At 44.8% G+C, this 72,089-nt stretch overlaps 1 pseudogene; it reads right to left on the bottom strand.

The window, feature by feature from the left end:
- Nucleotides 1-25,718: 25,718 nt before the first annotated feature.
- Nucleotides 25,719-57,840, bottom strand: LOC125128396 (myelin transcription factor 1-like protein; annotated as a pseudogene).
- Nucleotides 57,841-72,089: the final 14,249 nt, after the last annotated feature.

The following is a 72,089-nucleotide window of genomic DNA, read 5'->3' on the forward strand; positions in this document are numbered from 1 at the left end:
TTGTTCCTGATCTCAGTGGGAATTCTTTCAGCTTTTCACCATTGAGAATGATGTTCACTGTGGGTTTGTCATATATGGCCTTTATTATGTTGAGGTAGGCTTCGGCCATGCCCACTTTCTGAAGGGTTTTTATCAGAAATGGGTGTTGGAATTTGTCAAAGGCTTTTTCCGTGTCTATTGAGAGGGTCATATGGTTTTGAGTCTTCAGTTTGTTAATGTGGTGTATCACACTGATGGATTTGTGGATATTGAAGAACCCTTGGATCCATGGGATAAATCCCACTTGATCATGATGTATAATCCTTTTAATGCATTGTTGGGTGTGGTTTGCTAGTATTTTGTTGACGATTTCTGCATCTATGTTCATCTGTGAAATTAGCCTGTAGTTTTCTTTTCTATGGTATCTTTGTCTGGTTTTGGTATCAGGGTGACAGTGGCCTCATAGAATGAGTTTGGGAGTATCCCTTCCTCTGCAATTTTTTGAAATAGTTTCCGAAGGATAGGTGTTAGCTCTTCTCTAAATGTTTGATAGAATTCACCTGTGAAGCCATCTGGTCCTGGACTTTTGTTTGTTGGACATTTTTAAACCACAGTTTCAGTTTCAGTCCTTGTGATGGGTCCGTTCATCTTTTCTATTTCATCTTGGTTTACTCCTAGAAGAGTGTACTTTTGCAAGAATTTGTCCATTTCTTCTAGGTTTTCCATTTTATTGTCAGAGAGTTGCATATAGTAGTCTCTTAGGATCCTTTGTATTTCTGTGATGTCTGCTTTTACTTCTCCTTTTTCATTTCTGATTTTATTGATTTGAGTCCTCTCTCTTTTTTCCTTGAGAAGTCTGGCTAAGGGTTTATCAATTTTGTTGATCTTTTCAAAGAACCAGCTTTTCATTTCATTGATCTTTTCTATGGTTTTCTTTGTTTCTATTTCATTGATTTCTGCTCTGATCTTTATGATTTCTTTCCTTCTGCTAACTTTAGGTCTCATCTGTTCTCTTTTGAGCTGCTTTAGATGAAAAGTTAGCTTGTTTCTTTGAGCTTTTTCTTGTTTCCTCAGGTGGGCTTGTATTGATATAAACTTTCCTCATAGAATGGCTTTTGCTGCATCCCATAGGTTTTGGAGTGTTGTATCTTTGTTGTCATTTGCTTTTAGGTATTTTTTAATTTCCTCTTTGATTTCTTCAGTGATCCATTGGTTGTTTAGTAGCATGTTGTTGAGTCTCCACATGTTTGTGTTTTTTGCAGTTTTTTTCTTGTTGTTGATTTCCAGTCGTATAGTGTTGTGGTCAGAAAAGATGCTTGATATGATTTCAATTTTCTTAAAATTACTAAGGTTGGATTTGTAGCCCAGGATGTGATCAATCTTAAGAGAATGTTCCATGTGCACTTGAGAAGAATGCGTATTCTGTTGCTTTTGGATGGAATGTCCTGTAAATATCTATTAAGTCAATCTGGTTTAATTCTTCATTCAGGGCCTGTGTTTCCTTATTGATATTCTGTCTGGTTGATCTGTCCATTGCTGCAAGTGGGGTTTTAAAATTCCCCATTAATATTGTGTTATTGTTGATTTGTCCTTTTAAGGTTGTTAGCAGTTGCCTTATATATTGTGGTGAACCTATGCTGGGTGTATAGATATTTAAAATTGTCATATCTTATTCTTGGATTGATCCCTTTGATCATTATGTAATGACCTTCTTTGTGCCTTAAAATCTTCATTTTAAAGTCTATTTTGTCTGATATGACTATTGCTACTGCAGCTTTCTTTTGATCCCCGTTTGTATGAAATATTTTCTTCCATTCTCTCACTTTCTTTTTTTTAAATTTTATTTTCCCACTGTACAGCAAGGGGATAAAGCTATCCTTACATGTATAAATTACGTTTTTCCCCACCCTTTGTTCTGTTGCAATACAAGTATCTAGACAAAGTTCTCAATGCTACTCAGCATTATCTCCTTGTAAATCTATTCTAAGTTGTGTCTGATAACCCCAAGCTCTGGATCCCTCCCACTCCCTCCCCCTCCCATCAGGCAGCCACAAGTCTCTTCTCCAAGTCCATGATTTTCTTTTCTAAGGAGATGTTCATTTGTACTGGATATTAGATTCCAGTTATAAGTGATATCATATGGTATTTGTCTTTGTCTTTCTGGCTCATTTCACTCAGTATGAGATTCTCTAGCTCCATCCATGTTGCTGCAAATGGCATTATGTCATTCTTTTTTATGGCTGAGTAGTATTCCACTGTGTATATAAACCACATCTTCTGAATCCAATCATCTGTCGATGGACATTTGGGTTGTTTCCATGTCCTGGCTATTGTGAATATTGCCGCAATGAAAATGCAGGTGCATGAGTCTCTTATAAGTAGAGTTCTGTCCGGTTATATGCCCAAGAGTGGGATTGCGGGGTCATATGGAAGTTCTATGTATAGATTTCTAAGGTATCTCCAAACTGTTCTCCATAGTGGCTGTACCAGTTTCCATTCCCACCAACAGTGCAGGAGGGTTCCCTTTTCTCCACAGCCACTCCAGCACTTGTTATTTGTGGATTTGTTAATGATGGCCATTCCGACTGGTGTGAGGTGATATCTCATGGTAGTTTTGATTTGCATTTCTCTTATAATCAGCAATGTTGAGCATTTTCTCATGTGTTTGTTGGCCATCTGTATATCTTCTTTGGAGAAATGTCTATTCAGGTCTTTTGCTCATTTTTCCATTGATTGACTGGCTTTTTTGCTGCTGGGTTGTATAAGTTGTTTATATATTCTAGAGATTAAGCCCTTGTCGGTTGCATCATTTGAAACTATTTTCTCCCATTCTGTAAGTTGTCTTTTTGGTTTCCTTTGCTGTGCAAAAGCTTGTCAGTTTGATTAGGTCCCATGTGTTTATTTTTGCTCTGATTTCTATTGCTTTGGGAGACTGACCTGGGAAAATATTCATGAGGTTGATGTCGGAGAGTGTTTTGCCTATGTTCTCTTCCAGCAGTTTGATGGTGTCTTGTCTTCTGTTTAGGTCTTTCAGCCATTTGGAGTTTATTTTTGTGCATGGCATGAGGGTGTGTTCTAGTTTCATTGCTTTGCATGCAGCTGTCCAGGTTTCCCAGCAATGCTTGCTGAATAGACTTTCTTTTTCCCATTTGATGTTCTTGCCTCCCTTGTCAAAGATTAATTGACCATAGGTGTTGGGGTTTATTTCTGGGTTCTCTATTCTGTTCCATTGGTCTGTCTGTCTGTTTTGATGACAGTACCACACTGTTTGGATGACTATGGCTTTGTAGTATTTCTTGAAGTCTGGGAGAGTTATGCCTCCTGCTTGGTTTTTGTTTCTCAGGATTGCTTTGGCGATTCTGGGTCTTTTGTGGCTCCATATAAATGTTTGGATTGTTTGTTCTAGTTCTGTGAAGAATGTCGTGGGTCATTTGATAGGGATTGCATTGAATCTGTAGATTGCTTTGGGTAGTATGGCCATTTTTACAATATTGATTTTTCCAGTCCATGAATGTGGAATATCTTTCCATTTCTTTACATCTTCTTTGATTTCTTTGATGAAAGTTTTATAGTTCTCGGCATATAGGTCCTTTACCTCCATCCTCTCACTTTAAATTTGAGCATATCCCTAGAAGTGAAGTGGGCCTCTTGAGAAAGCATATATATAGATGTTGTTTTTGTATCTACTCAGCCAGTCTATGTCTTTTGGTTGGAGTGTTTAGTGCATAACTTTTCAGGTAAATATTGATATGTATGTTCTTATTGCCATTTTATTCATTGCTTGGGATTTGTACTTCTTGCTCTTTTTTCTTCCCTTTTCTTTTTCTCTCTTCTTCTGGTTTTATGACTATCTTTAATGTTGAATTTGAGTTTATATTTCTTAGTTGTTTGTGTATAAATTGTAGATATTTGGTTTGCAGTTATTCTGAGGTTTTGATATGAGTCTATATATAGGGTCTATATATAGTCTCATATATATATATGAGATTGTTTTAAGTTGTTGTTCTCTTAATTGCAAGTTTATCTCCAGTGTCCTGCATTTGTACACACCTCTTCTCATGATTTCTGATTTTGGTGGCATAATTGTGCGTGGATGATTTCATATCTTTACTGTATATGTATCTTTCCTGGTGAGCCTTGTCATTTGTGGAATTTTTGTTTCCTGTTGCTGTGTTTTCTTTTCTGCCTAGAGAATTTCCTTTAGTATTTGTTGTAAGACTGGTTTAGTGTTGCTTTTGCTTGTCTGTGAAGGTTTTGATTTCTCCTTCAAATCTAAATGAGAGCCTTGCTGGGTAAAGTAATCTTGGTTGGAGGTTTTATCCTTTCATCACGTTAAGTATATCATGCCACTCCCTTCTGGCCTGCAGAGTTCCTGATGAAAAATCTGCCAATAACCTGATCAGGTTTCCCTTGTATGTTATTTTTTTTCTCTAGCTGCTTTCAAGATTTTCTCTTTAATTTTGGTCAGTTTGATCAGTATGTGTCTCTGTGTATTCCTCCTTAGGTTTATTTTATATGATACTCATGCTTCCTAGATTTGAGTGAGTGGTTCCTTTTCCATTTTTGGGACATTTTGGCTATTATCTCTTGGAATATTTTTTCTGTCCCCTTCTCTCTGGCTTCTCCTTCTGTCACCCCTCTAATACGGATGTTGGTGTGTTTTACATTGTCCCAGAGCTCTCTGAGACTTTCTTCATTTGTTTTCAATCTTTTTTCTCTTTTATGTTCTGCATTTGTAATTTCCACTAATCTGTCCTCCACCTCACTTATTCATTCTTCTGCCTCCTGTATTCTGCTGTTGGCTGCTTGTAATGAATTTTTTATTTCAGTTGTTGCATTTTGCATCTCTTCTTAAGTTTTATATCTTGTATCTCTTTATTCAGTGTTTCCTGTAAGTTATCCATCTTTGCCTCCAGTTTATTTCCAATGTCTTGCATCATCTTCAGCATCAACAATCTGAAGTCTTTTTCCTAGAGGCTGAGAATCTCCTCATCACTTAGCTGATTTCCTGGGGTTTTTCCTTTCTCCCTCATCTGAGTTAGAGTTCTCTGCCTTTTCATTTTTATAGGTTTTTTGGTGTGGTGACCTTTTTACAGATGATAGAGTTGTAGCCTCTCTTACTTCTGGTGTCTTCCCCCCTTGTGGCTGAAGTTGGTATGGGGGCTTGCTGTAGGCTTCCTGATGGGAGGTACTGATACATGCCCTCTGGTAGGTGGAGCTGATTCCTATCCCTCTGGTGAGTTGGGCTTTGTCTCTGGATGGGATTAGAGGTAGCTGTGTGCCTGAGGGGTCTTTAGGCGGGCTCTTTACTGAGGGGCAGGGCTCTAATCCCACCTGGATTGTTGTTTGCCCTGGGGCTTCTCAGAGCTTACTGACAGCTTGGGCAAGATTTTCCCAAAATGGCCACCTCCAGAGAAAGGCGCACTGCTGGATATTCCAGATAGCTTTGCTTTCAATGTCCTTCCTTCACAACAAGCCACATTCACCCCTGTTTTCCCAGGATGGCCTCCAAAAACTGAAGTCAGGTTTGACCGATATCCCTATGGAGACTTTGCTTTTCCCTGGGACCCAGTGCACGTGAAAACCTGTGTGCACCTTTTAAAAATGGGGCCTCTGTTTCCCCCTGTCCTGTGGAGCTCCTGCACAAAAGCCCCACTGGCCTTCAATGCCAGATGCTCCGGGGGCTCTTTCTCCCAGTGCCAGACCCCCACAGGTGGGAGTTTGATGTGGGGCCCAGAACTCTCACTCCTGTAGGTGAGTCTCTGTGAACCAGTTAGTTTCCAGTCTGTGGGGCTTCCCACCCAGGAGGAATGGGGTTGCTTATATCACATAATCAATCGTCCTTCCTACCTCTTGATGAGGCTTCCTTTTGTCTCCTGGAGTAGGATATCTTTTTGAAGGTTTCTACTCCATTTGGTTGAAGATTGCTCAGCCTTTAGTTGTGAATTTTGTTGTTTTGAGGACAGAAGTTGAGCTCTAGTCCCTCTATTCTGCCATCTTAATCCCTGCCCTACTGGCCTATGTGGATCAAAGTCACTACTTCCCCCAACTTACAGTTGCAGGACCACTCATGGCACATTTTCCCCTAGCTCTCTTTTCCATTTTCCAGTCTTCTCTGGGCTCAGCCTGTGCAGGATGGAGAATTCCCTGGGTGCAGATTAAAGGCACTAACTTTGTCCTTTACATCAAGGCCCATGGTCTTACGTCCCCATAAATGTGAGACCACTGGCTTATAACAAAAGAGGAAACTCAGGAACAGTCAGGTGAAGAGAGGCAGAGGGCAAGGTAGGGGCTCTGAGCTTCCGCATTCTTTCCAGGCTGCCCTTCTCCCCCAAAGCTCCATGTGTTCACCATCCCAGAAATTTCAAAGAGGGTTTTAATTTGATGATGTGCAACCATACTTCTAGACCTTTGGTTTTATAATAGATTGATTCCCCTTTATGTTAAAGAGCCTTTACATGCCAAATTTAACAGCCCATTGTTATGATGTGGTGTGACTGTAATTCACAGAAGAGAGCTGGTAACACCAAAATATGTAATTTTTATTTTTCTAGAGTGCTAAACACTATAGTAGTGATGAAATTTAAACGAAATCACTAATAAGGCGGTCCCCTCAATACTCACAGTATTTCTTTGTTTCAGCTACCATTGACTCATTATTATACTTTCTCCTAATGTGATATCTCTTTTCAATTATAGAAACTTGTATAGTTTCTGACTAGTTTCTGTTATTACATAGTGACTTAAACTTTGTTTTCTGAAAATAAAATCAGAGCAGATTGTTAAAGCCTAAATTATAATTTTCAACCTTGAAATATCTTATTTATTATAATTAATGCTCTCATTTTTCAGATGCCTTTATACTTAAGTAAGTCAAGATTACAATGTATGCAGCATGGTGTGAAAAAATAAAACAAGAGCCATACAGTTAGATGACTTCGTTTCATGTATCAAAACCATTATTACAAATGTGCCCTTGGGCAATGTATCTAATGTCTCAAATCCTCCTCTCTAAAGTGGAAATAATACTTACTTCAGGAAGCCGAACTATGATTACATATATAAAATATGTCACTTAGTTTTTGGCACATATTAATGTTTAATATATGAAAATAATTAAATATTCTGAAACAAAATCCACTAGTCCTCCCTCTTGCTTTTTCCATATTCATATGTGGCCATGACCCAACTCAATGAGATAGGTAAATTTAAAAAAAGTAGAAGCTGCACTGACTTTTAGAACAGGAAAATAGTTATAACACTAAAATGTTATGACAATTAATTCAGATCACATACATCTTTAGGAAAAAGTATTAAGTCCAGGTATGAAGTTTGAAGGAAGAACTTTTCTCTTTGACTCAGAAAATCCCAGTCTACCATTACTCCCATAGATATAGAAGACAGGAAGATTAAATTAAATTGACATGGGGTTTAGAGAAGGGGAGGCAAATGGAATCAGACCTGTGTATGGCGATGCTGTCCCTGAGGCTTTACAGTAGAGTACCTGCTACTCAGAGGTAAAGGAACCACTCAGTACCTGAGCTATTCAAGTGTAAATGCACACACACAACAGGGCAGGGAATAGAGATTTGCCAGATTACAGGGAAAAAATATATAGAATATTTGGTGAAAATTGAATTTCACATTAGCACCTCTTTTTTGTTAATTTTAGTATAAGTATGCACCGTGAATGCTTTGGGGAAACAAAGATATTAGTTGCTTCTCTGAAATTTATATTTAACTAGATAGCCTATATTTTATCTGGCAACCCTATAGGTTAACCATTGTATCATTCCCCAAAAATATAAAAATTAAAGCTCGTAATTTATTCTCAAGCTATAAAGTAATCATCAATTTATACACTATTTTGCATTTTCAATCTTGATCTTATGTTGTGATATACTGGATTTTATATAAATTCCCTCTTCCCCAAGATGTTAATTTACTTTGTATCCATATAGATTGAATTTATATTCAAAATTTGTATATTGTCATAGATAGTCCTCTTGTGATTCAATCTGTCTACTCTAACCATGGCAAAAATAAATGAAAGAACTAAGGGTAAACCTTTGATTACTAATTTTCTGAAAAGATTTAGAGATGCTAAGGAAATAAAATAAAACTCTGAATATTCACATTAAACTCTGTTTAAACATTATTTAATTTCAAGTGTTTGGATTGAAGGCCCATAACTCACATGATTTAGAGAGTTTCCAAAACTAGTTTTAGAAATTATGGAGTTCCAAAACGAGTTTTAGAAATTATGGAGTGGTAAAAAGTACAACTAGTATCCACGAGGATGGGTGTGATCCCTAGCCTCGCTCAGTGGGTTAAGGATCCAGCACTGCTGTGGGCTGTGGTGTAGATTGCAGATGCTGCCTGGATCCTGTGTTGCTGTGACTGGGGTGTAGGCCAGTGACTACAGCACTGCTGTGGTGGAGTTTGCAGATGCTGCCTGGATCCTGTGTTGCTGTGACTGGGGTGTAGGCCAGTGGCTGCAGCACTGCTGTGGGCTGTGGTGGAGTTTGCAGATGCTGCCTGGATCCTGTGTTGCTGTGACTGGGGTGTAGGCCTGTGGCTACAGCTCTGATTTCACCCCTAACCTGGGAACTTCCATATGCTGCAGATGGAGGGTGGGGCCCTAAAAAAAAAGACCAAAAGAAAGCCCTAATTACAAATTATTTACATTCCAAAAGATGACAGAATGTAATAAGGTCTGGGGCCCTTCCCTTCTCTGACCCCTGAGGAACATTTCTTTGAGTATATAGGTCCATTCCTAAGGTCTCCTTGACCTCAAGAACGAGAAGTAGATGGTCTCTATCTTTTATCCAAGCAGGATGCAGTTTCTCCTTGCTCCTGTTATAATCTCTAACTTGAAGTTGTCTGTCCAAAGGGTAGCGTGGAACCCATCTATCTCCTGCTACAGGATGGATATTCAAAGATAAATCAGTTTTAAAGTCATCCTAAACAGATATATGGAGAGTCTGTCCACGCCCATTATGGCTGCCTTATTTCTTCCATATCCTAAACATATTTCAGGCCAGTCTTTCAGTCAGTTAGGTGCCCCTACCAACAGAGCAACTTTCAGCCAGCTGAGTTGCTAGTTGGCCCATTCATTTGCCACCTAGGTCTCTACTGTCACTGATGCTTCCAGGCATGATATTTTTACATGTTTGGTTCCAAATGAAGTCAGCCCATTTGGCAGTAAACCCACCTTTTTCAAGTCTTACTCTACCCTGACAGAACAACTGTGCTGGCCAGGCTGAGGCAGAGATGGGGAGCAGCCCCAGGCAACACACCACAGGCCTCTACTGTTCTTATTCAAAATCACATAATTTTCCACATACAATCACTTTCCAATTAGATGTATTCCTTTAGTCAATTTCCAGTATAACAAAACATTTTGCCTTTATTGTTATTTTGTGGAGAGGAGATATTGCACCCACTTGCTTCACTATCTCAGAAATCCTATTCCCAGAGGCTAATTTCTAGGCCCTACTCATGTGCCAGGCACAGGGACAGTCAATTTTCTTACATTATCTCTAATCCCTATAGCAACCATATGAGATATGTAGTATTATTCCACTTTCCTTTTCCTTTTCCTTTTTTTTGCCTTTTTTAGGGCCACACTCATGGCATATGGAAGTTCCCAGGCTAGGGGTCGAATGGGAGTTGTAGCTGCTGGCCTACACCACAGCCACAGTCACATGGGATCCTTAACCCACTGAACAAGGCCAGGGATGGAACCTGCATCCTCATGGATACTAGTCAGGTTCGTTACCACTGAGTCACGATGGGAACTCCCTAGTGTCCCATTTTTGTAACAAGTAATTTAAACAACTTGTCAAAAAAGCAAACAAAAAAGCAAATTAAAAACATAATCTGTATGTGTATTAATTGATGTGTGTACGAATGATATTTGAATCCATACATAAATGTGTGTATAAGTGACATTTGAATTCATACATAAATGAATTCATATATTTATAAATATTACTTATGAGGGATAAATTAAGTCATGTCTGTAAATCACTTAGCATAGCATGAGATATACATTGTTAAGTTTTTGATAACTGAATACAACTACTTTTAGACATTAAAAAGGTAATTGTGAAGTATTCTATTTAGAATATGGTAATACTTAATTTTTAAAAAGTGACTTCTTATGCAATTAAACTTCATCAGTTTCTTATTCTCACCCATCTTTCCCTGACTTATTTGGGACCAGTCACCCTACCCAATGATGGCAGTACTTGTTAAGTGGGTGAATGTGTACCAATATACACACTGGTACAAAGTTTCATTTTTGCTATGTGTATAAGACTAGTCAGAATACGGAGCTCAATAAAGCATTTGGGATCTAACAAAATTAAAGAAATTGGGAAAGCAAAGGGCCATGATTAAGGCAGAAAGCTTAAACATGATGACTAGAAATCTAATACAAATTAAAACAAGATGAAAGAGCCCATACTTCAGAAAGGCAAATATCAAAGCTGCACTATGAATACTGTTATTAAAACATGAGCTCAAGCTAATCTTTTTCATTGAATCCTTAGTTTATAAACATGATAAAATCAGAGTCCTGAAGTTGATTTTCTTATCTGATTTCTCAGAATCTCAAAGGTTATTTTCAACAAAAAATTGTTGGTGATTAATTTTAATTATTTAGAAATTAACCTTAGTCAACTCAGGCCCTTTAACATGTTGAGTCTCATAAAAGCTGGAGCTATTCTAGTTATATTTCCAATACCTACATATAGAAGGAACTCAATATGTCAACTTTTAAAAATAATTTATATCTGTGAAATATGATACACATAACACAAATTTTCTAATTCTAGAGTGGGATATGAAAGCAATAATACAGGCTAACAAAACTGTATTTTTCCTTTCTTTACATAAACATTTAACAATCAGCTTAGGGATCTTGAATAAAATCAAACACAATTTTAGACTATGGAACTTTTACAACCATGAAGTTTCCAAAGAATCTGATGAATAACTCAAGTGAGTCACAGAGTACAATGCATTTGATTATACTGTTCTTTTAGAAATTCACAATTTCATTGCAGTTTTTAGAGTGGCACATTCAGTTTGATGCAACAAACATTTTGCATATGTCATAAATATGTATCAATGTACACTCAGCTGTTAAAGACAAGAGTAAATTTCCAATTTTCTCTACATTAATGCTGTAAAACATAGTGAAACCAGTAAACTACAGCAGGAAAAAGATCTATATATAAGTATACAAGTAAGATATATAAGATATATAAGTATGAAGAAACACTAATAAAATTTGAGCCACATAATAAATTGAAGCATATTACTTTCAGTGGATAAACTGACTGGTGTTAACTACAAATAAACTAAAAATAAAGGACAATTAAAAAAATATACATTTTGAAATTTACTCAAGAAAAATGAGGTAAGTCAAACATGCAGAAAAATTAGCACATTTTTATTGATGAATACAACATGCTTTATTAGAGATCTATGGAAAAACTTTAAACTATTATGTAAAATTTCATTGTCATATCTAGTGACCAAGAAAGCATCAATGTTTCCTCACCTTGACCAAATTTTAGACTGTTTTCCTCCTGCCAGGTCCCTAATCTGCTATATGTTGGAGCATTCACTCTAGGAAAACTTGCCATTCTTATTTATTTTTTGGTGTTTTTAGAGTTACACTATTTAAAAGCCCCTTGTCTGGGATGATTTAAAATCAAGAATGTCTTCCTTAAGAACCTATGACCTACCCCCTTTGAAATGTATTCATAAAGGTAGTTCCCTGTTTCCCAGTCTATGAGTGACAAGTATTAGTAATGCTTCTGCAGGGAAATAGAACTGTAAGGATGGTTACACAGACAGTAGATAGGCAGAGAGGGAGATAGATGGATGTATAAGTAGGTAGGTAGGTAAATAGGCAGAAAGATATGAGAGGGAAAGAATAAAGGGGCAAAGTAACTGATTAAGACTGCATTAGAGTGCAACTAGGTAGCCGAGGCCGTTACCTACCCGTGTGGCTCCCAACCTACCTCCACAGCGTTGCTTCTCCAGTGACCATGGCTCAACAGCGAGTCTGCCACCTTCCGTGGGCCGCAGGGGTGGGCCCCTCCTTTTGGGCTCCCGCTCGCCTCCCGCGCCCGGCCCTGGCCCTCGCCCTTTGGCCTCGCCTGGGCCTTGCTCGCCCGCCTTCTGGGCCTGCCTCTCCCAAGCACACCTCCCGTGCCCCGCACCCCCACTCACACCCTCGCTCCTCCTCACCACCCGCAACACTCATCCACACTCTCGGACCTTGCAAGGCTCCCTCTGGCCTCAGAGCCACAGACCAACAGCTGCCTCCACCTTCCCTAAGCCCCGCCACCTCAGTGGAGAGGAGCCGAGCGGGGTGGGGGTGGGGGGGCATGCTGCAGGGAGGGCTTGTCTGACGCACGGTTGCCCCAGAACTGCGCACACACACACACACGCACACACACTCACACGTGCACAGGCACAGGAACAGGCACACACGCACACCACCGTCACCCACCCACCCACCGCTCCCTGTCAGACGCCTTGAGGCCACGTGCCTTGAGGCCTAAGCCTGAGAAGGTCTGTCTTGGCCAAGCCACTCACCCCAGGAGACCACCCGGCTCGTGCTCTGCCACCGCCGGGTCCAAGGCAGCCGTCCGTGTTGGGGACAGAGCCGGCCGGTTCTTGCCTCTCCTGCGGTGGCGTGCCTGGGGCTCAGGCCTGTCACCCTCTGGCCGCTGCCCGGGGACCCCTGCCAGGGCCGGTGCCAGGGACGAATTCCAAAGCCTAGCCGCCGCCCTTGCGCTGAAGCCTGGAGCCTAGGGGCGAGGCACCATCCTCCCGGGCTCAGCTCCGCAGGCGTCCGTGGACACTGATCTTCCCATGCCAGACGGAGGCAGGGAGGGCCAGCCGGTGGGGCCTGCTGCTTCCACGGACCCCCCCCCCCCGCCCCCCGGACCCGGGCCCTGTCCTGGGGCCCGCATTGGCAAGGTCCTTCTCCGCGGGGTGTGGTATGCTGCTCTCCCTGCTTCACGGCCTCCGTGCCCCCCATGGATCGGAGGGCCCAAGGCAGTGCCCCTGCCTGGGCCTGCGAGAGCCAGTGCGGGTGGGGGGGAGCGCGGTGGCGTTGGGGGTCGGGGTGGGGGTGTGTGGTGGGAGCCGTGCCCTGCCATGCTCTGCACCCTGCCCTCGGCGGCCCCTTGGCTTCCGGGGCCCAGCCAAGCCCTCGCACTTCCCCCAAGGCCTTGGGTGGGTTTTCGCCCAGGAGCCCGTGCCAGCACTTAATGGAACTGAGGGCTCCCCTCCCTCCCTGGCCTCGGGCCGCCACCTGCCGCCTCCTGCTTGGAGAACCTCGGCTTTCCCGGGGCCCTCCTTCTCTCGCAAGCCTGGGGCGCTCCTCCAAGGGGGCGGAATCCTCGCCCCTCTGGGGCTGCTGGGATGACACAGCCCGCAGCGTGGACCGTCCTGGGCAACCCCTGTGCACCAAGCAGCATCTTGCATGCTTCGGGCCAGGTCGGACCCTCCCTGGAGAGCCCGGCCTGGGTGGGGTGGGGTGGAGGGGGGGTGGGGGCGGGGGGCGGCAGGGGCCCAGGTCCGCTGGGCTCTCGGTGGGGCTCCTTGTTGTGCTCGGGGGCCCCGTCTCTGCTGCACCAGACACCAACGCACCAAGGCCGGATGCCCTGCCGCCCGTTCCCACCCCTCCCCACCCCATCCAACCCCACCCCCGTGGTTCTGGTCGCCAGCCTCTGCCCCATGCTCCTGCAGCTCGGACCCAGGGCTTGCCAGGAGCCCGCCGTGGGCTGAGCATGACCGAGGCCTAGGCAGGACGGCGTAGGATCGCCGTCCCCCGAGGACAGGAGCGCCCGTGCACAGGGGAGGAAGGGCAGGCCCGGGAGCCGGGGAGCCGCGGGGGCCAGGGGCCAGGCCGGCCGGGCCCCAGGGCCGGGCGGGAGAATCCCAGCGTGGGGCCCGTAGGCACTGGCCCCACACCGCGCCACCCTTTCCCCAGCCCCGTGCCCGCGCGCCGCGCTCCCATGCCCTGGCAGCCCACCAGGTGGCGCTCGCAGCAGATGGCCTGTGCTGTCAGCCGCCGGACTCCATTTGAGGGCCTCTGGGCAGCCGAGGCCGCGGCCTGCCCGTGTGGCTCCCCACCTACCTCCGCAGCCTTGCTTCTCCTGCGACCGGGGCTCGACCGCGAACCTGCGACCTGCCGTGGGCCGCAGGGCTGGGCCCCTCCTTTTGGGCTCCCGCTCGCCTCCCGGCCCGGCCCTGGCCCTCGCCCTTTGGCCTCGCCTGGGCCTTGCTCGCCCGCCTTCTGGGCCTGCCTCTCCCAAGCACACCTCCAGTGCCCCACACACATTCCATCCCTCGCCCTGTATCCCCAGTCTACACTTCTTTCTTTGCACCCACAACACTCCCCCATACTCTCAGACCTCGCAAGGATTTTCCTTTCTCATAGCCACAGACCAAAACCTGCGTCCACCTTCCCTGAACCCCATCAGGGCAACGGAAAGGACCCTAGGCCGAGTGCACATGGTGCAGAGAGGGGTTTTGTGATACATGGTTGCCCCAGAATTTCTCACACACACAGTCACACACGCGCACACACTCAGCCACACACAGACATACACAGTCACACACACCACGTTTTGTGAAAAACAACGAAAATATCATAAGAAAATGTGATCAAAAATGCCAGTTGTTTGGAAAAATATTTTAGATTTCATAATGTGAGGAGAAGATACTGGATTTAGTAATTGGGGGATTAGATTTGATGTTACTTTGATGGGTTGATGGACAGTTTTGTTCGCTAATTTTAAAAGTGATTTTCTACACAGCATAATTTCATTGTAAATCCATTCCATTAGAAATAGTTTGCATTCATTGACTCAAGTTACCACTCCCTCCCCCTCGCCTGGCAACCACAAATCCATTCTCCAAGTCCCTTGGAATAAAATAATGTGTTGTGAGAAATAATGATAGAAACATATAAATAAATAAAAATAATTTGTTCGCCTTTTTTGTTTGTTTTTTGTTTGTTTTGTTTTTGTCTTTTTGTCTTTTGTTGTTGTAGTTGTTGTTGTTGCTATTTCTTGGGCCGCTCCCGTGGCATATGGAGGTTCCCAGGCTAGGGGTTGAATCGGAGCTGTAGCCACCGGCCTACGCCAGAGCCACAGCACCGCGGGATCCGAGCCGCGTCTGCAACCTACACCACAGCTCACGGCAACGCCGGATCGTCAACCCACTGAGCAAGGGCAGGGACCGAACCTGCAACCTCATGGTTCCTAGTCGGATTCGTTAACCACTGCACCACGACGGGAACTCCACTTTTTTTTTTTTTTTTTTTTTGAGAGATAGCTGAGATGGTGAGTAATTACAAAGCCCACTCAGTCACCTGGGCTCATTCTGACAGGAGGTGGGGTTGAGCCAAAACAGGCCCCCCTTTGGAACGGCCAGAATTGATAAAAATGAGAGTTCAATTAAATTCACCTAAGGATGTGTCTAGTGGTGGTGTGAAACAGGCCCCTCTCGGGTATGCACACCCTGGGCCCAGCCTCCCTGAGCCCAGGTCCAGCAGGAGCCCAGTGAGCCCAACCTGCTGGGCCAGGCCTGCTTGGTGAGGCAGAGCTGACAACATGGTTTAACAAAAACCATCAAACAATACTGGAGAGGGCCGTGGATATTCCTGGGGAGTCAGAAACGCTGGTGAAGATAACATATCAGCGCTCTGTGGCCTGAAAATGTACTAACTGAAACCCTCGGCAGGTAGGAACATCTCCAATCTACTAAACAGCTCAGGTGCAGGAGGGCGAAATGAGCTGGCTGGGGGTGGGTGGGGGAGATGGGTGGTGGGGGGACCAGGAGAGGAGATATGCCCCTCCAGAGGGAAGCTGTGCGCAGGGAGGGGGGCCAGGCAGCCCCCGGGTTCCCTCAGTGAAGCAGGGGGGGTCATGTCCCATTGCCTCCCACAGCAGCAGGGCCTTAAAACTGGTAGAAGTCATTTCCTTCTCATGGTGTTTAAAGGTGGAGTGGTTATAAATGGAAGATCCAAGCTCTACCTTCCACAGCACTCAGGGGACCTTAAAGGGGCCGTGGTCCCTCTTCCATGCAGACCAGGTGCTCTGACGTCAGGGAAGACAGATCTGTTTCCTTCTCACACTCTTGTGATCCTGCTTGGTCTCCAAGCCTGCTGAACTCCAGCCATGCTGGCTGCTGCCCAGAAGGAAGCTGGGCATTGGTCTCAGGCTCATGGCAGGGGGCAGCCAGGCTTCTGCCCCAGCTCCCCAGCCATGCCAACAATGCTGGTCTCTCCCTTTTGCATTCAGAATCCCGTGGCCTGGTGCCAGAGGCGCAGCACATATTGAGCAGCAGAACCTGGCTGTGTGCACCACGTCTTGACTCCAGTGGCTCTGTTGCTACAAAAGCTGACAGCCAGAGTGTACCACCCGCTAGAGCCTCCCTCCACCTGGAGCCAGCATCTTTACATTTGCTGAACCCTTCCAGGCCCATGGCCAGATCTGTGCCCTTCACAAGGGAGGGCTGGGCTCCACATGGCTGCCCTTCCTGCGGCCATCCTGTTGGGAAGGAATGGGAGGGGCCTGCTGCAGGGAAAGTCTGTGAAAGGACTCAGAGTTTCTGCAGAAATTTCCATTTCCAGGAAGTGACCAGGTTATCCTGGCCTCCCACTGGGCTGCAGCAGGAGACCCCAGGCTTTGTGGTTTCACTCTGCCTCTAGTCCTGCCACTTTAATCACCACCTGTGTGCTCAGGCCCCACCTCCCTGACCTCCCCATGCTCACTGGGCCCTCTCCTCAGGCCCATCTCCCCCACAGACCCCTCCTCACTTCCCAAGATGCCAAATGTTGGGGGCAACTTTAGGGGGTGCGATGCCCCACAACCACCCCTCCCATGCCCCACACTGCCTTCCTCCAAAGGACCCCCACACTCTGCTAACAGTACCCCCACCACGTTCAATCTGGACAGTCCCCAGGCTTCCCCACCAGCCTTCCTGCCCCTCTGCAATCCCTCAAGCTGTCCCTGGGAGTGTGACTCGGAGTCCTGTCCGGCCCTGTGAGCCCTGACTCGGACTGACCCCTGGAGCTCTGGCTCAGATTCTGGAAGCTTCCCTAGCTTCCCTACCTCTGGTTCCCTGGGATCCCTGCAATCCTGTGGCATTGTGCTCCTGCTGTTGCCCCAATGATCAGGCAGGGGGCGATGGGGGGGTTGCAGGAGTGAAGAGCAGTCTCCCTCTCCCACATGGGGGCACTGCAAATTACAGGGGACAACACCTACCTTGGCCTGCTGTCCTGTTTCAAGCTTGGGTATGAGTTGTTGGGTATATAAAAGAGCTATGTGTGTGCAGGTCCTGTCACCTCACAGAGCTGCCCAGTCTGTGATTCCCCCCACCATGCTGAGTGGTCAGCTTGCGGATGGAGACTCTGCCATGGTGCACACGTTGGCTGCCTGCTTTCCTGGTGAGCACTTGCTGTTCTAGGTTGAGAGGGAAGTTACAGGAACACTCCCCCAGAAACATGCAGCTATTAAAAATAAGATTCCATAACCTACATCAAAAATCAGGCTTCAAGGTGCTCAGTAGATGTGATTGATAAAGAACTTAACATTTATTAGAAGGTGAGGCTACACATAATTTTTCTTTGCCGCTTTCTCAATTTTTTGAGCTTATATCAGCTTTATTTCCAATAAGTCATGCAATAAATGTCCTGTTTTTTTTTTTTTTTTTTAGAGCTCACTCTCCCCAGCTTAAAGCTCCCCTTACATATGTGCCAGTGGTGAGCACTCACTGCAAAACGATTCATGAAACAGAAGGAGAGGGTGTAATAGAGCTCCCTCACCACTGACCACAGGAGGATCGATGAAGCAGCAGCATGGGGGGACTGAGAAGCCACCTTCCCATGTCTGGGAGGGCAGAGAAGAGGGAGGGGGATGCAGGGAGTGTGTGCAGCCACAGAAGACTGAGAGGGAGCTGTTCTCTGTGGCCCTGGGGTTGGAAATGAGCTAAAACAAATCACTGATTTGAATCCTGGACTGTGAACTGTGTGTTATGCTGGCATCTTCAGGATCCAGACACTAATAGTAATGGGGACAAGTGACATGCTGGGGGCCACCTAGCTTAGCAGACACGTCAAGAGGGCTGAGGACTGGCATAAGTGAGGCTGACAGAGAAAATTCAAGGTACTGGTGGTGAGCAGGTTTCTCAGGAGTTGGACCCCTGAGTTTTAATAGTGCACCTATAATCATAAGCCAGGCTTGTTTAGTCACTGGTGGAGGTGGACTGAGGGCCTCTCCGCTTACACCTGCCTCACCAGAGTTGAATTTCCCTACAGTTGGAAAGCAATGAAGTTGAATACACATTTAAAATAAAATAACAGAGACTCTCCACTGCCTTGTATTAAATGCTGCCTGAATGGTTCCAAACAGTGAGGTGTCCAGGCAACATGCAAATATTCTATTCTGCAAAAACACTATGAAACTTAAAATATTTCTTTTTAATCTGCCTACAAATGGCATCAAATTTAAAATGAGGCCAGTATGTACCTAGAAAAGGATTAACAATATAAATGGTTTAACAATAAACAATAAACAATGGTTTAACAATATAACAAAACTGTTGAGGGCACAGATGATAAAAAAGTCATAAACTCGTCAGTTGTAGGAATAAAATCTTCCTGAGTGTGACTGAAATGTAGGAGCACTGTGCATACAGAGAATGCCATGAGGGATGCCTAGGGTTCTACACAGCTCTGTCCAGCACAGGTATCCATTCCACATGTGTGGCTGTTGAAATCTGAATTAAGACAGTAAACCATGAGTTTCCTCAGCCACAGTGACCTCATCAGGCACTCAGGAGCCATGTGTGGCCAAGGCTGCTGCCCTGGGTAGTGCAGGGTGCTGGCCAGCTCCACCTTCCCACAAAGCCCTGTTTGACAGTCCTATAGAAACACTTCATCAAGGAGTTCCCACTGGGGCACAGTGGTTAACAAATCTGACTAGGAACCATGAGGTTTCAGGTTCGGTCCCTGGCCTTGCTCAGTGGGTTAAGGATCCAGCATTGCCATGAGCTGTGGTGTAGGTTGCAGACATGGCTCGTATCCCACATTGCTGTGGCTCTGGTGTAGGCCGGTGGCTACAGCTCCGATTCAACCCCTGGCTTGTGCCATGTGCCTCCATGTGCCTCCATGTGCCATGGGAGTGGCCCAAGAAAAAGCAAAAAGACAAACAAGCAAAAATACAGAAACACTTCATCAAGCCGAATTTCACCTTCATTTTGATGATTATAAAGAATCGGCACTTAATTCTTTTTCTTAAAAAATGTCAGGTCAGATTAGGATTTCTCAATCTCTCTATGCTATTCCTGAATTCTCTTTAAAGGCAGACGGGAAGTCTCCATTGCACAGGGGACAGGGAACAGGGTTAAGAAACTGTGCCACCCGGGGACTTCCTAGGTGGAGTTCCCTGGTACTGGGATGTGGCTCTTTTGGTAAAAATGAAGAAAGGAATAGAATAGCTGGGGCATGCCTTTCCTTGATGGTCACTCCTGGCAGGTTACAGACCATGTTCAGGGTTAAACACACAGACAGGTCACAGGTACAGAGGGGTCAAATCCACAGACAGGGTGAACTCTTCATGAGATCCCCTGCTCCCTGGCCAATAAAATACCCCATCAGTCTTTCCCATCAAGAAAGGAACCCAAAGAGAATGGTTCTCTGTCCTGAAATCACCAGGAAAATGCCCTCCAAAATCCTTGCCAATAATTTCCCAAAGGGGCCATCTCCTTGATTTCTAATTTCACTCATTTTGCTCCAAGGAACTATAAATTAGTGTTTACTGGACCAAAACCTCAGATTTACAATTATTGGCCCAACATTCATTTCCTCCACAGAAGCAGCTTCTCAGGCAGCTGCCAGGCTGCAAGTGGACACTGGCTGCTGAGCTTGAAGGACAGGACTTTCCCTGAATTGCCCAAGATGGAAGTGGGACAAAATTCCCAATAATTAGGAGAGGCCAAATTTAACTAGATATGATATATGAACTAGATATAGTATACGAAGAAGACTCAAAGAAAATTCAGTATGTTTCATGAAGGGACTCCTGTCTGGCTTTGCCTCCTGACCTAACAACACAGACAACAAAATACATGTATCCACACACGTGTTAACACACTGCCATACAGTATATTTACACACATATGTGTATATATTTAAAATAACTTTAAAACTGCAGTATTTAAAATTGTAATGAAAATAATTTTTCCTTTTGTGCACATTCACCAAATACACTATGCGTTTCATAGTCTTTATTTTATAAAGAGAAATAATGTAGCAGTTGAAAAATAAGCCTCCTCAAAGAGCAATTTTTAATTAACTTGTAAAGAGTGTATTATTTTCACTTGGACTTGATAAATTGTGTTTTATTTGTTTAGAAATAATTAGTATCATTCTCTACTTTCTGATATTTGTATTAAAATTTCATCATTTAAAACTGGAGGGATGGACCACTAAGAAATATTTCTTAAGAAAGTTCTGCCTGAGGGCCTTGCTTTGGACTTAAAACACTCCCAAGTTTGTCACAAGTAAAAACATAAAAATCTCAAGGCTACTTTCAGTAGAACTTCACCCCCGTCCTGAGGAGGTCCTGGGCTCCTGGACCTTAGTCCATACACGGTGGTCACTGCCAGCTGCTCTTTCCATGGCCAGGGTGTGGCCTGTCCAAGTGGCAGGAGATCCTGGCTTAGCCAGGAGGAAAGCGAGGAAGGCAGGCTGAGGAGAAAGGAAACAGATGCGGGGTGAATCCACCCAAGACCACTGCCTCTCCAGCCAAGGGGCTTTGCCTGGTGTAGCCCGTTGACAGGTGGCACAAGTGAGGGTGGTCAGAGCTGCAGAGCTTTGCCCCAGACTTAATTACTCGTGATTTCACTGCTGGCAGATCAGGGATCTTCTCCACATTCATCATGTTTCATATAATTTTGATGAAAATAGATGATGAAACACCAATGAATAACTTAAAAATTCCATTTCAAGGAGCAGACAAAGACAAGATTTTCAGGGCAGTCTCTAAGTCCTGCCAGCAAATCCCTACTTTTGACAGAAGAAGGCAAAGAGCACACAGGGGTGGCCAAGCCACTGTCCCCTTCCCCTTCTCCTAGGGTAGCGCATGACAAGACTGGCTGTGATGGCCTGGCTTCAACCTTGGCCCTTTGGATGGAGCACATGACTGCCAGTCACTGGGGCCTGGGATGGCAATCCTGGGCCCACCTGCCTCCTGGCTGCTGAGCAGGGCATGGGTTTCCAGTCCCCTCACCCCATCATCATGATCCCAGGCTCTGCCCCCGCCTCTCACGCAGCATCTGCCTCTCTCTGCCACCCTTCCCTAGCCTCTGCATGTCCATGTGCCCCCACAGCAAGCTCAGGTGCCAGCCCTCCACACACGGCCCCAGCCCCCAACTGTCCTCCACCAGCCAGGCCATCTGCCCTGCTGGATGCCTAGCATGGTACAGCTGTCTTTGCCACCTGCAAACACTGACAGTAGTTCAATGCGGGCCAAAATTGTCTTATCTCTGCTGCAGATTACGTGCTTAAAACAAAGAATGAAACAGCTTGGTGTATGTACGGTTTTCCTGGAAATATTCTCTCTTGGTTTTTGCTTCCATCTAGAAGCTCAAGGACTTTCCAGAATGCCCTCCTTTACTGAGGAGGTACTAGCACAGAAGGGCAGACACGATGTCCAGGGCAGCAAAATGCCACACACCCACCCACCAGGACAACCTGTGAGAAGACCTGTGCTGGACCCACAGAACATGTGCACACACACATGCACAACCACAGTGCATTCATATAGTGCACACTAAGCACACACCCACAAAGGCACCCACACATGTGCACACCTACAGTGCACTGCAGAGTGCACACATGCACACCCACAAGCATGTGTACAGATGCACATGCATGTAGGCACACAGGCACTGCAGGAACATGGCAGGGAGAAGCCAGCACATGTGCACCCCTTTCTGGACTGATCTCTCAGGTGTTCTAACAGCTGTAACTGCCTCAGAATCTTTCTTCTCTTTATTTTTCTTTCTAAATTAAAGGACTTTCTAAAAGTCATCCAAAGCCCGAGGCTCAGAAGATTTAGGAGTAAATTAAAGTTATTTCTGGGAGGTCACAAAAGGTAGACAGTCATTCAGTAAATGTTGAATTAACACTTACATTTTCCTCCTTGGAAATCTGCTTAATGTCATCACAAAACCCAACATTTTAACAGTGAGCTGTGGGTCGTGTGTGTTGCTTGGTGATGATGATGTTTTCTGACCATCCTCGTTCAGACATGAGGATGAGCCAGTGCCTGAAAACTCCTGTTCTGGTAAGGAGGAGTGCTGAGGACAGGGACCAAGCTATTACAGGAGAAAGGTGTGACTAACAAGGGGTATCTAACTGTGACCTGCCCAGGGCTAAAAGGAAGCCCATCCAGGGGCCCGTTGTTAGAGCTATTTGCCCCTGACGAAAATCAGATTTGATTTGTCTGGAATTGACTGCCAAGGCACCTACAAGACCCACATCAATGCCCTGTGTGCCCTGAGTACACATCTGGAAGCAGAAAAGGAATTCTAAGGCTGAGTTTCATGTGACGTGATTTGCATGTTCTTTTAAGTTGCTGCTTTCAGGTAGTCTTAGTGGTATTTTTAGAGAAGAAACTTCCTTTGACCAGAAGAGCTCATATTAGGCAGAGTTCTGAGCAAAAATCACACTAATTTGAACACGTTTATTCTTTTTTCTCCTGAACTGATGTCTCACAGTCAGGCATCCTCACATGGAGGGGGGGATGTCTATGCAGCACAATAAACATCAGCCTGGGAGGGCTCAGCGTGTTGGGTTCTCCTCACCCACTGGGGGAATCTCGCTGTCCCCCAGAGGGCCGTTGCTCACCTCACTGCTCAGCCACCAACGTGGTCTCTATGACAGATGGACCAGGAACCAGAGAAAAGCAACAGTTCCAGAGTCTGAATGATATTCACAAACACATTAGATTTTTAACACATGGTCAGTTTATATATTGTACAGAATTAGACAAAATCATCTTTCAAAGCATATCCCATGTATGCTACTCTGGATAAGAATGGAACAAAGTCTTATCTCAGGAAGTTTAAGGGGATGGAGGATTGAAGACCCAGAGTTCATCTGAGATCAAGCTGGCCCTGTCAATGGCCAAGTAAAAATATTTAGTGTTGGAAGCAACAAGAGGGCAATTCTCAGATGGTCCCATATTTCAGCTGAGGAAGAACCAGACAGCAATTTCTGGGGGGTTGGGACCCCCTTTCTAACGAGCATCTCTGAAGAGATAGGATCATTTCATCTCATAAGGACTATTGCGATGTCACTCTCTCAGTCAGGTAAGAGGTCATGCAGTGGGAACTGACTGAAGCTTGAAGACTATGTATGCAACGAATAACCTATTGAGAAGGGTACATGCATGAGTTACTCCAGAGAAAGCAGGTGCAAATCCTACAGGGATCACTTTGTGTTCCTGTGCAGGGAAAGCCTTTGCAACACACATGAACAAGCCAGGGACGGAGGGGTGTTATCAATGAAAAGACTCAAGGAAAAGAGCACAACATAATCCTATTCTATGGTTTTCTCAGGTTAGAAAGGCTTATCATCAAGTTAAAAATGGTCATTTAAATGGGAGACTAGCTATAGTAGACATTTAAGTGAAATCCCTAGTGGTGAAGATCCATGAGTAAAAACAAACCATTTCAGAAAACATGTCAAGTTTTGATTTCCCAGAAAAAGGATCAACTGAAAGGGGATTTACTGGCTGCAAAGACAAGTTATAGGTAACTGTGGCTTTTAGGTCATCTTAAGTCAGGAGAGGCCACTGAAGATGTGGCCCCCCTCCAGGAGAAGGAGGGGAGAAGGAACAAGTCACCAGGCACTGCCCCTCTGAAGATGCAGATGGCAAGGACTGCACACCATCCTCCAAGAAGAGATAGGACAGAAAGAAAGTGCCAGCACCTGAGGAGTAGCAAGTCTGCCAACACAGACTTCTAAGCCCAAAGTCAAGGGGTTTGAACCCACAAAAGCCAGACTGTCAGAAGCCTACTCTGGTCTCTGTGTCTGGAGACAACCAAGGGGAAGCCATACTAGATGGGAGCTGTCCACAGGCTGACTTCCTGCTTATGGCTGGCCTGCTGGAACTGCAGAGATGCAAAGCCCTCCTCAGCAAGAGATCAAAGGGAAGCTGCCAAGTTCCAGGCATTATCCATGTTCCAAGTGCAGTTAACCATCTTTGATCATAAGGGAAACAGGGCTTCAAGCCATGAAAAGGATGTCTTAATAGGGCGGCTGGGTGGATCTTGCTAATTCTGTCCATTTGTGGTTCTAAGGGCTATCTTAGCCCTTAGACAGCTACAGACTTTAATGCTCTTAAGAAAGAGGATGGCCTCCTGATGTTTACATGCCATGAAGAAAACTCCCAGGGTCTCCTGACAGAGGGACCAGTTCAGGAAGTCACTGAACATGAGCAGGCGATCTATGGCACAAGGGCCTTGGACAGAGAAACTGTAAAAGATGACACAGTGTGAAACAGAACCCTACTCTCTGCAGGAGCCATGGGTGGGGGCTCGGGGGAGGGTCCTTGGGAAAAGACCCAGATGGGTCTGAAAATGGAATTTTCATTGCATTTGGTACTAAAACTATTTCCAAACAAAACAGAAGCCAAGCAGTTTGACATGCCACTATTTATAACAGGCTGGGCAATTAAAACACCAGTCTGGGGCCCAAGGTTCTCACTGTGCTATGGAACCTTGTCCTTTGTGTTCCTGCTCTTCTTTCCTCATGCACACCTGAGGGTCTATTCCAGCCAGATGACCGGAGGTTTTCCTATGCTGTCTATGGCCTGTGCTATCTTCCAAAGCCTGTATAGGAACTGAAAATGTTTATATACATACACACACAAAGAAGAAAAACCTGAGTTTGGTGGTGTCAACGTGGCTGACCAGATTCACACTTAAAATATAGAGAAAATTTCAGGTGCAGAGGAGAGAGAGTGGCTGTATTTTTTGTGTGCTGGTGAAAGCCTTAGTTAACTGGGAGTTCCTGCTGTCTTAAAGAGTGTGAATTGTTCTGACCACAGTGTACTTAAGGAATTAGCTAGGATCATGGCAGGTTTTTATCACTGGTGCTATTTAAATATCCAACTTTATCATTTTAATGACTATCTTTCAAAAAATCAAATTTTGACTTTTTACTTTACAATCACTTCCTAAAAATCTGAGTGACTCTGTAAACTTTCTCTTCCGTGTGCATGCATATCTGGAGAGAAAACACCTATGCTTTAGAAAATTCAGGCTAGGAAGGATATGGTCTGAAGAAGCTAGAGGTACATGAGAGGGAAAAGGCAGATGACTGTCCTGGAGGGTGACTGAGATCCTGAAGACCAGTCCTGCATGCTGGATCCAGGCACCAATGAACACAGGTGTTTTCTGTTTGTGTTTTGGTGTTGTTTTTTGGCTTCACCCATGGCAGGTGGAAGTTTCAGGGCCAGGGATCAAACCTGAGCCACAGCAGCAACCCAAGCCAGGATCCTTAACCTGCTGTGCCACAAGAGAACTCCAAGGTGGTTTTTTAAAGACATTTTTCTTTTCACATAACACATCCTTTTTGTTACTATTAAGTGAATAGGTTTCAGAAAGAGAAAGATTTTTGTGAAGTCTCACTTGAGTTCTTGTGAGCTGGTGGCCAGCATACTTCAAATGCTTTTGTCCACCAGTGGGTAGCTCAACATACTGTAAGACAGTTCAGGACAGTCAGGTGAATAGCCCCTTGTTCCACCTTAAATTTCCAGACAAACACAACATAGAACTGAAATTAAAAAGATTAATGCATAAAAGCAATGGGGCAAGTGCAGAACATTTAATTTTCTGGGTAGAATGAACTGATTAATGTCTATATATAAATGTAAGGAAATATGTCTGTTAATGAACCACTTAAAAATAAGATTAAAATATTTGAACTCTCTGGTTTAAAAGTTTATAAATAATTTTCCAAATTTAGGTGGTTTATTTCAAAATAGACATTATACCACATGCTAATCAATCAGCATGCTTTCAAAGGTCAACATACCACACTTAAAGGGGTGATGCATAATTCAATGTTTGTACTTGGACAGCATTTTTGAGGCAAGCTGAAAACAATAAATTGAAAGACAGAATCCACCATGAGAAAAAATGAAGGCACATCTTCTATGTGAGGCTAATTACCAGTCAAAGGACCACTCCCGTCACACCTTGGTGTTGGACATCTGCCACCAAATACAAACAGTCAAAATGCTTTTTTTTAAAAAAAAAAACTTTTTAAAAAGTTTCATTGTTTTCAGTTTAGCTGCAATGTCTGCACAGGGATTTAAGCACCCTGGAGAAAAGCTGCAAAATGCATGGGATTACATGGCAATGGCGTCTCCGTAGCACAGAGCATTGGTAAGAGCAAACGCGTCCATGGCAATCCTCACCCCTACTACCGGTGGTCTGGACACCTGAATATTGTGTGTGTCATGTGTCTCATGTTCAAACCGCAAGGCATGTACAGATCCAGTTTAGAGAGAAGTGTGAAAGGGAACTTCCAAAGTATGAGAGTTTCACTTTGCATTGCACTTAAGTTCCTATGTCCATTTTGTCCTTGCACTGGGGGTACTTGGGTCTGTGGCTTGGGCTTGTCACCTCCCCTGGATACTGTCTTTCTTTGAGTGCTTCCTGGAAGGGATCCAAGTCTTTGGGCTGTGGGCAAAACACAGCTTCTGGGCCATACCCAGGCTGGTTCCACACACAGACCCTGGGCTGCACCCATGCCTAGGGGGAGGGCTGCCCACAGGGTCACTTCTCCCAACCTTCCCCTCCACACCCAGAGACCCTGGTCCTGAAAGTTCACTTTGTTCAAAGAGTAGCCCTCCCCTACAGGGCATCAATTTCTCAGATTTCTCATCACCTGCTTTCATTTGGTTCCCCAAATCTGGTAACTGACCCAAGGGCAGGTCCAGATTCCTTCTTCAAATTCCTGCAGCTGTGCAGGCAGGATGCAGAAGGGAGCAGTCAGGCATCCTGGACTGCTTCTCAGTTGATCTCACTCACCCCGGATCAGCACCTGGGGCACTTTATCTGACACCTTGGGGCAGAGCCTAAATGCTGCACCCAATCTTTGGTAAGTATTCTACCTATGCGCCTTGAATCCCAAGGCAAAGTAAGACAAACTGAGATTAATGCCTTAATTTAAAGTTACTCTTAAAAACAAACAAAAAAGGAGCTACTCTGATTAAGCAGGGGCCCCTGCAGCAACATGCAGTAACCTAAAATTTCCTCTAGGTGGCGGTGTTCAGCAAAGGTGTTTCATGAGTGCAGTTTTCACTTGTGTGGTGGAAAAAATACTCCTGTCGGTTTATTCGGGACTAATTTTAATTAAAATAAATCCAGAGATTCAACGACTGTGTGTTATTTGGTAGTAGAAACTTAACACTGTATGACAGGATAAAATACTATGGGTTTTAGATGGCCATTCAGATTTTATTCTTTAAGATGCCTGGATACTTAAATCAATTTGAAGAACAAAGATAATAGGCTTTAGCAGCACCAGCCTTATAGATAGGTGACTTCCCTGCCAGTTCCTAAAAATGGCAAATGTTTCCTTTTTCTCTGCCTCCCAGTTTCTGTAAGATGCTCTTGCTTTGATCAGGGCCTCCCTATTGTGTTCAAAAAGAATGTTCATTTTCCAGGGAATAAAGAGGATACCATAATTTTCAGAATTGAACTCAGGCTAACAAAAAACTTTTTTTTCATTTCTTTCTTAGCCTAAAGGATAACTATTTTAATAATCTGAATTGCAAAATTGTAACTACTTTAGAAATATGTTCTTGACATAGGTGCTTTGGTAATATAGTCAACAAAGATTTAAGTGACAGTACTAAGTTGACATTCTAGGCTAGAGTCTACTCTTCTGAATATTTTAGATTTCTTAGAGAAGAGACCCTGCCCTGTCCTTAGCCTCAAAAAGCTAGGTAATTAACAGCATATAGTTAACCATTTAATTTTTTTTTTTAATTTTCCCACTGTACAGCAAGGGGGTCAGGTTATCCTTACATGTATACATTACAATTACATTTTTCCCCCAGCCTTTCTTCTGTTGCAACATGAGTATCTAGACAAAGTTCTCAATGGTATTCAGCAGGATCTCCTTGTAAATCTATTCTAAGTTGTGTCTGATAACCCCAAGCTCCCGATCCCTCCCACTCCCTCCCCCTCCCATCAGGCAGCCACAAGTCTCTTCTCCAAGTCCATGATTTTCTTTTCTGTGGGAATGTTCATTTGTGTTGGATATTAGATTCCAGTTATAAGTGATATCATATGGTATTTGTCTTTGTCTTTCTGGCTCATTTCACTCAGTATGAGGTTCTCTAGCTCCATCCATGTTGCTGCAAATGGCATGATGTCATTCTTTTTTATGGCTGAGTCGTATTCCATTGTGTATATATACCACCTCTTCCGAATCCAATCATCTGTCGATGGACATTTGGGTTGTTTCCATGTCTTGGCTATTGTGAATAGTGCTGCAATGAACATGTGGGTGCATGTGTCTCTTTTAAGTAGAGTTTTGTCCGGATAGATGCCCAAGAGGGGGATTGCGGGGTCATATGGAAGTTCTATGTATAGATTTCTAAGGTATCTCCAAACTGTTCTCCATAGTGGCTGTACCAGTTTACATTCCCACCAACAGTGCAGGAGGGTTCCCTTTTCTCCACAGCCCCTCCAGCACTTGTTATTTGTGGACTCCTTAATGATGGCCATTCTGACTGGTGTGAGGTGGTATCTCATGGTAGTTTTGATTTGCATTTCTCTAATAATCAGCGATGTTGAGCATTTTTTCATGTGTTTGTTGGCCATCTGTATATCTTCTTTGGAGAAATGTCTATTCAGGTCTTTTGCCCATTTTTCCATTGATTGATTGGCTTTTTTGCTGCTGGGTTGTATAAGTTGTTTATATATTCTAGAGATTAAGCCCTTGTCCGTTGCATCATTTGAAACTATTTTCTCCCATTCTGAAAGTTGTCTTTTTGTTTTCTTTTTGGTTTCCTTTGCTGTGCAAAAGCTTGTCAGTTTGATTAGGTCTCATGGGTTTATTTTTGCTCTAATTTCTATTGCTTTGGGAGACTGACCTGAGAAAATATTCATGATGTTGATGTCAGAGAGTGTTTTGCCTATGTTTTCTTCTAGGAGTTGGATGGTGTCCTGTCGTATATTTAAGTCTTTCAACCATTTGGAGTTTATTTTTGTGCATGGTGTGAGGGTGTGTTCTAGTCTCATTGCTTTGCATGCAGCTGTCCAGGTTTCCCAGCAATGCTTGCTGAATAGACTTTCTTGTTCCCATTTGATGTTCTTGCCTCCCTTGTCAAAGATTAATTGACCACAGGTGTCGGGGTTTATTTCCGGGTTCTCTATTCTGTTCCATTGGTCTGTCTGTCTGTTTTGATGCCAGTACCACACTGTTTTGATGACTGTGGCTTTGTAGTATTTCTTGAAGTCTGGGAGAGTTACGCCTCCTGCTTGGTTTTTGTTTCTCAGGATTGCTTTGGCGATTCTGGGTCTTTTGTGGTTCCATATAAATGTTTGGATTGTTTGTTCTAGTTCTGTGAAAAATGTCATGGGTACTTTGATAGGGATTGCACTGAATCTGTAGATTGCTTTGGGAAGTATGGCCATTTTTACAATATTGATTTTCCCAATCCAGGAACATGGAATATCTTTCCATTTCATTACATCTTCTTTGATTTCTTTGATTAAAGTTTTATAGTTCTCGGCATATAGGTCCTTTACCTCTTTGGTCAGGTGTATTCCCAGGTATTTGATTTTGTGAGGTGCAATTTTAAAAGGTATTATATCTTTGTATTCCTTTTCTAATATTTCATTGCTGGTGTACAGAAATGCAACTGACTTCTGAATGTTCATCTTATATCCTGCTACTTTGCTGAATTTATTAATCAGTTCAAGGAGTTTTGGGGTTGAGTCCTTAGGGTTTTCTATGTATAGTATCATGTCATCTGCATACAGTGACAGTTTTCTTTCTTCTCTTCCTATATGGATGCTTTTTATTTCCTTTGTTTGCCTAATTGCTGTGGCTAGGACTTCCAAAACTATGTTGAAGAGCAGTGGTGAGAGTGGGCATCCCTGTCTTGTTCCAGATTGGAGTGAGAAGGCTTTCAGTTTTTCCCCATTGAGGATTATATTTGCTGTGGGTTTCTCATAAATGGCTTTGATTATATTCAGGAATGTTCCCTCTATACCCACTTTGGCGAGGGTCTTGATCATGGATGGATGTTGGACTTTGTCAAATGCTTTTTCTGCATCTATTGAGATGATCATATGATTTTTGACTTTTTTTTTGTTAATGTGGTGTATGATGCTGATTGATTTGCGTATGTTGAACCATCCTTGTGAACCTGGGATGAACCCAACCTGGTCATGGTGTATAATTTTTTTGATATGTTGTTGGATTCGGTTGGCTAAGATTTTGTTGAGAATTTTTGCATCTATATTCATCAATGATATTGGGCGATCGTTTTCTTTTTTGGTGGTATCTCTGTCTGGTTTTGGAATGAGGGTGATGGTGGCATCATAGAATGTCTTTGGGAGTATTCCTTCTTCTTCAACCTTTTGAAAGAGTTTCAGGAGGATGGGCACCAATTCCTCTTTATATGTTTGATAAAATTCACCTGTAACCATTTAAATATTTAAGACTCTCATTACCATTCTCCATCTGAAAGGAAAATTCTGCCTTATGTCGCTCTGTCACCCAAAAAAAATGAACTGGTATGCTGTTTATACACTTTCTTAGAGAAATAGTTTGTTACAAAACACACTTGTTAGAAAATGTAATCCATCATTTAAAAAAGTCAATGGTTTGTTTCACTCAAATCAGTCCAAATATCTCCTGGGTCAACTTAAGTCCTCTAAGTCCTGATCAGCTAAAGGTCATATTCAAAGAGAAAAGACAATTCTGCTGAGGTGTGTGCCAAGTGCATTCTCCTCAGTGATGCCAACTTCACATGCTGTGTGGACAAAGGTGGGGGCAATGACAAGGACATACAGCAATCCTTTTGGACTCATCCTCATCTATCCTCCAGGACTTCATTTTGGTGTAGTCCATGGGCAAGTCCCAGCCGTCCTCCTCTCTCAGCTGGAAACACCATCTGTTCATTACGGCTTGCTGCTGGGGGACATGGGCTCCAGGGGTGTCAGGATGGGGCAGCAGCCCTCTCACAGCCACTGTTTGTTCATGTCCAGGTCCAGGGTCCTGTTCTTGTCCACCTCCATGTCAGGGTTCTGCTGGATAGAATGGATGGTAATCATGAGAAACCATCCCCTAGAGCACAGCCCCGCCTTCTTCCAGGACCAGATTCAAAGTCAGTTCCCTCACTGCAATCTCATCTGCATAAGCTCCAAGGTGAGGGGCAGTGGTCCTCCATGGGTGTTGCTACCCCAGGCTTAGCTGTGAAACTGCTTGGCAGAGCCATCTCTCTACTTATCTATTACTCACCATCAATCTCTCTGTCTCTTCTCTTCTTACCTATCATCCATCTATCATTTATACGTCATAGGTGTATATCTTCTTTTTTTTTCTTACTATACCTCTGCTTACAGAAATAAGTCTGGCCAGAAGAAAAACAAGTCCTCATTTCAATTCTCTTCTAGTTCCCTTACCTCTTAAAGGATCAGAAACATATGAGTGTATGTGTACAGATTAGACATATGTACACTTACTGTGTATATATACTTAAAATCCTCCTTTAGTTTCATTGATGCTCATACTTCAAGGCTTCCAAGGGGAAGAAAACACAAGAATTTAGAGGGATGTGGGAGAGGAACTAGAATTTACTTTGTAATACTAAATGCTCTGATGAAGAGAATTTTCCATTTTAAGACAGATGTGCAATGACAGTTCAGACACCTCTGCGGCAGTGACCCTGGGATGACCTACTCTAATCATGCTTTAAACAGATCAAGAATTCCTCAGAGCCTGCCTCTCAGGAGGAGGGAGAGAAGGATGGAGGAGGGGAGGACAGAGGAAGAAAAATCCAAATACCCCCAACAATCCTCTATTTTTTTCCCCAGAGAGTTACATTCACTTGAGCAAAAATGCGATTTCCGAGCTGCTGAGTAGCCGCTGCCTACTCAGATGTCTAGCAGTGCTTTCCTCTAAATGTAACAGTAGAGGGAGGGAAGGAGGGTGCCTGGAAGGAGAGCCCTGTCCTTTGGACTGTTACCTTGATAAATTATTCGGCCTGAACTCTTCTTGTCAAAGTGCACTCCTGGTTTCAAGCTTTCATGCTAATTTAGTCTTAATAATGTTGGATTACCATTCTCTCCATCTTATTTTAAGTTTAATAACATGGAGAAAAGAGGAAGGGGCTACTGTCTTTTCCCTCCTTGCCACAGAATCTCCTCCATGCTAGCCTCGCATTTTAGCAGCCATGGAAATTGCATGCCCCTGACACTCCTCCAAAATCTAGAAGTGAAAATATCAATAGAAAAGGAAGCATTTGAGAAGTGCAGAGGAGGAGGTGGGGAAAGCGGCTTTAGGGACCCATCCTCTCCGTTCCCCCCGCCCCAGGTGAAAGGCGCCTTGGCGGGTCTGAGGAACTGCTCTCCGTCCTTCCTCCAGCTTCTGCAGCAGCTGCCAGATCAGTCTGCTTGTCCACAGCTCCTCGTCCGCCGCACTGCTGAGGAGTTGAAGGTAAGGGCGGGTAAGGGAGGCTGCGCCCAAGAGCAGGAGGGCAGGGGCGGCTCCGGTTTCCGACCCAGGGTGCTCTGGCTACTGCCCTCGCGCCCCTCCTCCGGAGGAAAATAGATTCAGAAATCCCAGGAGACAGGGTACCCTTACCTTGCTCCAGGCGGGGCTGGGGCGGCCATGGGGGTCAGGCCCTGGGCGGGTTCCGCATCCACCACCCGACCCGGCGCTGGCGTCCTCTCAGCGGTGCGGGCGGAAGTGAGGCTTGGGATCTGCCCCGAGCCTTGTCCTCCTGGCCTGGGCAGTCTGGGGCAACAGCGGCTGACCTGGCGGTGTTTTGACCGGCGGAGGTGGCGCTCCTGTCCTGCACTTCCCCGGCCCCTGGAGCAGTCTGTGTAGAGGGCGGCCATGGCAGGAAGGCGGCGGGGGCCCAGCGCATTCCTGATGGGTGAAATCTGCTCTAACGGGACCAATTTCCGGGCCTCGCTGCAAATTGGGTGCCGAGACCCACGTCCCCCAACCCTTGTGGCTGGAGACCCTGGCAGAAGAAGGGAGGCGAGCACCAGGGAACGTTCATCCGTGAGAACTGCCACTCCCTGCAAGAGCAGAAATTGAACAGATGAAAAATGGTGTAGTCTTGGGGTAAAGTATTTCTGAAGCTGGGGGTTCTTCTATGATTGTCCCCCTCACGCTAAACCTTCAGGGAGTTCTCAGCCTACATCCAGCTAGTAATGCGAATCTTTTTAATCTTCCATTTTTCCTATCATCTGGGATCCCCTCTGCTGTTGCTTTCCCCTCCCCCTTTATTTTCTTTTTTTTTTTTCACACTTTTTTTTCCCACTGTACAGCAAGGGGATCAAGTTCTCCTTACATGTATACATTACATTTACATTTTTTCCCCACCCTTTGTTCTGTTGCAACATGAGTATCTAGACATAGTTCTTTTTTTTTTTTTTTTGTCTTTTTGCTATTTCTTGGGCTGCTCCGGCGGCATATGGAGATTCCCAGGCTAGGGGTCTAATCGGAGCCGTAGCCACCAGCCTCCACCAGAGCCACAGCAACGCGTGATCCGAGCCGCGTCTGCAACCTGCACCACAGCTCACGGCAACGCCGGATCGTCAACCCACTGAGCAAGGGCAGGGAGCCGAACCTGCAACCTCATGGTTCCTAGTCGGATTCGTTAACCACTGCGCCACGACGGGAACTCCTAGACATAGTTCTTAATGCTACTCAGCAGGATCTCCTTGTAAATCTATTCTAAGTTGTGTCTGATAACCCCAAGCTCTGGATCCCTCCCACTCCCTCCCTCTCCCATCAGGCAGCCACAAGTCTGTTTTCTAAGTCCATGATTTTCTTCTCTGTGGAGATGTTCATTTGTGCTGGATATTAGATTCCAGTTACAATTGATATCATATGGTATTTGTCTTTGTCTTTCTGGCTCATTTCACTCAGTATGAGATTCTCTGGTTCCATCCATGTTGCTGCAAATGGCATGATGTCATTCTTTTTTATGGCTGAGTAGTATTCCATTGTGTATATATACCACCTCTTCCAAATCCAATCATCTGTCGATGGACATTTGGGTTGTTTCCATGTCCTGGCTATTGAGAATAGTGCAGCACTGTCCCCCTTCATTTTCATTAATGGGGAGAAGGAAAAGAAGTTTAGGGTTCATTAACCTCATGACAAGGGCAGTAAATAAAAGAGGGGAGAAAAGGGTTAGGGCAATATATGGGAGAAAGAAAGGTCCTCATTTTTTTAATCACATTGGTAGGTGAACATAGAAATATATGAACAATGCTTTATTCAGGTTAATATGTACTATTCAGGATGGCCAAAAAACACATGAAAAGACGTTCAACATCACTCATTCTTAGAGAAATGCAAATCAAAACCTCTCTGAGGCACCACCTTACACCAGCCAGAATGGTCACCATCAAAAAGTCTACAAACAAGAAGTGCTGGAGAGGCTATGGAGAAAAAGGAACCCTAGTACACTGTTGGTGGGATTGTAAATTGGTGCAACCACTGTGGAAAGCAGTATGGAGATTCCTCAGAAAACTAAACACAGAGCTCCCATTTGATCCAGCAATCCCACTCCTGGGCATCTATCCAGAGAAAACCATGACTCACAAAGACACTTGTACTCCGATGTTCATTGCAACACTCTTTACAATAGCCAAAACATGGAAACAACCTAAATGTCCATTGACAGAGGAGTGGATCCAGAAGATGTGGTCCATATACACAATGGAATATTACTCAGCCATTAAAAGGAGCAAGATACTGGCATTTTTGGTAACATGGATGGACCTAGAAATTATCATGCTAAGTGAAGTCATCCATACAATGAGACACGGATGACAAATGCTTTCACTGACATGTGGAATCTGAAAAATGGACAGACGGAACTTCTTTGCAGAACAGATGCTGACTCACAGACATTGAAAACTTATGGTCTCCAGAAGAGAGAGTTTAGGGGTGGGGGATGTGCTTGGGCTGTGGGATGGAAATCCTGTGAAATTAGATTGTTATGATCATTATTCAACTACAGATGTGATAAATTCATTTGAGTAATAAAAAAAGAAAGAAAATAAATAAATAAATAAGACTAGAGAAGACAACATATATATATACATATATACACATATATATACATATATATACACATATATATACATATATATATACATACATATATTTACTATTTAGAAGGTTGCGGAATGTCCTGTTGGGTGGACGTTGCAAAGGACAGTGTTTAAGTGCCACTGCAATTTTCAAGCCAAGGTATTGGCTGGAAATGGTAGTATTTTAGTAAACAGCGGAGGAATAAAGCAATCCTTTCCTCTGTCCAGTTGCCTTAAAATGTCTGTGATCTTTCCTTTCCTCCCCCTACCCCCACTTTTTTTGGTAAGAGCATGGCTGTCTTTTTGATTTACATTTACATGTGTATTTCTAAATTTCATCCTATTTCTTCAACCTTTTGGTTATGTGAAGTCTGACGGTATGCCTGAATTTCATTTTCAGTTATGCCATTAACCATCTTAATGACCATCATTCCACTTCTCTTTATCAGTCAAGCTATTATTACTATATTTGCCTGTTTATACTTCATTAATACAAAGCTGTCAGAACTGAATCAAAATGTAAATACTTCTATTTTGAAGATGGTGATGATCTATTGTTAAGGCTTATTTTCAATTATACTTTGCTTGTTATGTGGAATTCCATGGTAAAGATTTAGAATTCAGTCTTAGGACTTAAAAAACCAAACTGTGTAACAACAACAAAACCCTTTTTATTTCTTGGTTTAATATTCTCAAATGACCATATACAGTATAACTGAACTGAATGTGTTCTCAGAAACTATTTTATTTCTGAGGAAAAAATTATATTTGGCAACTGATGTTAGTGTATTTTTTCAGTATCTGTGATTACCAGGAGGATTCCAGTAAAATTAACTTTTAACTGTAACATTATTTTAAGCGTTGAAACATGACTCAGTTCTTAGTCTTCAAAGAGTAACTACTTGAAATAGTGTTGTTTTATTTGGATGATGCTTCAGTTGATCATTAGAGTTTAAGGAACAGTCCATTTTACTGACATCTGACTGGCATTGGATTTTTTAAAATTTCTTGGTGATTTGAAGAATTTTGGATGCCTTTTAATTGACTAAATGAAACCATGTTTGTTTCCTAACTAACATATGAAAAATACCAAGATTAATACCTGTTTTTAATACCTGTTTTTAGAGGAAGTCGAAAGGTAATATTTTTGCAGTTGTGAATTAAGACACTTGGGGTCACCTCTCTTTAATGGAATCAGAACCAATGATACAATTCTTGTAGGGGTTGTAGATGGAATTAAACATAGGTAATTTGAAACAATCAAACATTTGAAAGAAACTCTTGTGTATTATTGCACATTCTGATTTTATATTAAACACATTTAGAATTATCACAGAAATTCTTTGGTTTCTAATAATTCTTGCCTGTCCACCCCCCCATCTCCCCAATTTGGAGGGAACTGAGGCTTGAAATATGTGTAGTTTTATGAATTTTTCAGGGAGGAGAAGGAAAATAAGTAATTGTGATAATACATGAAATTCCCCAGTCAGGTGCTGGGCAGAGAGTAAGCTGGGGATAAATTCCGTTGCATTTATATATGAGTTGCCTCCTTATATTCTTTACTCAGGTTGTAAAATAAATCTTAAAGAATTATTATTTGTTTTTCTGATGCTACTAACAAGTGACAATTAGTTGTCAAATGCAGCCCAGTTTCATGATGACTAAGCTTTATGCTCTTTTATCATTTGAAGCCCATATAAAAATTAGGCCATTTGGGCTGAAGGGTGAAGATAAGTTGAATTTCTAAATTTATATTTGATTGCATTTGCATTGTGTTTGGAAAGCCAGTACTAGTAGTTTAATGATGGTCTCAAAGGACCTATGACCATATAATGAAGTTCTTTATCTTAATTAAAAAGACCTTGGGTTGAATCCTTTTTTAGATAAATGTTAATAATAATTACTTATGGAGATCACCTGAATTTTCCTTGGGTGATTTCCTTCTCCAATCAAAAGTAATTATTATTTTTATTTGTTTGTTTTTTTATTTTCAAGTCATGAACTATTAGTTTTTGCTAGCTTTGTATAACATTGAAACAACTGGGGAGTTCCCGTTGTGGCGCAGTGGTTAACGAATCCGACTAGGAACCATGAGGTTGCGCGTTCGGTCCCTGCCCTTGCTCAGTGGGTTAACGATCCGGCGTTGCCGTGAGCTGTGGTGTAGGTTGCAGACGCGGCTCGGATCCCGCGTTGCTGTGGCTCTGGCGTAGGCCAGTGGCTACAGCTCCGATTCGACCCCTAGCCTGGGAACCTCCATATGCCGCGGGAGCGGCCCAAAGAAATAGCAAAAAGACAGAAAAAAAACAGAAACAACTGGGTATTTAACAGCTAAAGACTGAGGGATAATATTCCTTTGCTAAACACATCTGTATTTCAGCTGATGGTAGAATTCCACCAAAAAAGGGCAATGAAATAATTTTGGGTCTTCAAAACTTGGGTACTTTATTTCTCTGTAGCTATCATATGTAATACTTTCTGTATCAAATTGGAAAAAAAAATAGCACCTTCTGATAAAATAGTTTTTGCTTGTATTGCTCTCTCTGTAGCTATCAATAAAACCTGAATGGTTAAAAAAAGAAAGAAAGAAAAGGAAGCATTTGGAAAACATAGAATTACTGACCTTTCTCCAGTCTTACAAATTACACTTATTTCTAACAACTACTGTCACTGCTGTGAGCTCAGGTGCATGCTTAGGAAATGGAGAAGCCCTTTGTTCTGGAGAGGAAGCACCCAGCCTGTTCGCCTGCTCCTGTCCTCCATCCTCCGAGAACATAACCCGCTTGTGCCACCTGCTTCTTCAGCCGACTAGTATCCTTGGCAGATAGCTTTGAGCTCTGCAGCATTTCAGGGACTCCCTTTCCTGCTCTTAGCACCTGCCAGGAGCCCACTGATGGGAAACCAATGTAAGTACTGCTCACAGGTTTAGCATCTATGGTGTTTTAGACTAATGGAAGCTGACTGTAACTGCCTGGCTGGGAGCCCGGTGGAAACGGGATTTTTCACCTTTGTTTGATAGCACTGTGAGGGTGCAGTCTAGTGTTTCACTTCACTGCTGTGCAGCCCACCCTCCTCTGTTTAAGCTTCAGGGTGCACAGTTGCTGGAGTTTCCTAGTCTCTGTGCAGTCCTCTGAACCACTGTGAGGGAAGCATAGGGTCCTTATTTTCTATAAGTGGACATGTTAATCTAAAAGACCTGATGATTTCTCCTAGTCTGGAAGAATGAGCTCTTAGGACAATGTGCTGTCAAGCCTTCTCCAAGCAGAGCCCAGCAGGTGGACAGTCTGTGCCAGCATTTGGGAGGGGGGCTAAGCTGCAGGCAGTGGCTGCACCACACGGCCAGCGTGCCCTCAGGGCTGGGGGAATGCACAGAAACCCTGTCCCTTGGGTGGCCCGCCCTCAGGATCACCCTGGTCCCACGCCCCTGGGCCCACCTTGTTCAAGATCCCATGCCTCCTGTGGTCCCACCCCTTGAGGAAACACCAGCTAGTGGACATGCCCCCTCATGCCTGGGCCCCCACCCTGGAGGAGGCCTCACCTCCCCAACCCTGCCCCACCAGGTGCACCGCATGGCCTGCACACCCTTTCAGAGCACAAGTCCTGAGGCTTGCTGGACAGATTCTGCAGCATCTAGCTACAGCGCGAGGACAAGTTCAGGATGGTGGTGGCCGCCATGTGCGCTGCCTCCATGTCGTGCCAGTAATCAAAGCTACTCTTGCTGCAAGTGCTGCTGGCACTGCTGACACTGCTGCAGCTCAGGTTTCTGCTGCTAGTGGGTGCACAGGTGCTGGTGGTGCTGCTGTTTAGGCTGGAATCCTTATAGTACAACTTTGCTGGGGAGATGGACAGGAATGACTCAGGGCCCTTGCCCCTGGGCCACAGCAACAGAAGAGCCCCCATGCTGCCTGCAGCACTGTGCATCCACACCTGTGGCTTGGTAAGGAAGGGGACATGGTGCCAAGCAGCTGATTCCTATAAGAAAGTCTGGCTTTCCCCCTTTGTCCTACTTTCACATTGTGTGTTTTGATGGGCTGAGCTGGGAAATATCAGGAAGAGTACACAAGTCTCTTAGGCCGGATGCAGGAAGCCCACTAGGGCACATTGCTAATCTCATCAAGGTGCCCTCCTGGGCTTGGCTACCAGGATGTCTGGGGTCACTGGCCTCACCAGCCTGGTCACACCCTGGAAGGAGTCTCCCACCATGACTGCTTATCTGTTCACAGGGTGACTGGGACACTGAAGACTGCTCATCCCTCTATAGACCTGATGATCCATCCTGCCAGGAGGGGTGGTGGTGGCCAATCAAGGCTCACCATCCTGTGCAGGTGATCCAGCTGCACAGGTGGGGCCCCTGCACTTTATGAAGTTGCATTCTGGTCAGGGTGCAGGCCAGGCCACTAAAACCCCTTCCCTCTGCAATCCTAATAAAGAGCCGCCCAGGTGAAGGGGGACAGAGAAGGGCATAGAACCACACACACCTGTAGACTCAGTTAAGCCTAGATAAATGTGAAAGCACTCAGGGATGCACAGACACTCACATGCAGTCCCCCAATGCCCTGCCCTTTGTGAGGGAATGGCCTCCTGCCTGCACCAGACTTGCTCACAGGATCCTTCTGAACACCCAGCCTCCCTAACAGCCAACCAGGCCCACAGGAGCAAGTGTGATTTCTATAGCTGCTTACAAAGGTCCTTGAGCACAAGGTTGGGAAGGTGATTGATGGATGATGGGCCAGAATGAGCCCGGGTCCTTAGAAGCACAGATACTCTTTGTTCAGGGGTCAGAAGCTCACCTGACCCTGCAGTGGGAGAAGCCCTGAAAGAAGCCAAGAGACTGCTTTGCAGTGTCCTGACAACCCCCTGCCTCCAGCAAGCCAGGCTTTCATGAGAAATGGGCATATTGAAACCTTCCTGAAGCCAGTCCAGCCATTCCCTCAAGAGGCTGAGGTTGGAAAGGACTCGGGGGGCTCCAGCTGTGCTTCAGATCAGGATAATTCTAGGGAATTAATTCAGTTGCCCTTCGCTGAGAGTGGGGAGGGAGGCATGCTGCAACCTGGCACTGCTCTCCTGTCCTCAATATTGTCATGATTGAGTCTGCAACCTGGGTGTCCTACTCAGGCTTTCTGACTAGAGGAAGTGACCACAGCCTCATGGCCAACATAGCTGGTCATAACAGCACCAAGAACCACCCAGAACACCCTATTCCTGTACAAATGAAAGAAGAACTAAGCTTTCACTGTTGATACCTTATGACTCTAGACAAAAGACCAAGGTTCCTGACACCAAGGGTGTGTCCTGGCAGTTCTCTGAGTGCATCATGGCAGCCTAGGGAAGCCACTGCCCAGCCTTGTCCCAGCCCCTCATGTGGACCAGGGGTTCAGTTCCACACCCTCAAAACACACAAGCAGGAGGAGTAACTTGCCAGGAAGTTACAGCCATGTCCTTATCCAATTCCACTGAGCCCTGAGGACAAGTGCTCCCAGATGCCAGTGTGCCTGCCTTCCCTCCCTCCCATGTGACAGGCCCTCATCAAAGCAACAGATGGAGCAGTGTGGGCAGCAGTGGTCTCATTCTGAGAAGAGACACAGGGCATGTCCAGGGGACATGCCCCGTGGGTTCTGTAAACCAACTGCTCTGTGGCTCATGGGACTGTCCAAAGGGACTGATGCTTATTGCTTTATATTGTTTATAATGTTGTTATAAAAATAGGAATACAAAAACTGGGAGAGATGAAATCATACTCATAAGGGATTTTTCCCCCAGGGAGGGCCAGCCACTGGTTCAGGAAAAGAAAGGTGGGCCACATAAATAAGAAAAAAGTTTTGTTTTGAAATGAGGGAATTTCAGCAGTTCCCATCATGGCACAGTGGTTAACGAATCCGACTAGAAACCATGAGGTTGCGGGTTTGGTCCCTGCCCTTGCTCAGTGGGTTAACGATCCGGTGTTGCCGTGAGCTGTGTTGTAGGTTGCAGATGCGTTGCTGTGGCTCTGGCGTAGGCTGGCAGCTACAGCTCCGATTCGACCCCTGGCCTGGGAACCTCCATATGCCACGGGAGCGGCCCAAGATATAGCAAAAAGACAAAAAAAAAAAAGTGAAATGAGGGAATTTCAATTTCTAAAGGAAAGTAAACAGGACACCTGTGTCTCTACAAAAATTACAGCAAGCTTTTGGTAAAGTGCATCTACTTTACCAAATATTTTAATCCAAAGATTCTCCTTCCCCTGGGTTATGCCAAGGTGATGGAACTCATCCAGAGTTTTGGCAGTTTAGATGGAACTGTGGACAACTTATTGATGGGCCTGTGGGCTCACACAACCAGGAGGAAAGGTAGGATAACATCATCTCACAGGCATCCTCTCCCTAAGTACCATCAGTCACATATTGTTTTGCTCCCAATGAAAACCTAACTTCAGACTTTCAAGTAGTGAAGGTCTTTGTTTTGAATATATACCACCTAGCTGGGCTAATTGTGCTGCCACCAGAGTGTGCTGTGGAGCAGGTGGTGTCAGGGAGGGAGCCTGCCTCTGCCCCTCCTCCCCAGCACAGATGAACCCCCCCTTAACAAAGTCAAATGCAATTTTTCTGTTGACAAGCAATGCTATTTTCATTTGAAACATTTTTTTCAGTCAATCCCCAGACTATATTAATGTTCCTCTGCATGTCAGCGCATTGCCGAATTTACAGGACAGTTTAGCTCTTTAGAGTTTTGCCTTTAACCATTGCATTTACAACATCAGAATCCCACTGAATCTTAAACCGTATTGAGAAATACCTCTTCATGTGCTCGACCCTCTTGTGCATAACATCTCATAGATGTTATGAGATCTATAGTGATTAAATATGATAAATTAGGAAAAAATAGCTTCCAACTTAGGGGTCTACTTAGTGATCACCTTCCAACTTAGTGACCTACTCTGCCTATAAGTGTCTCACTAAGTCTTTCTCCCCTAGAAATGCCCACTTCCTTCCAGAAATTTTTTTTTTTAGAGTTGCACCTGGAGGTACCCAGGCTAGGAGGTCTAATTAGAGCTACAGCTGCCAGCCTGCACCACAGTCAGGGCAATGCCAGATCCTTAACCCACTGAGTGAGGCCAGGGATCGGACCCACAACCTCATGGTTACTAGTTAGATTCCTTTCCACTGTGCCACAATGGGAAATCCCCTTCTGGAATGTTAACATTCTCCTGTGGGGAAAAGAACAACTCTTTCCACCTGAGTGTCCATTAAAAGCAGACGAAGAAGAATACAGCCCAGAGATACACCTTCCTGAGGATCTCCCCACCACCCTGGGACCTGCACCCTTAGGTCTGGTTGGATTCAGTGGTTCCCACCTGTAATTCATGGCACTGACTCCAAGTCTTCACATGGGTTCAGGGTTGTGCTTTCCTATAAGTAAATTGAAATCTGGAAGCAGAGTCCTAAAGGGAAGAAAAGGAGCTTCCTGGGAGTTCCCTGGTGGCACAAGGGGTTAAGGATCTGACATTGTCACTGCAGAAGCTTGGGTCACTGCTGTGCCACAGGGCTGATTCCTGGTCGGGGAACTTCCACATGCTGAGGGAGAGGCCGAAAGGGAGAAAAAGGAGCCTCCTTGTGTGTCCTGTTAGATTGTTTACTCAAGTGGTTTAATATGCCTACTCCATCCAAGTCAGGGTTCGTGGCTGTCACCTGCCTGCCTCCCTCATCAAGTGCTCCCTGCACTGCTCCTGTCTGCCCAGCTGGCACCAGCCTGTGGGCTTTTGGTCTAAGGGGTTGGGAAGGGGTGAGATGGCTACTTGCCCAGGTGGGACCCAGAGCTGCCAGTGGCCTGGGTGCCTCATTCTGCACAAGCAGCTCTAAGGAGGTTGGAAGTGGTCCCAAGTGCAGGCTGGCATCTGTCAGAGATAACTAGACAGGAAGAAGCTTCTAGGGGCAGGGAATGATTCAGGAGAGCTTGGCAGGCGTAGGGGGAGGCAGGTCCTCCAGGGACAGGGGTTTGTGGGGGCAGGGGGCCCTTCTCAAGAGGATCAGTCCTGGGGTCCCAGAGGCCCCTGGGGAAGGCTGCTTAAGGCAGGTGCCTGTGAATGGAGAAGGCCTGGAATGGGGGAGGGGCAGAAGAGGGGGTGCACACATCAGAGAGACAAGGCCTTGGAGGAGCACACTGGGCTTCAAAGATGATCGAGAAGTGTTAACCTTAGAACTTTGAAGTTGGGAATAACCAAAAGGAGGCTCATGAGATGGGCACGTTCAAGGCTGGGAATGAGGGGCTTTAATCAAACCCTGATAAATTGCCCAGAGATGCAGTGGGCATGACAGACCAGGTTGGAAACTTTTTCTGTAAAGGCCCTGGCAGTGGTTTACGCTTGGTGGCCACAAGATCTCTGCCAGGATGGTGCCCTGGGAAACACATGGATGAGAGTGGCCTGTGTGGGTAAAGCCTCTAAGATCACTGAAATTCAAACCCCAGGTCACTTTTGCAGGCCACACAATGTGATTCTTCTTTCAGTTTTCCAACCCTTTTGAAATGTTAAGGCCCTTCTTAGCTCACCTTGAAACCCAGATACCTTAGGGGGTGGGGATGCCCCCTGGGACTCCTGGGGGGCCCTCTGCTCTCCCAGCTTCCCTCCTGGGCATTTTCTGCAAACACATTTATGTCTTCCCCCCTCCATCTCTAGGTGGTCCTTCCCCTCCCCTCACACATCTCAGGTTCAGCCTCTCCAGCCCACTGGCCATTCCCTCTCACATGTGGTTTTCTTGACTGCCTGTAATTTCCATGAAGCCTCATGATCAAGTTTAAAACTGGCCACATTGGTAAAGCTCATGCTACTTTTTGCAGGCAAATGGACACATTGCCTCTGTGTGTGGGCACATGTTTCACTGTCTTTTCCTCATCCAGTCTTTTTTTGTTGTTGATTTTTAGGGCCATACCCACAGCATATGGAGGTTCCAAGCTATGGGTCCAACCAAAGCTACAGCTGCCAGCCTATGCCAGGGCCACAGCAACACCAGATCTGAGCCCAGTCTGAGACCTCCACCACAGCTCACAGCAGTGCCATATCCTTAACCCACTGAGTGAGGCCATGGATTGAACCCACAACCTCATGGTTCCTAGTCAGATTCGTTCCTGCTGTGCCATGATGGGAACTCCCATAGTCTTTTTCTTGAGATTTGTTAGAAGGAAAAAGAAGATAGGTGACAGAGAGGTGAGTGGGTAGATAGGTGGGTCAATGGATGGATGGATGGAGGGAGGGAGGGGTGGATAGAAAGATGGACAGACAGGTAGACGGACAGATGGACATATAGTGATTCCTGAGTGTCTGAAGGAACACAGGTGGAAATGCCAATGTTTGCTGAGTGTTTTTGATGGCAGTTGGTGGCATCTAAGGGATGACTCCCAGAGCCTGGGGAGAGGGCCCTGCTCACATCCCCAGGCCTTATGCTCCCCTCCCCCAATAGGATGTTCAATGTCACTCTTTCTTTAGGAGAAAGAGCACGTGCCCTGAGCCTGTGGCAGGCACTGGGAATGGTCTCCTTTTGGGTCACTGCAGAGCCCCCCAAACCCAGGTGTCCACTGCTGTCACCCTGGGGAACAGAAATGGCTCTTCCCAACTCATACCCTCTCACAAACCTGGCCTAGCGCATCCTCAGAATGTGGGGCTCATTCCTGAATGTTTTTAAAAAACCTGTGAATCTGGTGGGAGAGAAATGGAGCTTCTGCTTTGTCCTCAGCAGCTGATGGTAGCAGCTGCCTTTCCCTTTTCTTAGTTCCTAGATGACCCAGCACTGAAGTTTCTGTTCTCTGTCCTTGTGTGTTTGTAGGTTAGCTGCAGAGCAGTGTTTCCAGCAATGGGTATTTTTTTCTGGGCAGGTGAGAATCAGTGACCAGAAAGAACATGTGTGAGGACCCTCTTGAGCCTGGTCCACTGAGCTTTCCACAGCTTTCCATGGCCCCCCCATCCCCCCAGCCTCCTGGGGGGGGTAGGGGGGGCATGAGCCCTGCTTCTGCCTTTGATGAAACCACTGCACAGGAAGGTTAATTCATCCAATGTCACACAGCTCCTGAGTGGAACAGCTGAGAAAGGGACCTGTGACCAGGAAAACATACTCTTCCGGTCACGACTTCACCCTGGGTCCACCAGAACCATGGGCTGAAGGCAGTCTGGCCTCACAGAGCATCAGAAGCAAGAGGAGTGTAGCAAAGAGTGATCACTAGAATGTGTCAGTGAAGCAGAAATCCCATAAGCAGAATCCCTAGTTATGTGGATTCAAATTTTTTGATCCTTCATTTGCAGGCAAATGAATGAAGTTATAACAAAGCCTGAAACTGGCAAATTATTATTACAAAAAGCCAAGTTATTTTCTGTTCTACCCTAAGCCACTCCCTTTCCTGCACTTAACACCTTTGTTCCTATACATTTATAGTCAATATGGACAAGGATAATCAATATGAGATAAATCAAAGAAACATTAAATTTCATTCACCATATGAATTGTTATTTGTATGAATAACAAGGAATGACTAAAATAATGTAGACAGATGTGCAGCAACTCATACAGAATTGTAAAAAGGTTTTGGAACTCCCCCAGCATTCTACTTAATTTTTTCTTTTTGGTGTGCTGTGATTTTAATGAAATATCTTTTTCAGAGAGTACCTCCAATCTTTAAAACCTTCTCTCCTCGCCTCTGCTGAAGAAAACCAAGATAAGATTCCTAAACCATCCAACTTATAAAACCCACATCCCCATTGGGAAAATCTACCCACTAAGGCCACATAGCCTAGAATTTAAAATAGAAACATGGTTAGATAAATAAGTGAAACAGAGGAAATGCAGTCTTCCCCTATGTGGTTCAACTACGTACCGAGTTAACTTTGCAATGTCATCGGAACTAGTAAGTTTAGGGTTGATGCCACTGCAAGTGGGTTAAAATATGTAAGAGCAGAAATAAACTACCTTTCTCTGTGAACTACATGGTGTCTATTTGTTTCCAGGATTCTATGTTGTGGGTGTATATGGTGGCTGCTATGAGTGAGGCCAGTAACAGAGTTACAAAGTCAGGACCCAGGCTGCACTTGGGGGCTGTGCCTGCTGCAGGGAGGCAGTGGGAGGAGCATAAGTTCAGTGTCCCTGTCTCCATATTACCATCATTGGTGACTTTAAAAGATGCCACACTCAGGGAGGAACTCCAGGGCTTCAGGTCTGACTGGCCTGGGGTGCAGCCCTGGGCATCAGAATTTAAAAATCTCCCCCAATGACTGCAATGCACATGAAGGGCACACAGAACCCCCTAAAAGCAGAGAACCCCTGGTCTGGTCTGTGTCCGTCGTCTGTCAAGGGGATCAGGAAAGAGGAGGAACTGTCTTAGTGACCAGCTCACAGCAGCCTGTCCCCATGCCCTGCAAGCTACCAGCACACCTGGTCCTGGGGACACAGAGTGAAGGGGTCTCCCTCCTTCCTGCAGGTCCAGCTCCTGCACCTGTGTGACCCCAACCCTGGGCTGCTTTCCTAGGGAGCCAAAGGAACCACATGCTGGACCAGTCTTTGGGGGATGTACATATACACAATCACAATGATAATGGCAAGCATGACTCTGGGGCATGAGTATGTGCACCTCCTACCATCAAATCCTTTGGGGGATATTTCCCTGGTTTGCACCTTGGGGCTATGGCCTGACTGCTGTACATATGGCTATGGAAACTGCTGTACTCAAATGAAGTCTTGGAATATTTCTCCAGCTCTTTGGCCAGATTGGAGTGAGGCATGGTTATGGGGGCGTTGTTTCTGTAGCCATAGTGAGGGATCTTGAGCTGCTTTACAAAGCACATGGGCCTGGAAGCAGTCAAGAATTAATGGGTAGCTTGCTTTCTCACAGCTGCATATGAGAGAGAGGTGGCTCAGGTTAAAATTAGATCATCTTTTTCTTAGCTGCGTTAAGGAATCAGAACCTTGGACTAAAATTACAATTGTCCCTTCCTGAGAACAGACCATGTGTGTTGTAATTACATAGCCCTGAATCATCTATGTGCCTAGATGTAGTGGGCTAATAAGAGAACAACATAGGAGGGAATGAAAGAGATGCTCTCTCTTAAGGTCATGGGCAGAGGTGAAGGCAGACGGCGACTGGGATGGACATCAGGCCTGTGGCCTCACTCACAGCTCGGGTGTCTGTGCCTAAGCCGAGCCCTTGGGGATGCAGAGATGAGCTCCAGGCCTGGGACAGCCCTGAAGTCCTCAGTTAGAGGGGGCCAGCCCACACTGCCTCCTCACCCCCAGAGGGAGTCTCATCAGGAGAACGCATAGGCATGACTCTCACAGAGCCTCCTGTTTTGCCCCTATCTGATGTAGTTTTGCTGCATCTGATGAAGAAAGGGGTCCCTGTATTAGAACTGAGGCCTCTGCCTGAAGCAGGGGATGTTTGCCATTTTGGATGCATCTTGTCCCAGTGGAAGGCAAGCTGGGCACCGACCCCAAGAAAGGGGGTGGCCACCCTGTGGCCTTTCAGAGGGATATGGGCATGAGGGTCTTCCCAGCTCTCGGGGATCCATCTCAGGTGGGGAGGGACACCAACAGGAGCCCCAAGCCTCAACCCCTCTCCCTGTGCTCCAACTTTCCTTTGTTAATAATGGTTCCTTCTCAAATGCACATAGCCCAGGGCTTCTGGGGGAGGCCAGCTTGCTCCTCACAACTAAGAGAGGCCTGAGAGAGGGACTCATCTATCTGGTGTCAGCTCTCCCACAAGGTGCATTCCAGGCACTGTGGGCACATTAGGTGGGTGATACCCACACATAGAAACATCTAGAACACACACCAGAATGTAGTGAGGATGTATCTCTAAAAGGTAGGATAATAGATGGTTTTTATTTTCTTATTTTTGTCTAGTTCAATATTTCCATTTTCTGTAAAGATTTTAACTTCTTTATTGAGAGAAAAAAAGGGCGTTTCATGACTGTGGTAAAATCCTTTTGGAAAGGGGTGAAATAATACATGACAAAACCAAAGAGTAATTTTTGTTGTTTTCCAACAATGTTTTTCCAAATGATTTATCCCAAAGAAATAACTCAACTGAAGCTAAATCGTGTGTGTGTGTGTGTGTGTGTGTGTGTGTGTGTGTGTGTGTGTGTGTGCGCGCGCACCACAGTTACTGCTCTCCCTTTGATAGTAAATTTGGAACCAGCCTACCTACCTCAGGGCTAGAAGCCGGTTCCAGCACTGCTGATCCCTGCCCCACAGGATACATGTAGATATAAGATGACAATTATGTTTCATACAGAAAAGCAGAACTGTGCTTTTGGTGTGACACCCACTAAAAAGGCAGAAGTTATGGGGGTTGTCATGGTTTTGCATGGATGAGGGTTTGCAGGGAACTTCAAAAATGCACACTGATGTAAGAGTGATGCAGGTGAGGATTCCTACACAGTACAGATGCTTAATCCCCGTAAACATGGTCTCAAAACCATGTGATTCTGCAGAGGTCATGGAGGAGCTGATGCTGTAAACCCCTAAACCTGGACTTTGTTGGGGTCCCCAGGTTGGTCCTCCAACTGTCCAGTGGGAGTATCACTTGGGGCTTCCAGGTTAAACTGTAAAATCCTAGGCACTAGTCCCCTTGTAGGATGTGGTCCTAGTTCTTGCTTCCTTACCTCCACTCTTGGTTCATCACCCTGACCCTTGACCTGGGCTCCCTCCCATTCTCCTCCCATCCTGCCAGCCTATCTCTGGGATGGTCCTTCAATCTGTTCCATTCTTTCCATCCCCCCTGCACTGCCTTCCTCCTGCCCTGCCCTCCTGCTGGACTTCCTGGCAGCTTTTAGAAATGCTGTGGATTCTCTCTCACGCAGGACCAGCTCATGTACTGTTCCACCCACCCCGGCCCTGTGCTGGCAGCAGGGGCTGGGCCTTAGTCATGCAGTGGCCACACTGTCCTGTGCTCAGTGCCCCTTCCTCAGCTGGGTTGGGCATGCTCGAGGGACCAGCGCTGAGTCTCACCAATGGTGAGTCCTTTGTGTTTCTAACAGAGTGTTGCAAACTGGGATGCTGTCTACTTTATGGAGTTCAACTGGACAGAAACAAGGACTGGGGGAGCTGGTTCAGGAGAAGCTAAAATGTAGAATGTGGAGAACAAGAGACTTTTCTTCTCTGGAGCCTTGTACTGTTTTACATGTTATGGTGTCACTAACAAATCACACAGGAGCAAATCTTTGCAAGTGATTTCTATGGATGCCCTAGAAGGGATTTGTAAGGCTGGTGTCAGAGCTGAGCTCCTTATTCCCAAGGCAAAGGTGAGGCCATGTGTGACCTGACTGGTGTCTGTGTCAGCAGGTTCAGGGTGCAGCTTGGCAGGACACAGGCCACGTTCTACGGCATTCAGACTTTTCTTGTGAAAATATGGGGAACTGCTCAACCATGAAAAGGAACTGATGTTCTACTTTGATGCCTCAAAGAAAAACTGCAGAAAGAAGCCCTTCTTAAAACATTAGTGCTTGGTCCTAATGCTTTGTTTGCAAATGAGGGCAACAAAGGCCTGAGAACAGGTCACCTGCCCAAGACCTACAGATTGTTAGGACTGAGCATCAGACTCAGGTCTCCACGGATATAGGCAGGCTCAGGGTTGGGACAGAGGTAGTCTTGGTCTTTGCTCTGCTCTTGGCTCAGTTCACAAAGCACTGAGTGTCTTCAGGGTATCAGGCACGGTGCCAAATCCCAGGAAGAAGAGTTGACTGACCTTCAAGCTCCCCACTAGGAAATAGGGTCAATACTACCCTTCAGGGTTTATTGGGATCAGTGAGACAGTGTTGGCTGGGTGCAAGCTGGGGGCCCAAGGTGGTGGCGGGCACTTGGGGAAGGAAGCTGCATGGGGCAAACATGGGGCCTCCAGCTCATTTAACACATGGGCACAGCCTTGTTCTCCAGTCCCCTTGTTGTAACAGCTCTGCACCTCGGCTCACAGGATGGTACCAAGAAACACAGACTTATTATTTCCAGGAGACACTTGAAAACCTGGAGCCACAGTAGCTCCTGCAAATACTTCACCTGAAAACATTCTGCTACCCTTGTTTTCTAAACTCAACTATGCTTTCAAACTTTTCTCTGTTCTTCACAACTGGGCCACTGTGATGGGATGGCCTCAGTCCTCAGAAGATCCTATCAACAACCAGCTGGTCATTGTCATATCTCAAGCCAGGCTATGATGTCTTCCCTGCAGGTAACTGTCTCAGAGTGAAAAAAAAAAATCCCTGATACCTTAGACTCAAAATCAGGATCTTAATGTACACGGTCGTGTCCAAAAATGTGCCTTTTTTCCCCTAAACAATCAATTCTAATGGTATCTAAATAGTTGGTGTATTTTTATGTGCTGAGAGAAAGATAACCAAAAAAAAAAGTGTCCATCAATTCAGTTCTAAAAATAATTTAGTTGTTTTCACTGATTTATTGAAGATTCTATCTATGGAAAGTGGGAGTGTGAGGTCTTAAAAATCCTTAAACATCCTTACTTAAGATTATATCTTTTAGAAATATCAGGGCAACTATGCCAGGAAATAGATTTTATAAGTAGAATGCAATAAAACATGAATACTGGGAGTTCCAATCATGGCTCAGCAGTTAATGAACCCAACTAGTATCCATGAGGATGTGGGTTCAATCCCTGGCCTTGCTCAGTGGGTTAAGGACCTGGCATTGCTGTGAGCTGTGGTGTAGGTTGCAGATGTAGCTCAGATCTGGCATTGCTGTGGCTGTGTCCTAGACCAGTGGCTACAGCTCTAATTGGACCCCTAGCCTGGGAATCTCCAAATGCTGTGCGTGCATCCCTGAAAAGACAAAAAGACAAAACAAACAAACAAACAAACAAACCATGAATACTTGTTCACATAAGAGAGATTCAGATAATGGGGCAAAAGAAACCTCCAGGCCTTTTTCTTAGGAATTCACAGCTGTTTGGAGCTGGCTAAATGTCTCTGAGATTGTCTAGGTTCAGCTCTATGATTTGGGAAGAGAAAAGGAGAAAGGTGACCTATCTTGGGTGACAGAGCAAGTGAGAGAGGAATTAAGGCCCAGTGCCCAGGCCCACCTGTGAACAGTGGTGGGTAGAGGCAGGCAAACTGCCGGAAGCAGCACTGGATGGGGAGGCCAGGGCAGCACTGAAGGCTGGAGGGGGCCTGGGGCGTGGTCCTGGCTGTGCTGCCCTGCTGACCAAGAGGGGCTGCCTCTGTTAGGTGGCACTGCATCAGAGATGGAGATGACAGAAAGGAGGATGGCAGAAATGAATCACAGGTGTGTGCTCCAGGGCATGGTGAGACATGGACTTACTTTCTGGAGGGACCCTATCTTTGTGCAGGCATCCAGACAAACTGCCCTAATGTGGAGAAAACCCAGTTATGTGGCCAGATCCATTGCACCCTGGGGTGGGGCACTTGCTCTCTTTCTTTTCTGCTCTTAAGGGATCTAAAAGCAACAACAGGCATCAGAGAAAGAATTTTTTTTTTTCTTACCAACCAAAGACAAATGTGAGTATTTAACAACCTGAAGAGACCTCGAGACATAAAGAAACAAAGCAGTGTTTGGGACAGACTGTGACATCAGTGGATTGTTCTTTGGTTTGGGGTGATTTTTTTGACCTTTAAACAGTATAATCACAAATTAGAAAATATTTGACTTTCCATACTGAAGGAAACAAATAGGCTCTCGCTACCTGACTTCTTGGTTGATTGTTTTCCCGTGTGTTACATGATAAGCTGTGTTGCTCAAAGAAATCAACATCAATAATGATGAGACAGTGACCTTCTCAGGGAACAAAACATCTCTGTGATCCTTCAGCAAGTGCTTCCTGACATCGAACCAGGAAACTTAGTGCCATTTGAACACACTTGAGCAGAGTTTTTAATCAAGCACTCAGATTGCATATGATGAAAGCTATAAAATTTGACCGGTATTGAAATTTCTCCTCTTGCAACATGGCTCCTGCTCCTGAACACACCAATTCAGCATTTTTCTCAAGACAAGCAGAACACTCAGAAGGCACTGCAAGCAGATGCCCAGAATGGTGGAAATCCCACTCAGAGACATGGTGGGCAATCAAAAATGTTTCCAAAGCTGCTGGAGCAGAAGTTGGTTCTGATCTCCAAGTCTGTCCTTGGAACCCAAGGAAGCTCTCCCAGCTGTGCTGCATGCGTGAGGCTAAGAGGTGACACATCTAGGCAGCCTGGGGCTCTGTGGTACCATCAAGAGAAGCAGAGTTTGGTCAGAACTCTGATGCCAGATGCCAGGAATGCAATGACATTGCTGACAAAATTATTTCTGTAGTCCGAATTGACTACAGTTCACAAATGTGCAGATAACTCCAGAAAATATTTCTAAGAGCAAGCCCAGGCCAGATAGCCATGTGACTGTGTGAAATACCAATTTGGGGCCAGTTTTAAAAACCCAGTGCACAGAAGGTCACTAGATGGGGGTTAGTATGAATTTGGTCCAGGCGATGAGACAGTTAAAACTTCTTTAGGGGTTTAATATTTTTACATCGATATCTCATTCACCAGGCCAATCATGATCACTAGAAAAGAAATGTTTCACTTTCAGCTAAGGATTCATTTTCTATCAAGAAAAAAGATTGGTTTAAAGTTTTTTGGAACTTTTATGGGCTTTCTTCTTAAGTCATTCATGTGAACTTAAAATAGAAAAAGGACTCACAGGAAGAGATGAAGACTTTTATGTTTATATAAAAATCCCTCCTTTTATTTTTTAGCTCACATTTTATTCTCTGAAATGTGTATTTAAGGTCCTAGAAAACCTTCAACTAGTGCTATTGCTGAGGGGCAGGTCCTAGATATGAGTCAGCTTCTTCCTGCAGTTATTTATAGATAATAAGCTCTGATGACAAAGCCAAGCCTATGTTGTTTTGACTTCAATTTCTTTTTTTTTTTGTCTTTTGTCTTTTTTGTTGTTGTTGTTGTTGCTATCTCTTGGGCCACTCCCGTGGCATATGGAGGTTCCCAGGCTAGGGGTTGAATCGGAGCTGTAGCCACTGGCCTACGCCAGAGCCACAGCAATGCAGGATCCGAGCCGCGTCTGCAACCTTCACCACAGCTCACGGCAATGCCGGATCGTTAACCCACTGAACAAGGGCAGGGACCGAACCCACCACCTCATGGTTCCTAGTCGGATTCGTTAACCACTGCGCCACAACGGGAACTCTTGACTTCAATTTCTAAATATATTACTGCAGCTCCTCTTATATGTGCTATCCCAAAGCACAGTGTTTTATTGACTTTTGGGTAATTTCATAATAACATTGGTACAATTTAATGAATATAAATATAAAACAGTATGTGCATAGTAACAGTTTCAAAGGAAAATATTAAGACCATAAATTAGAGATATAATCTAAAATCATCAACTAGATATAAAGGACTTTACAGGGTAAAAAGCAAGTTATAACTATTAGAAATCAATAAGTGACTCTTTTTCATGAGTGTATTTACAATTTCCTAACAAATTACACTACTTCATGATTTTGAAAGTGTGAAGTTGAGTGCAGATCTGTGTGAACACCGTGTGGCTCCAGCTACTTCAGTTCTCGGGATACCAAGGGCGTTCTCTCCTCTCAATGTGCAGGTCCTGGGGGAGGATGTGTCTTTTTTTTTTTTTTTGTCTTTTTTGTCTTTTGTCTGTTGTTGTTGTTGTTGTTGTTGTTGCTATTTCTTGGGCCGCTCCCGCGGCACATGGAGGTTCCCAGGCTAGGGGTCGAATCGGAGCTGTAGCCACCGGCCTACGCCAGAGCCACAGCAACTCGGGATCCGAGCCGCGGTCTGCAACCTACACCACAGCTCACGCAACGCCGGATCGTTAACCCACTGAGCAAGGGCAGGGACCGAACCCGCAACCTCATGGTTCCTAGTCGGATTCATTAACCACTGCGCCACGACGGGAACTCCAGGATGTGTCTTTTGCCTTATCAATACCCCCTTTTACTGTCGCCCTTCTTGCAATTCCAAATCATCTTGGGACTTAAGCAAATATTTAAGCAAACACAAAACAACCAAACAAGCAAACAGGCCAACAGTTCAACTGAAAACCTTGCAACAATCTAGAAAAAGCTGTGTACTGGCTTTAGCCTGTTCCCCTTCCCCCATTCCAAGCAGATGCTTGCAGAGAAGGAAGAGAGAGGGAGTTCCCTGATAAACTTCTGTTTTAGCCCAAGATTTTGAAAAGGGTATGCATTTGTAGTTTAAGCTGTTTTGAGAAGGTTGGGTATGAGTGAGAACTGATAAGACAGTCCTCTCCACTTTGAATAAAATCAGAGAAGCTGATCCTAGGAGCTATACAGGGTGTGCTGGCAGAGAACACAGCTTTGTCGTAATAAGGAGGGGAGGGGTCACTCTGCCCCACTTTGCTGTCCTTGCTGGGCTGTTCTTACTTGGTTCTGAATAGAACTACACACACCTTCAAAAGGAATTTGGGAGCCATGTGGAGCCCACAGATAAGAAATGGGGCAGAGCTGTGGTCAGAGGAGGAAGATCTGGAGGAGATGGGAGAGGCCAATAGCAGTGACCATAGTGCAAAGTTCAAATCCCCAGCCCCTCCCCCACTGCAGGGAAAGCACAGCCTCAGCTTTTGGGTTTTACTGCTTGTCTCCACTCTGTCCTCATTAATTTTGGGGAAACAGTGATCTGAGTTCCATTTCATGCCATAAACAAAATAAAACAACAATAACAAAACAAAAGGAGTCAACAGCTACAGGGATGGGACGAAGCACACTGAGGTGGGATCCAAGGGGACAGCATGTGTCCAAACACATTGATGGGTTTCTCAGTGCCCAGACTCCATCCCTAAACACACTCTGCAGAATTACAGAGAGGTGCCTACTGTGTTTGTCCCCCTCAGCCTTCCAGGGAAAGGACTCTGCTTCTTCCTAAGGGTGCTCCCTTCCTCTCAAGTACCCACCCACCTGAAGGCTTCTATGCAACTGCATCTCAGCTGTAAACATACATTCTGGATCTCCTGGTCTGTGCAACCCCCTGTGCTCCACTGAGCTCCACTCAGTTGCATTTAAGAAATGACCCTTTCTCATATCCTGCACCTGACAGGGTCTGGCCGGCACTTGCCTTCCTGAAACCACAGTCAGCACCCAAACACCTGCCACAATGGGAACCCACACAGCCTCTGCCTAAGGTTCATCTCCATGTGGGGTTTGGATCAAGCAATGCTCAACCTTCCTCTGGAGGCATGTGCACACACTGAGAGGAGAATACACCCCTGAGTCAGGGCAAAACAGGACATTCTGATCTTGGGTGTTTTTGTAACAGTGGATTTTCAGACCTGAACCTCATTATGTTGAAACTCAATATTCATAAGAAATAGAACAATATGCAAAACAGAAGATCTTTTCTGGTAATAATATGGAAGACTACAAGAAATCACCAATTCCCTTCTTGAAATTGTTCCTCACTTTGTTCTGAGCGGGTCTTGGGATGGAAACATCCACAGGGCCAAGGTCCTACCCAAGGTAAAACTGGAGCCCACCGTGTATGGAAAGAGGACACAGCTGTTACTGGCTACATGAAGTCAGTTGTTCAGGTTGGAAATACCACCCACACATATTAGACACAGTGACTATACTGATGTGGTTAAGTGTACAGATTTGCACAAATACAGGCCCATGTACTTCACAAATGAAAACCTGGTTGCAACTATTGTAGTGGATAGTTTTGAGGGCCTTGCAATAAAGCAAGTGCCATAACTGTTCCCAATGCAACTTAGCAGTGAGAGGGTCCAGATACTGAAGGAAGCGCTATTGATCTCGGCCTGGGACACTCCATGCCCTGCATAGCAAATGGCTCCCATTGGATAATCAATGTGAAGTCACTGCCCTGGTTTGACATTATTAGTCATCCTGTTACTGTTCAATTTCTATTGGGGATGTTTTCTCTGGGGGAGGTTACATCCATAACTGTCACTTGATGATAATTTTATAAATCACAGTGCCACCTACTGAATGAAATTTGTGAAATAAATGCTTCATCCCCATTGACCAATTGTCACGGACCCTGCCACTGCACACGGCTTGTGGTTCACCTGCAGAAAGACAGGCTCAAGCTCATATTCTCCATTCTGTGCTGGGCTCTGCCCTCACCGTTTTTCCCAGGCATGAGCTCCCCATTGGCACATCTTAGGATTCATTTGCTCTAACACTAGGGCACTGAGTTGCTTTGCACGTTTCTCAGACTTTCATCTGCTCTTCAGAAACTGACCATGAAATGGCCTTCTGGAATCAGCTCTAAGACATGCACTGCTGGGGTCAGCTAGATGCAGACTTGACCTGCAACCTATTGGCCTTCCCTCTAGCTGGTGCTCTCAGGAGGCAACTTGCGGTAGGTAGAAATATTGCCTTTACCATGGTGTGGCTTTTTGACATGGCTGTCCCTGGACTTAGCCTTCCTCTCCTCCCTGCCTTGGCAACTGGTCCTGTAAGACCTCAGACTGTTTGCCTTCTGGCCTCCAGGGCCATCTTCTCCCTCATGGCCTTTGCCATCTCTGTCTCCAGGGCAGTGGTCTGCTCCAGGAAAGTCAGGCTGCCCTTGGTCATGTTGAATACCTCCTCTGACCTGTCCAAGGTCACAGAGGTGGCATCCTTGTCCTGTTCCTGGCACCCGTCCTCCTTGGCACAGCTGGAGAATGTTCTGGACCTGGGACTCAGCTGGTCCTCCAGCCACATCAGGTTCATCATGTCAGAATAGTTATGGTCAGTGTCCTGCCCTTAAAGTCATCTTCTGGGAGGCTGTGTGGGCTGAGGCCAGCACTGGGCTATGGGCATGCTCCTGCAGGCTGCCCTCACTCAGCTTGCAGACCAGGTTGTGCAGACTCTCCAGGCTGCTCAGACACACCTCCTCATCACTCTCCTCCACCAGCTTCTCAGCCAACTGGTTGTTGGCCTTGCCCAGCATCACATAGTTCAGGCTCTGGCATTGCCCATGCTGTCCCCCAACACCACACCATGACCCTGCTCCAGGAGCTTCAGTGAGTCTACCATCTCCCTGACCACATCACTGTCCAGGTCCAGGCTCAGCTCAGTCTTGCTGCCCAGAGACTCATTCTTGACTCTGACATCCTCCGGGCTGTGAGAGGTGCTACTGTTCATGTCCAGTTTGGTGCAGGCACAGAAGGTGGTGCCCTCAGTGATCTTGCCCAGGTTCAACAGGGACTTGGCCAACAGCTCATCATAGTTGTCATACTCATTGTTTTTGTTGTCATCCTTCTCTGCATCTTGCATCAGGTGCAGATTGTGGCAGTTCAGCTGACGGCCTTCTGCAAGGAGAGGTGGTTCAAACTTGTGGTGGCCCCACATGCACACAGGCACGCTCCCCACATCCTGCCTGTGGGTTGGCACTGGGCTATCCCACAGCAGGTCTGCCCACAGAGCCCACTCAGGGCCAAAGCTGAGCACAGCGGTCCACCTAGAGCTCCCGCCCCATGCCATGAGTGCCCTTGGTCAGCAGTGCAGGAGACCAAGGTATGTGGGAAATATACTTGTAAAGTGTTACCTTCTCCTTACTGCTAGAATTTAAGAATTACCTTTTTAATATTGGCTCTATTGATTTACAGTCCAAGCAGATGCTAGATTCATCGCATGACTAGGCCTTCTAAAAGTTCATGAACTTTACTTGTCACCCACCCACTGCTAAGAGGAGGTTCCAAGCACTGTTTTTAAAACAAACAAAAAAAAATTTAATTTATTTTTTGGCCACACCTATTGCATGTGGAAGTTCCCAGGCCAAGGATTGAACCTGCACCACAGCTATAAACCAGAGCCACAGCAGTGACAATGCTGGATCCTTAACCCACTGAGCCACCAAGGAACTCCCCCAGCACTGTTCTTAAACTGTTTCACAGAGAAGCTCAGGCAGACAGGAGAGGAAGGCCCTCCTGGGGTGCAGCCCAGGGCTCACCTTCAGGAGACGTTCAGGGGATGTTTACACCTGTGTAGAATTTAGAGATGGAACCATCCCCTCCCAGTTGGGGAACAGGAGCCCATGAAGCACAGGTGGTGCCCAGGCTCAGTCACGGGCCCTGGGCAATGTCTCCATGCCAAACACAAACCTAGTTTTCACTACAATTCTGGGTGTTTTTGGATTACTACCTGAGTCCTGTGAAACATTGTAGGTATGAATTTTATCTGATCTGAATTGGATTTTTATAGAAAATTTATGCTGAAGATCTACAACTAGATAGCCAAAAAAATTCCTTAAAAAAACAGTCAGGAGTTCCCGTCGTGGCGCAGTGGTTAACGAATCCGACTAGGAACCATGAGGTTGCGCGTTCGGTCCCTGCCCTTGCTCAGTGGGTTGATGATCCGGCGTTGCCGTGAGCTGTGGTGTAGGTTGCAGACGCGGCTCGGATCCCGCGTTGCTGTGGCTCTGGCGTAGGCCGGTGGCTACAGCTCCGATTCGACCCCTAGCCTGGGAACCTCCATATGCCGTGGGAGCGGCCCAAGAAATAGCAAAAAGACAAAAAAAAACCAAACCAAAACAAACAAACAAAAAAAAACGGTCAGGCAGGGCATTTTTTTATCTGTAGCTTTATGACTAGAATTTGATGTGGTTAGAACTCTGTGGATTACAACTTTATAAATACAAGCACTAGCTAGATTTAATAGTTTGTCTCTAAAAACTGTCTGAGACACACCTTCTAATTCTTTCAATGTCTAGACCTGGTTGTGTCACCATTGTTCTTTCCACCCATTAAGATAGGCTGTGGGCAAGCACATAGACAACCAATTAAAAAATTGTAAAAGAAACAGAGAGAAGAGACACTTCTTCAGAGCAGAAATTGCTGTGGGTTTACCAGGTCATAGGTGTGGTCTAAGAGTCCCTCCAACCCCCCACCCCAGGTTTCTTATGACACTACTAGGTGTTTTATTTGATTATAAAAATACAAAATTCAGTTTTGATTTGCAAATATAGAAATGTGACAATGTATTAGATTCTAGTGAAAAGATGATGGTGTTTTAACAGGTACTGCAACTACAGGAAAGAAGAAAAAGTGGGGACCATTACACAAACCATGTGACCAGGCAAGCACAAAGGTTCCTGTGCTGAGGATGTGAAATCAGGGAGCACCAAGTGACATCCCTGGTGTCAGTCTCAGGGCCCCTTGAGAGGGAGGCATCACCTACTGTTCTCCTGAAGGTGACAATAGGTTGATGTGCTCTCCAGGTCACTCTGTTGGTAGGTGACAGAGGAGGATGCCATCCTGGGATCCAGGTCAGAACTGCCTCCTTCCACAGCAACCAGACCTGCGCCATCCTCACTGACAAGGCCATCCTGGGTCTACCCCTCTGGACATCCCACTCTCATCCCTGCCAGGCCTGGCTGCCAGCCACATGGGGGCTGTTGCTGCTGCTCTGAGCTTCCTCTTCCATGAGGGTTTGCTGAGATCTGAGGTTTAGATATGGTACCAGCTGTTGACACCTGTGTGTGATTGCCAGCTTACTTGGTCCATCGCCTGGGGGAGGGGTTCTGGCTAGTGGAGTTTAAGTCCAAGCTGATGTGGAAAAAGGGTTTGGAAGTTAGGAACATCCTGGACTGGTTCCCAGGGTTGTGGGGAGTGGGAGGGGCCAAGCTGGTGAAGGGTGGAGGGCTGGGTGGCACCCAGACGTGAGGTTGGGTGGGAGGACAGACTGATGACATCAGTTCCACAGACTCTGAACCTCTGATGACATTTGACTCCCATGGTCCTGTCCCCAAGAACAGATGGAGCAGTGGGGGCTCAGTCCTGCAAATGCCTCCCCCCCACGTTGAGATGTGGGGTAGCAGAGCCCTTCCCACTCACCCAGGGGCTGTGTCAGAACCACCAGTCTTGGACCCTGTCACAGCCTTTTTCCCAGTGACCAGCAATGGGGTCCTGCCCCCCAAGAACAGTGAGGGGCCACACAGGAACTCTCAGGACCCTCACAGTTACCCCAGTTCATCACAAATGAAAGGGGTTCTAGAATGTGATGGAACAGGTGGGACACATGGTCAGATTCTGGGTTTCCCTCCTCTCTACACTGTATCACGTTTCCTGATTCCATCCTCCTTAACCACATTGTTACCTGTTCTCAGTTTTATGGAGACTTTCAGATGATGCCCATTTCCACCTTTTAATGGTGGCTTCCACGTCATTAGAGGCATCATGATCTCAGCAGACATGTGCACCCATGACCCTTTCAGGCATGCATAGGAGGAAGATGGTCACTTTTCCCAGTCAGCCCTTGTCACATGCTTAGGACCATGGGCTCTCAGTGCCAGGATAAGGCATGGTGGTAATTCAGTCCTGGCTCTCACAGGGCACCTCAGCCCTAGAACAAACAAGCCAAAATTTATATGCAACCACGAAAGACTCAGAATTGCCGAAGCAATTCTGAGAAACAAAAGCCAAGCAGGAGACATCACTCTCCCAGACCTCAGGCAATATTACAAAGCCACAGTCATTGAGACAGTGTGGTACTGGTACCAAAACAGACAGACAGACCAATCAAACAGAATAGAGAACCCAGAAATAAACCCAGACACCTATGGTCAATTAGTCTTTGACAAAGGAAGAAAGAACATAAAATGGGAAAAGTCTTTTCAGCAAGTATTGCTGGGAAACCTGGATAGTACATGCAAATCAATGAAACTGGAACACATGCTCTGACCATGCATGAAAATAAACTCAAAATGGCTGAAAGACTTAAATATAAGACAAGACACCATCAAACTCCTGGAAGAGAACATAGGCAAAATATTCTCTGACATCAACCTTATGAATATTTTCTCAGGTCAGTCTCCCAAAATAACAAATAAAAGCAAAAATAAACCACTGGGACCTATTTAAACTGACAAGCTTAAGAACATAATGTCCATGAGGATGTGGGTTCAATCCCTGGTCTCACTCAGTGGGTTAAGGATCCGTTGTTGACACAAGCCATGGCAAGTTTGCAGAGGCAGTTCAGATCTGGCATTGCGGTGGCTGTGGTGTAGGTTGGCAACTGCAGCTGCAGTTCCACCCCTGGCCTGGGAACTTCCATAGGCCATGGGTGCATCTGTAAAAAGAAAAAAAAAAGATTGACAGAGTTCCTTATTTGTGCACAGAGCTCTGGGGCACACAGAGAAAGCTCAGCCATAAAGTTACGTTCCCTCGTAGTTTCTGTTGTAGCTCAGGAGAAACAAATCTAACTAGCATCCATGAGGACACAGGTTTGATCCCTGACCTCACTCAGTGGGTTAAGGATCTGGTGTTGCCACGAGCTGTGGTGTAGGTTGAAGATCCAGCTCAGATCCCATGGTTGCTGTGGCTGTGGTGTAGACCATCAGCTATAGCTCAGATTCGACCTCTATCCTGGGAACCTCCATATGCTGCACTGTTCCCTCCACAAACAGTTCCTCACAGAAGGGGTCTGGGGGGTGAGCTCCATACTGGGAGGGGGAATCCAGGCCACATTCATGGTGAGGCTGGGGGCAGAAGGTGTGACACCTAGCCCCCTGCACTTAGCCTCTCCTTAGACCCCCACCAAGGGTCCAGATGGGGTGCTTCAGTGCCTGTAAGGGGCTGGGGTGCTCTGGGTGGGGTTTCCTTGTCCCCTCCTGGGGGGCACATGCCAGGTTGGAAACTTCTGTTCTCAAACACTGGGTGGCAGCCTAGCATCTCTGAGCCTTTTATTCTTGTGCCAATGTGGGGCAGTGGTGTTTGCCCCCCACTGGGGGTTGTCACACCCTCCCTGTGGTACTTGGACATGTGTAGGACAACTCTGAGCCTCAGTGTCCCCTCCTGTTTAATGGAAATGGCCACCCCCACTTAACAAATGTCCCCAGGTGTCTGGGGGGCTGGGCTCTGTACTGGGCCTGGTTTCTTTGGAGCAGGTCTTGCCCCCTTGTTCGAATCCAGGAACCCTTGTGGACCTCACTCTCCTGCAAGTCCCAGAGCAGGCTGGACCAATGTGGGACTTCCTAGGAGTTTACAGATGGAGGGACAGAAGCCAAGGAGAGGCCTCAGAGCTGGCTTTGCCCCCACCATCCCTTGCCTGGACCCCCTTCCACCTGAGCAGCTTGGCCCAGGGCAACCCTTGCCCTCCCAGACTGCACGCATCCTGTTTTAAGGATGCACAGCTTAAAACACGGTCGTGTGAGGTGAATGTGATAACCACTGCACTCTGGAAACCCTGCCCACATTAACAAAGGAAAAGTCAAAAACCATATGATCATCTCAATAGATGCAGAAAAAGCATTTGACAAAGCGCAACATCCAGTCATGATCAAAACTCTCGCCAAAGTGGGTATAGAGGGAATATTCCTGAACATAAGCAAAGCCATTTATGACAAACCCACAGCAAATATAATACTCAATGGAGAAAAACCGAAAGCCTTCTCACTCATCTGGAACAAGACAGGGATGCCCACTCTCACCACTGCTCTTCAACAGAGTTTTGGAAGTCCTAGCCACAGCAATTAGACAAACAAAAGAAATAAAAGGCACCCAAAGAGGAAAAGAAGAGAGAAAACTGTCACTGTATGCAGACGACATGATACTACACATAGAAAACCCTAAGGACTCAACCCAAAAACTACTTGAACTGATTCATAAATTCAGCAAAGTAGCAGGATATAAGATTAACATTCACAAATCAGTTGCATTTCTGTATACCAACAATGAAATATTAGAAAAGGAATACAAAAGTACAATACCTTTTAAAATTGCACCTCAAAAAATCAAATACCTCGGAATACACCTGACCAAGGAGGTAAAGGACTAATATGCCGAGAACTATAAAACTTTAATCAAACAAATTAAAGAAGATGTAAAGAAATGGAGGGATATTCCATGTTCATGTATTGGAAAATCCAATATTGTAAAAATGGCCATACTACCCAAAGCAATCTACACATTCAATGCAATCCCTATCAAATGACCCATGACATTTTTCACAGAACTAGAACCAACAATCCAAAAATTTATATGGAACCACAAAAGAAAGTCTATTCAGCAAGCATTGCTGGGAAACCAGGACAGCTGCATGCAAATCAATGAAATTAGAACACACTCTCACACCATGTACAAAAATAAACTCAAAATGGCTGAAAGACTTAAATAGAGGCAAAAAAAAAAAAAAGATTTCCTGTTGTGGCGCAGTGGTTAACAAATCCGACTAGGAACCATGAGGTTTCGGGTTCGATCCCTGGCCTTGCTCAGTGGGTTAACGATCCGGTGTTGCCATGAGCTGTTGTGAAGGTTGCAGACGCGGCTTGGATCCTGCATTGCTGTGGCTCTGGTGTAGGCTGGATCTTACCTGAATCTTACTGTCGTGGATTTTACCTGAAGTCCTCTATTCCCCCCAAAATGTATTTTTTCTTCATTTTCCTCCGGGCAGGGAGAGTCTCCATAACAGCTCTGCACGATGGGAGGACCCCAAGACAGCAGCCCAAGGAGGACAAGCATTCTCGTGAGACGGCCGGAATCCAGGTCTTCAGCTCCTCTGTGGTGCCGCAGGGGCTCCTGGGAGTCCGCCATCTTGTGGACAGTGAACGGCCAGCCGTCTGCTCTCTACTGGATCTGAAGGCATCCCTGGGAGCAGAGCGGATGTTGGTAGCAGATTCCAGTATGGGAAGCTCAAAGAAGGTAAGCAGGGTGTCGGGGAGCCCCTGCCTGGGGTCCTCTGCAGCCGCGGTGTCGCTGGGGACTCGGTGTCCGTCCCTTGGTGTGGTGCTTGGAGCCGAGGGTGGTGGTGGAAACCTGTGGTGGGGAGGATGGTCATTCCCAGGTGGGACCAGGGGCCAAGTGGCTGCTGGGGTCACACTCACACAACTCGCAGTCACTTCTAATTTTTCAGTTTCCAGGTGGCAGATTATGGGATTTTTTTCCGCCTTCAAAATTGTGAGTTGACTTCCATTTTAAAAATTCCCTTACCTGTATCTATATTTATATCCATACATGTATCTATCTGTATCTTACTGGTTCTGTTTATATTGTGTATATGCAGTAGCTATCATAGACTTTTTTTTATACTGCAGAAACTGTTTTTATTTATTTATTTATTTATTTTTAAAGTTTTTTAATATATAAGAAAATCATCTTAAACATTTCCCCCCATCTTCCCATATGGATAACTGCAGTAATTAGAAAGAATTTGGGGGAGATTGTAACATTATTGCATGTGAAATCTTAGTGAAAAAGTTCCCCTTTCCACCAGTCTTGACCTAAAACCAAGGTGGCTTTTTTTTTTGGTATAATGATCATAGCAATCTAATTTCACAGGATTTCTATCCCATAGCCCAAACATATCCCCCCACCCCCCAAACTCTCTCCTCTGGGGACCGTAAGTTTTTCAATGTCTGTGAGTCAGCATCTGTTCTGCAAAGAAGTTCCGTCTGTCCATTTTTCAGATTCCACATGTCAGTGAAAGCATTTTTCATCCGTGTCTCATTGTACGGATGACTTCACTTAGCATGATAGTTTCTAGGCCCATCCATGTTGCTAAAAATGCAGGTATTTCACTCCTTTTAATGGCTGAGTACTATTCCATTGTGTATATGGACCACATCTTCTGGATCCACTCCTCTGTCAATGGACATTTAGGTTGTTTCCATGTTTTGGCTATTGTAAATAGTGTTGCGATGAACATCGGAGTACATGTGTTTTTGAGAGTCATGGTTTTCTCTGGATAGATGCCCAGGAGTGGGATTGCTGGATCAAATGGGAGTTCTATGTTTAATTTTCTGAGGAATCTCCAAACTGCTTTCCACAGTGGTTGCACCAATGTATAATCCCACCAACCGTGTACTAGGGTTCCTTTTTCTCCATAGCCTCTCCAGCACTTCTTGTTTGTAGACTTTTTGATGGTGGCCATTCTGGCTGGTGTAAGGTGGTACCTCAGAGTGGTTTTGATTTGCATTTCTCTAAGAATGAGTGATGTTGAACATCTTTTCATGTGTTTCTTGGCCATCTGTATGTCTTCTTTGGAGAATTGTCTGTTTAGATCTTCTGCCCATTTTTTCATAGGCTTGTTTGGTTTTTTTTGGTATTGAGCTGTAGAAGTTGTTTATAAATTTTGGAGATGAATCCCTTGTCAGTGGATTCACTTGCAAAGATTTTCTTCCATTCTGTGGGTTGTCTTTTTGTGTTGTTTAGGGTTTCCTTTGCTGTGCAGAAACTTTGAAGTTTAATTAGGTCCCATTTGTTTATTTTTGTTTTTATTGTCAATACTCTAATAGGTGGATCTGGGAAGATGTTGCTGTCATTTATGTCAGAGAGTGTTTGGCCTTAGTTTCCTCTAAGAGTCTTATAGTGTCTGACTTTATATCTAGGTCTTTAACCCATTTTGAGTTTATTTTTGTGTATGGTGTTAGGGAGTGTTCCAATTCATTTGTTTCCATGTGGCTGTCCAGTTTTCCCAGAACCACTTATTGAACAAGCTATCCTTTCTCCACTGTATATTCTTGCCTCCTTTGTCATAGATGAGTTGGCTGTAGGTGTGTGGGTTGAATTCTGGCCTTTCTATCCTGTGCTACTGATGTATATTTCCATCTTTGTACCAGTACCATATGGTTTTGATGATTATTGCTTTGTAGTGTAGTCTGAAGTTGGGGAGCCTGATTCCTCCAGCTCCATTTCTCTTTTTCAGGATGTCTTTAGCTAGTCTGGGTCTTTTGTGCTTCCAAACAAGCTTTAAAATATTTTGTTCGAGTTCTGTGAAAAATGTCCTTGGTAATTGGATAGGGATTGCATTGAATCTGTAGATTGCCTTAGGTAGTATAGTCATTTTGATATATAACTCTTCCAATCCAAGAGCATGAGCATGAGAATCTTTCCATCTGTTTGTGTCACCTTTGATTTCTTTCATCAGTGTCTTATAGTTTTCAGAGTACAGGTATTTTGTCTCTTTAGGTAGGTTGACTCCTAGGTATTTTATTCTTTTGGATGTGATGGTAAACGAGATTGCTTCCCTAATTTCTCTTTCTGATCTTTCATTGTTAGTGTATAGAAATGCTATCAATTTCTGTGTATTAATTTTGTATCCTGTGACTTTGCCAAATTCATGGATGAGCTCTAACAGTTTTCTGGTCGAGTTTTTAGGATGCTCTAGGTATAGTATCATGTCATCTGCAAATAGGGATGGTTTTACTTCTTCCTTTCCAAGTTGGATTCCTTTTATTAATTTTACTTCTCTGATTGCCGTGGCTAGGACTTCCAGAACTATATTGAAGAGTAGTGGTGAGAGCAGACATCCTTGTCTTGTTCCCTGATCTCAGTGGGAATTCTTTCAGCTTTTCACCATTGAGAATGATGTTCACTGTGGGTTTGTCATATATGGCCCTTATTATGTTGAGGTAGGTTCCCGCTATGCCCACTTTCTGAAGGGTTTTTATCAGAATGGGTGTTGGAATTTGTCAAAGGCTTTTTCCGTGTCTACTGAGAGGATCATATAGTTTTTATTCTTCAGATTGTTAATGTGGTGTATCACACTGATGGATTTGTGGATATTGAAGAACCCTTGCATCCCTGGGATAAATCCCACTTGATCATGATGTACAATCCTTTTAATGTATTGTTCAATCCGGTTTCCTAGTATTTCATGGATGATTTTTTCATCAATATTCATCAGTGAAATGGATGTATGGTTTTCTTTTTTTGTGGTATCTTTTTCTGGTTTTGGTGTCAGGGTGATGGTGGCCTCATAGAATGAGTTTGGGTGCATCACTTCCTCTGAAATTTTTTGAAATAGTTTCAGAGGAGAGGTGTTAGCTCTTCTCTAAATGTTTGATAGAATTTGCCTGTGAAGCCATATGGTCCTGGACTTTTGTTTGTTGGAAATTTTTAAATCACAGTTCCAATTTTGGTTCTTGTGATGGGTATATTTATCTTTTCTATTTCCTCTTGGTTTAGTCTTGGAAGATTGTACTTTTCTAAGAATTTGTCCATTTCTTCTAGCTTTTCCATTTTATTGGCCTATAGTTGCATATAGTCCCTTATGATCCTTTGTATTTCTGTGATGTCCATTGTTACTTCTCCTTTTTCATTTCTAATTTTATTGATTTGAGTCCTCTCTCTTTTTTGCCTGATAAGTCTGGCTAGGGGTTTATCAATTTTGTTGATCTTTTCAAAGAACCAGCTTTTCATTTCATTGATCTTTTCTATGTTTTTCTTGGTTTCTATTTCATTGATTTCTGCTCTGATCTTTACGATATCTTTCATTCTACTAACTTTAGGCCTTGTCTGTTCTTTTCTCTCAAGCTGCTTTAGATGCAAATTAGGTCTGTTTATTTGAGGTTTTTCTTGTTTCCTGAGGTGGTCTTGTATTGCTATAAACATTTCCTCTTAGAACAGCTTTTGCTGCATCCCATATGTTTTGGAGTGTCATATCTTCATTGTCATTTGCTTCTAGGTATTTTTAAATTTCCTCTTTGATTTCTTCAGTGATCCATTGGTTGTTTAGTAGCATGCTGTTTTGTCTCCACGTGTTTGTGTTTTTTGCAGATTTTTTTCTTGTTGTTGATTTCCAGTCATATAGCGTTGTGGTCAGAAAAGATGCTTGATATGATTTCAATTTTCTTAATGTTACCGAGGTTGGATTTATAGACCTGGATATTACCAATCTTAGAGAATGTTCCATGTGCACTTGAGAAGAATGTGTATTCTGTTGCTTTTGGATGGAATGTCCTATAAATATCTATTAAGTCCATCTGGTTTAATGCATCATTCAGGGCCTGTGTTTACTTATTGATTTTCTGTCTAGTTGATCTGTCCATTGCTGTAAGTGGGGTGTTAAAGTGCTCCACTATTATTGTGTTACTGTCGATTTGTCCTTTTAAGTTTGTTAGCAGTTGCCTTATATATGGTGGTGAACCTATGTTGAGTGTGTAGATATTTAAAATTGTTATATCATCTTCTTGGATTGATCCTTTGATAATTAGGTGATGACCTTCTTTGTCCCTTAAAATATTCTTCATTTTAAAGTATATTGTGTCTGATATGAGTATTGCTATTCCAGCTTTCTTTTGATCCCTGTTTGCATGAAGTATGTTCTTCCATCCTCTCACTTTCCATTTGTATGTGTCCCTAGAAGTGAAGTGGGTCTCTTGAAGACAGCATATATATGGGTCTTGTTTTGGTATTCATTCAGCCAGTCTATGTCTTTTGGTTGGGGCATTTAGTCCATTATCATTTAAGGTAATTATTGATATGTATGTTCTTATTGTCCTTTTATTAATTGCTTTGGATTTGTTTTTATTAATCTTTTTTCTTCCCTTCTTCTCTCATTCTCTCCTCTTCTGGTTTGATGACTATCTTTAGTGTTGTATTTGAGTTGATTTTTCTTTGTGTATTCATTGTAGATTTTTGGTTTGCAGGTATTCTGAAGTTTTGATATGAGTCTATATGTATATGAGATTGTTTTAAGTTGTTGTTCTCTTAATTGCAAGTGCATCTCCAGTGTCCTGCATTTCCACCTTCCTCTTATGATTTCTGATTTTGGTGGTATAATTGTGCTTGGATAATTTAGTATCTTTACTGTACATATACCTTTACTGGTGAGCCTTGTCATTTGAGGTATTTGTGTTTCCTGTTGCTGTCTTGTCTTTTCTGCCTATAGAAGTTCCTTTAGTATTTGTTGTAAGGCTGGTTTAGAGTTGCTGAATTCTCTCAGCTTTTGCTTATCTGTGAAGTTTTTGATGTCTTCTTCAAATTTGAAGGAGAGCCTTGCTGGGTAAAGTGATCTTGGTTGGAGGTTTTTTTCTTTCATCACGTTAAGTATATCATGCCACTCCCTTCTGGCCTGCAGGGTTTCTGCTGAAAAATCTGCCAATAACCTTATATGTTACATGTTTCTTTTCCCTAGCTGCTTTCAAGATTTTCTCTTTGTCTTTAATTTTGGTCAGTCTGATTAATATGTGTCTTGGTGTATTCCTCCTTGGGTTTGTTTTATATGGTACTCATTGTGCTTCCTGGATTTGAGTGTGTGATTCCTTTCCCATGTGAGGAAAGTTTTTGGCTGTTATCTCTTGGAATATTTTTTCTGTCCCCTTCACTCTCTCTTCTCCTTCTGACACCCCTATAATATGGATGTTGGTGCATTTAACATTGTCCCAGAGTTCTCTGAGACTCTCTTCATTTTTTTTCAGTCTTTTTCTCTTTTCTGTTCTGCATCCGTAATTTCCACTCATCTGTTTTCCACCTCACTTATTCGTTCTTCTGCCTCCTGTATTCTGCTGCTAGCTGCTTCTAGTGAATTTTTTATTTCAGTTATTGTATTTTGCATATCTTAAGTTTTATATCTTGTATCTCTTTGCTCAGTGTGTCCTGTAAGTTATCCATCTTTGCCTCCAGTTTATTTCCAATGTCTTGCATCATCTTCAGCATCAACAATCTGAAGTCATTTTCTTGGAGGCTGAGAATCTCCTCATCGCTTAGCTGATTTCCTGGGGTTTTTCCTTTCTCCCTCATCTGAGTTAGAGTTCTCTGTCTCTTCATTTTTATAGGTTTTTGGTGTGGTGACCTTTTTACAGATAATAGGGCTGTAGCCTCTCTTACTTCTGGTGTCTGCCCCCCTTGTGGCTGAAGTCAGGATGGGGGCTTGCTGTAGGCTTCCTGATGGGAGGGATGATGCCTGCCCACTGGTAGGTGGAGCTGATTGTAATCCCTCTGGTGGGTTGGACTTAGTTTCTGGATGGGATTAGAGGCAGCTGTGAGCCTGAGGGGTCTTTAGGTAGCCTGTTTACTGATGGGCAGGGCTGTGATACCACCTGGATTGTTGTTTGCCCTGGGGCTTCTCAGAGCTTACTGACAACTCGGGCAAGATTTTTCCAAAATGGCCACCTCCAGAGAAAGGCATGCTGCTGGATATTCCAGATAGCTTTGCTTTCAATGTCCTTCCCTCACAACAAGCCACATTCACCCCTGTTTTCCCAAGATGTCCTCCAAGAACTGCAGTCAGGTTTGACCCAGATTCCTGTGGAGACCTCGCTTTGCCCTGGCCCCCAGGGCATGTGAAAATCTATGTGTGCCTTTTAAGAATGGGGTCTCCATTTCCCCCAGTCCTATGGAGCTCCTGCACCCAAGCCCCACTGGCCTTCAATGCCAGGTCCTCCAGGGGCTCTTTCTCCCATTGCCAGATCCCCACAGGTGAGAGTTTGATGTGGGGCTCAGAACTCTCACTCCTGTAGGTGAGCCTCTGTGAACCAGTTAGTTTCCAGTCTGTGGGGTTTCCCACCCAGGAGGTATGGAGTTGTTTATATCATGAAATTGCCCCTCCTATCTCTTGATGTTGTCTCCTCTTTTTCTTCTGGAGTAGGATATCTTTTTTATGGTTTCCAGTCCATTTAGGTGGAGACTGCTCAGTCTTTGTTTGTGAATTTTGTTGTTTTTAGGAGAGAAGTTGAGCTCCAGTCTTTCTATTCCACTATCTTAATCCCATCTCCTCACTATGGATTTTAAATTTAATTTTGCATTAAGTTGGAAGACCAACCATCTTCTCTATTCTGTGTACTGTATTTCTTTTTTGTTTGTTATTATTTTATTTGTTTTTTAAATAGTTACTTCCCCAATACCTTTTTTTTTTTTCTCCTGTACAGCATGGTGTCCCAGTTACACCTCCATGTACACATTCTGTTTGTTAGATAACTACTCTGTCTCATTTTTAATTGTATTCCTTAGTTTTTTGGTGTGGGCCAGGTGAGTTATTTATATATTTTGGAGATTAATTCCTTATCAGATGTAGGATTTGCAAACATTCTTTTCCCACTCAGTAGGTTGCTTTTTAATTGTGTTGGTGATTTCCTTTGCTCTGCAGAAGCTTTTTAGTTTGATGTAGCTCTCCTTGCTTATCTTAGCTTTTGTTGCCTTTGCTTTTGGAGGCAGACCCAAAAAATCATTGACAAGACCTGTGTCAAGGAGCTCATCTGTGCTATCTCTGAGCAATTTTATATTTTCAGGTTCTGCATTCATGCCTTTAATCCATTTTGAGTTAATGTTTTAGATATGGTATAAGACAATAGTCTAATTTCATTCCTTTGTATGTGTATATGGATCATACATATTTTCTGGGGAAGAGTCTATAATGCCCAACAAATTCTCATGTTTTTATTGCAAGAACAGATAAATAGTCACAGCCCTATAACTTAGAGGACATTTTGAAATGCTGAATTGTGTGCTATAGCTACAGGCTGTGTTTTGGAAAGATTAAAGTGGCAAGCTGTTTTGCCCCAATCTGTGTCTTACGTTATGGGATTTGGAGGGTATACTTTGAGTCAAAATAAGCAAAACCAAATGTGACTTCTATTATGCTTAATTGTATATGTCAATTGGACTGGCTAGGGTATGCCCTACTAGTTGGTAAAAGAATTCTAGTGTGTCTGTGAGGGTATTTCTGGTAGAGATTAGCATTTGAATCGGTAGACTTGAAGTAAAGAAGATTGCCCTCCACAATGCTTGTGGGCATAGTCCAACCTAATGAGAGTCTAAATAGAAGACAAAGGTGAAGAAGAAGATATTTTCTTTTGGTCATGACCTGGGACATCCATCTCTTGTCTTGGATATTGGTGCTCCTGGATTTTAGACCCTCAGACCAGATCGGGACATCCACCACAGAGTCTCAGATTCTCAAGTCTTTGGGCTCAGATTTGCAGCATTAGCTTAATTGGTTCTCAGCCTTCAGACTTGGACTACATTGTACCATTGGCTTTCCTGGTTCTCTTGCTTACAACATCAAATTGTGTGTAC

This window comes from Phacochoerus africanus, chromosome 5, assembly GCF_016906955.1.
Source record: "Phacochoerus africanus isolate WHEZ1 chromosome 5, ROS_Pafr_v1, whole genome shotgun sequence".
NCBI classification, from domain to species: Eukaryota; Metazoa; Chordata; class Mammalia; order Artiodactyla; family Suidae; genus Phacochoerus; species Phacochoerus africanus.